This window comes from Macrotis lagotis, chromosome 4, assembly GCF_037893015.1.
Source record: "Macrotis lagotis isolate mMagLag1 chromosome 4, bilby.v1.9.chrom.fasta, whole genome shotgun sequence".
Classification (NCBI taxonomy): domain Eukaryota; kingdom Metazoa; phylum Chordata; class Mammalia; order Peramelemorphia; family Peramelidae; genus Macrotis; species Macrotis lagotis.
The window spans coordinates 270,678,394-270,739,341 of NC_133661.1; the positions used below are offsets into that span (position 1 = coordinate 270,678,394).

The 60,948-nt window shown below is 35.4% G+C and overlaps 2 protein-coding genes across 4 annotated transcripts; one reads left to right on the forward strand and one right to left on the reverse strand.

Annotated features, from left to right (window-relative positions):
- Positions 1-4,239: 4,239 nt before the first annotated feature.
- On the forward strand, positions 4,240-36,061 carry CNIH1 (cornichon family member 1). Its single transcript, XM_074236008.1, has 5 exons — positions 4,240-4,437; positions 20,653-20,721; positions 25,094-25,206; positions 26,042-26,185; positions 33,390-36,061. The coding sequence occupies exons 1-5, from the start codon at positions 4,357-4,359 to the stop codon at positions 33,415-33,417; spliced, it is 435 nt and encodes a 144-aa protein (XP_074092109.1). The 5' UTR covers positions 4,240-4,356; the 3' UTR covers positions 33,418-36,061.
- Positions 36,062-36,389: 328 nt separating this feature from the next.
- CDKN3 (cyclin dependent kinase inhibitor 3) lies at positions 36,390-51,851 on the reverse strand. Of its 3 annotated transcripts, none has more exons than XM_074236006.1 (8): positions 51,673-51,851; positions 50,832-50,914; positions 47,212-47,267; positions 44,400-44,444; positions 43,354-43,576; positions 40,515-40,546; positions 39,598-39,698; positions 36,390-38,878 (listed from the first exon to the last, which is right to left on the reverse strand). In XM_074236006.1, exons 1-8 carry the CDS (start codon positions 51,679-51,681, stop codon positions 38,792-38,794), a joined length of 636 nt encoding a protein of 211 aa, XP_074092107.1. In that variant the 5' UTR covers positions 51,682-51,851; the 3' UTR covers positions 36,390-38,791. The 3 variants fall into 3 exon arrangements, with proteins under 3 accessions (XP_074092107.1, XP_074092106.1, XP_074092108.1); XM_074236005.1 differs by having other exon boundaries at positions 39,598-39,701; positions 51,673-51,847; XM_074236007.1 differs by lacking the exon at positions 51,673-51,851 and having other exon boundaries at positions 39,598-39,701; positions 50,840-50,911.
- Between the last annotated feature and the right edge of the window lie 9,097 nt (positions 51,852-60,948).

Below are 60,948 nucleotides of genomic sequence, written 5' to 3' on the forward strand. Positions count from 1 at the left end.
AGGAGACTTCCAACTTTTCCTGATGAAAAGACCAGAGCTTAATAGAAAAATTTGGACTTTAAACAGGAGACTCAAGAGACACATGAAAAGGTAAAGTTTTTTATAAAGGGAGGGGGAAGGGAAAAAAACTTAAGATGAAACTGGCAATTTCCCTACCTGAAAGAAAGACTAACAACTCTAGAATTGTAACTCTATTAGAACTTAATTAGCCAAAAAGAGATGGATATGCATGACTTCTTTGAGAAACTGTTATCCAGTAAGATGAAACTGGATATATCCTTACCTGGGAGAAAAACTCTAATAATTCTCAATAATTGTAATTTTAGTAGAGAGAACAACCAGAAATGATGGACACTCATGCCCTCTCTGGACTCAAGATAGAATGATTTAAAAACAATAACTCCTTAAAAAGGAGGACAGTAAAGAGATGGGAGTATGGAGGGGACTGAATGGGGTAAATCTCATTACATTAAGAGGTACAAAGGACTGATTGCAATAGAGGGGAAGAAGGGAGGAGGTGAGAACCGCCTTCATAAGATTGGCTTAAAGTTAAAATACACACACTCAGTTAAGAAATTTATCTTACCTTTAAAGTGTTAAAAGGGGAGGAGGGAGGAAAGGGGGAATCAACAGAAGGAAGGGAAAAAAGGGCAAAGGGAAAGGGGGGGGAAAGGGTGGGGGTTGAGTATAGGAGAGCAAACACTGAAGATGGCAGTATTCAGAAACAAAAGACTGGTGAATATGGATAAAGGGGAAAAGAGGGAAAATGTAAACAGAGGGAAGATGACATGAAAGGCAATAAAGCATTAATAATTATAACTTTTAATGTGAATGAGATGAACTATCCCTTAAAATGTAAGTGAATAGCAGAGTGGATTAAAAACCAGAATCCTACAATATGCTGCTTATAAGAAACTCATCTGAAACAGATTCATATAGAGTAAAGGTAAAAGAGTGGAGCAAAATATATTTCACTTTAGCTGAAATGAAAAAAGCAATCCTTATTTCAGACAAAGCAGCTGCAAAAATAGATATTATTAAAAGAAATAAGGAAGGAAACTACATCCTCCTAAAAGGTACCACAGACAATAAAGTAATTTCGATACTAAATATATACATACCCAATGGTATAGCATCCAAATTCTTAGAGGAGAAATTGAAGGAGTTACAAGAAGACATAGCAAAACTTTACTAGTGGGAGACCTCAACCTCCCACTCTCAGATTTAGATATATCTAGTCACAAAATAAACAAGAAGGAAGTTAAGGAGGTAAATAGATTGTTAGAAAACCTAGACATGATAGACTTATGGAGGAAATTGAATGGGGATAGAAAGGAATATACTTTCTTTTCTGCAGTACATAGCACACAAAAATTGACCACAAGGGCAACTAGGTGGCACAGTGGCTAGAGCACCGGCCCTGGAGTCAGGAGTACCTGAGTCCAAATCTGGCCTCAGACACTTAATAATTACCTAGCAGTATGGCCTTGGGCAAGCCACTTAATCCCACTGCCTTGTAAAAAAAAAATTGACCCCCTACTAAGGGCATAAAAAACCTAATAATCAGTTGCAGAAAGGCAGAAATAGTGGATACTTCTTTCTCAGATCACAATGCAATAAAAATCATATGCAATATTGGGCCAAGGGAGATATAGACCCAAAACTAATTGGAAACTGAATAACCTCATTTTAAAGAATGAGTGGACCAAACAACAAATTATAGAAGGAATTATTTTATCCTAGATAATGACAATAATGAAACAACATACCAAAACCTATGGGATACACTCAAGGTGGTTGTCAGGGGATATATTATATCTTTAAATGCTTATATGAATAAATTACAGAAAGAGGAAATCAATGAACTAAATATGCAACTAAAAAAATTAAAGAACAAATTAAAAATCCCCAGTTAAATACCAAGTTAGTAATTCTAAACATTAAAGGAGAAATTAATAAAATTGAAAGCAAAAGAACTATTGAATTAATAAATAAAACCAAAAGTTGGTATTATGAAAAAACCAATAAAATTGATAAACCTCTGGTCAATTTGATTAAAAAAAGAAAGAAGAAAAGCAAATTGCTAGTATCATAAATGAAAAAGGTGAACTCACCACCAATGAGGAGGCAATTAAGGTAATAATTTGGGAATTATTTTGCCCAACTCTATGACAATAAATTTGATAATCTAAATGAAATGGATGAATATTTACAAAAATAAAAGTTGCCCAGGTTAAATACCTTAAATACCTTAATAACCCTATTTCAGAAAAAGAAATTCAGCAAGCCATTATTGAACTCCCTAAGAAAAAATCTCCAGGGCCAGATGGATTCACAAGTGAATTCTATCAACCATTTAAGGAACAACTGGTTCCAATTTTATATAAACTATTTGGAAAACTAGGTGAAGACGGAACTCTGCCTAACTCTTCCTATGATGCTAATATGATGCTGATACCTAAACCAGGAAGAGTCAAAACAGAGAAAGAAAATTATAGACCTATCTCTGATGGATATAGATGAAAAAATCTTAAATAAAATCTTAACAAAATGACTAAAGGTTATCACTAGGATAATACATTTTGACCAAGTAGGATTTGTTCCAGGAATCCAGGGTTGGTTCAATATTAGGAAAACTGTCAGTATAATTAAATATATCATAACAAACCTATCAGAAGTCATATGATTATATCAATAGATGCTGAAAAAGCTTTTGACAAAATACAGCACCCATTCCTACTAAAAACGCTAGAAACCATAGGAATAAATGGATTGTTCCTTATCTGAAACCATTAACAAGCATTATATGCAATGGAATAGGTTAGAGACATTCCCACTAAGATCAGGGGTGAAACAAGGATGCCCACTATCACCACTACTATTCAATATTATATTAGAAATGTTAGCTTCCGCAATAAGGGAAGAAAAAAAATCTAAGGAATTAGAATAGAGAAGGAAGAGACAAAACTCTCACTCTTTGCAGATGACATGACATACCTAAAGAACCAAAAAAAATCTAAAAAACTACTAGAAATAATTAGCAACTTTAGCAAAGCTGCAGGATATAAAATAAACTCTCATAAATCCTCAACATTCCTATATATGACTAGCAATTTTGGGATATCTGTGATGGAGAATGCCATCTGTATCCTGAGAAAGAACTGTGGAGTTTGAACAAAGACCAAAGACTTTCTATGTACCTTTAATTTAATTTTTTAAAAATTGTCTTATGTAATTCTTTAAGGATATGATTTCTCTGTCATCACATTCAGCTTAGATCAACACATACTAGGGGAATGATGTCAAGACTAACTGACTAATCTGGGGTGGGGGGGAGAAGCCAGATTGGGGCAAAAATTGCAAAGCTGAAAATAAATAAAACCTTCCCAAAATTTAAAAAAAAAATTAAACTAAATGAAGAACTTTTTTTTAATGAAATCATAGCTTGGGGGTACCTTTCACAATAATAGGCATATTTGAATGCAAAGAGGAAGAACCTTTTCTTTTGAACGCAGGCCTTGCATCTATCTTCTCCTGTGCCTTTCTCTTTAGGAAAAGGACACCTCCAGTCTGTCCAATCAAAGAAAGGTATGCCCCCACTCCCACCCCAGGGTAGGATGGGGGAGGATCAAGGTGGGAAGAGGGGGGGAGGATCAAGGTGGGAAGAGGGTGGGGGATCTGAAACAAAGGAAAGTCTAAGAGGGGCTCTTGATGGGATTAAGGCGGTACTTAAGGGAGCAGGTCTTTAAGCAGCTATTTTCAATTTTTAATTGCTAAATTGACTTGATTGCCAGGAGATCTTATTCATTATCCGGGTTAAAGTTTGTCCTCACTGAAACTCTAAGAGATATTGGAAAATAATCATTTTAAGGTCAAAACTCACTGTTAACACATGGGTGTGACACTGGGTAAATCACTTAATCGTGTGGGAGAGGGAGTAAAAGGAAAAGAGAGACAGTTTCATTTTTGGGTACTTGGTGTGTCCTGGGTGGGGCTGTTTCCTAGTGTCAAAGGCAAAGGGTTGGATTGGAATTAGCACATCACTTGAACTTCTCCTTGGTTTTTCCTCCGTCTACGGGACTTAGTAGACCAGACCTGCCACAGTCCAGACAGCACCACACGTGTTCCATGTCAACTTTCCGAGCCAGGGAGCAGCTGGCTCTGCCGCCAGAGGGCGGCAGGCAGCGCGCTAGGCCACGCGGAGGGCCGCGTTCGATGTGCGCAGGCGCGGTGCAGCAAGGCTGCTAGGGCCGAGGCGGAGGTGGCGGCCCGGGGGAAGTGAATGGTTTTACCCAGCGGGCCCCGCGTCGGCCCCTGCTTCGGTCGCGGCGACCGTTTTTCTCTTTCCGCTGGGCCATGGCGTTCACGTTCGCTGCCTTCTGCTACATGCTGGCGCTGCTGCTCACCGCCGCGCTCATCTTCTTCGCCATCTGGCACGTGAGTAGCGACGGGGGGCCGAGGGAGGGAGAAAAGAGGCGGTGGGGGGCGGCTTTCCCCGCTTCCGGCCCGCCATTTGGGGCGCAGCGCCGGCGCCCCTGGGGAGAGCGGCCTTGGGGAAACGCCGGGCGCAGCGGGCGGACTGGGCGGCCCTCGCTGCCGCCCCGCCGGCTCCCCGGCACGCGGAGCCCGCCCCCGCCACCCCGGGGCCGGCGCAGGCCGCTCCCCTTCCCCGAGCCGGCGTGGGGCCGCGCGCCGCGGCGGGACTCGCCGTCGGACCTGTTCTCGGGGGCTTTCTCGTCCTACGAACCCGAGGAAGCCGCAGTTGGGCCGCGGGCAGCCACTCCTCGGGTAAGGCCGGAGCCGGGTGCGGCCAGTTAACACTTGGGACCTTTGATCGGCTGAGTTCTCGGAGCCGGCCGCGGCCCCAGCTTAGCCGTTGCTCCCTCCTGTTACTTTCCTGTAGTTAAGTAGATCTTTATTCCCTCACTCTCCCAGAAAACGTAAACGCCTTTAATGGAATGCCAGGCTAATTTTGGTTTTGAACTTTGTTCTTTTGTCTTTATTTCCAAGTACCCCGTGTCGTGGGTTCTTAATAAATATTTGAATTGAATTTCAAGTACTTGTTCGTGTACGTTTAAAGTAAAATTATTAATTTGCCCCTTGATTTTCCGTGTTTGGTGTATATTTTGTTACAACTTTTTTCTGAATACTTTTTAAAAATAGTATTTTGAGAAGCTATTCCAAGGGGATCCATTAATATTTACATAGCAGCCATCTCTTCTATATCATTCCTACCCTTGTTATAGATCCTCCACCCAGGGTGCTGCAGGCTTTCCTTTAATTTTAATTTTCTTTATAGTTCCCAGTAATGAGTTAAGTATTCAGCTTGTTTAGCGATTTTCCTCTGATTCATTTAGATTGACTCACCTTCTTTGCCCATATAACTCAAGAAACTAGCCATCCAAATTGCATGTTACAGTTTTAACAATAAACATTTTATCCATTTAGTTTGTCCATTGTGGCTTGTAAGAATGTCCTATAATATTCTGAGACCTGATTTGTTCCACCAAGCCATTTTTCGAAACCAGCACATGATGTTAGTCCTTAGTTTTTGAAGACGATCATGATATCAGGAGGTGATAGCATTACATTAGATGCAAACCAGGTGGATTTAAGTGAGGGGGTGCAATACAAAGTCACCAGCCTCACTTTATCTTCCAGAGCCATTTGAGTCTTGTGATCAGATATAGGACTACTGGAGATGACCCTGGATGTTGTAGGAGACCATGACTTTTTTTTAAAGCTAGGTCTTTCCCAGATCATAGTTTGCCTGAGGTAGGCCCATTCAGTGAAATTATATTCTTTTTGTTAGAAGCAGATAGCTTGAGGTGAAGCTAAGGTTTCATGGGCAGTCCTCTTCTTGGATTTTGCTTTGTGGATGGAAATGCCCCCTTTTTTGATGGTTAAGCTCAGAATAAAAACAAAACTTTTTTAAAATAATATTTTGCTTTGGGAATGAGGGACCATCTGAGCTATTTTTCTAAAACATGTGCTTTGTTTTATTCCAAGCAAGGTAATCATGAGGTGCTAGAAGTAGAGTTTTAGTTATTTAAGGAAAAGTTGCTCACTGTAAATCTAGTTTCCTTTTTGTCAGTGGTACATATATGGGTGGGATTTGCTGGAGAGAATCCTTTGTGAAAACCTGTTCCTTTCTCATATTTTAGTCAAAAATAAAAGTCATGCTCATAAAGATGAGAAGTGGACAGTGGATAGATCATTTATTATTGGTGTTTTCATGATAGTCTTTTTAAGATAAACTTATTTCCCACCTCTCTGGGACCACCTCTTTCTTCCTCTCATTCTTTTGGTATAAGCAGTTTTCCTTGCTGTATAGTGGGTCTGGTCCATTCCCTCTTTCTAACTCTGTAATCTGAAGTGCTATTTCAGCTCTCTCACACTACAGAAACTGGTTCCTTTGTCACTGATTATGAAAATACATTAGTATAAAAATGTTGAAAATTTGTCTTAATTTCTGACGGCCCTTAGCCCTCTCACTTTTACTTATTTTTTTGGCATAATGGAGCCATCCTTCAAATCTTTTTGTACATTTTCCTTTTTTAAAAAAAATAGACTTTATTAACAACCTAACAGCTAAAAACCATCTGATACTTGTATATTTATGGTCTGGAATTTTTTTTTAATTACTCAGACTTCAGGTGCCTTCCATTTTTACCTTATTCAGTTAATGTATATTTTGCCATGTTTCTCTGAATTCCTTATATTCATCATTATTTACAGTGTCTGTCAATAAGCATTTATTAAGTGCCTATTTTGTTCCAGGTTTTCTCATAAAATGGATTTTTTTGTTTTATTTTGTCTTTGGATGTTTTTGAGGGGAGCACATGCATTATTCATATGCCTTCGCTACCACCCAGCATTCTATGGGTATTAACTACCCCTCCTAAGTTGGGCTTTATGCCAGAGCCTTATCTTTTTCCTCTCTGGAAACACTAAATCCCCTATCTAAAAGCATTTTCCTTGGTTATCCCATCTGACTGGAATGTGCACCCTTTCTTCCTTTAAGATGTAACACAAAAATCATCTGCTTGATTCTCCCCCCAAGTCAAGTCAAAGTAACAATGGTTTCTTAAACACATACAGTCCTATGTCCCATATTATATAAGGATGAATAAGGTATAAAAAGCTATATGGAGACCAGCTTATGAAGGATTTTGCATGCCAGACAGATGATTTTATATTTTATTTTGGAGGAATAAATTGGAGTTTATTTACTAGGGGATGATGTAGTGAAATCTGTGCTCTAAGATCCATTTTTGAGATCTGAGTAGAAGATGGAGTGGGGAGAGACTTTTGAGGCAAGGGAGACTATGTAGACTTGAGGTAATGAGGGCCTACCTCATATGGTGGCAGTGATTGAGAAGAGAAGGAAGCATATACAAAAGGTGTATTTAGGTAAGAACAATAGCTTTTGGTAATAGATTAGATAGGGATAGGTAAGAGTTAGGGAGTCGGAGAGTCAGATGACACCTTTATTCCAAGCCTAGGTGACTAGGAGGATGTCCTTGGCTGTTCTAGGGAAATTTGAAAGAGAGGAGGGCTAGAGGGAAATCTGGTTTGTGTGTTTTTGAGTGGTGATCTATAGATTTTCTTGGTTCATCCTTTATTATGTTTTATTATTTACTATCAGAAATTCTGGATAATTTTATATTATTTCTTTTTTTAGGGTTTTTTTGGCAAGGTAAACAGGGTTAAGTGACTTGCCCAAGGCCACACAGCTAGTTATTAAGTGTCTGAGACCGGATTTGAACCCAGGTACTCCTGACTCCAGGCCGGTGCTTTATCCACTACGCCACCTAACTGCCCCTTTATATTATTTCTTGCATTTAGATATTTCATTTTTTTAATTTGTCATGTTCTAAAAGATTTATAATTCTTCCAATTTATTATCTCTATGCATTGTTTCCATATTCTTTGGCTAGACCAAAGGATTCTTTTATCAGACATTATTGGTTCATAAGCTTTGGGTTTGATATTTTTGTTTTTGAAATTCTGTCCTTCCTTTTTTCTTTGCTATAATATCTCAGTTGACTGTCAAAATTTTTCTTTTCTCTTTTAACACTTATCACTCATTTGTGACTATTCCTCCTTTGCAAATAAGTAGATCCCCAAGACTCTACAAGGAAGCTTAATCATATCCAAGTGCTGTGCTGGTTAACATATTTTCTTATCATATCTGTTTTTGTACTTTTACTTTAGTGAATTCAGTTAAACCAACTAGAGGCCTTTGTCTCTAAAAATTATTTCCTCTTGAATTTCCCAATAGAAGCCTGCAAAGGAGGGAGTGAAACTCCTAAAAAGAGATGAGTTTGTCTCACTATATCTATTCCCTAGTCCTAGTTTGTTTCCCTCCCCTCCTCTACTACCTTAAATTGCTCCTGCAGCTATTCCTCCCCGCCTGTTTTAGCAGCAGGCTTTCTGTTCAGAAACATCATAAGAGTATGGTCAGATCAGCTGGTGAAATTCAAGTAGCAGATCAAGACAGCAGTTGATATGGCAGGAAGACTCATGGTCACCCCCTTTTGGGGCAGAAGTTGCCCACTCTCAGAGGATGCTTTGGGAATGCTAGTTAACTATGCTTCGATTTGTAACACTGGGTAATAACCCCACCCAAACCTAAGACATTAGGTCATTTGGAGCACATTGATTTTCTTGGGAGGTGTGGGGTGAGGGGGATGAGACTGAAGGAAAGGACATCATGAACCCTTAGGAGTTGATACATATATGGAAACTTATAGAATCCTTTATGCTAATTATTATGGATATGATTGAATGGAAACACTTAGAAGTGCCCAAGTAATCCTTGAGTCTCATGAAGGCTAAAGAAGTCAGCTGACTGCTTATATTGTCTTGCCAATTGCTGAACTTGTTCTTGACCCCATTTGTGTGATAGACTAGATAGCCTAGGCTTCCAGTAAGAATATCAAGTTATCTTGCCATTCCCTTTTTATTCCTATGACTAGTTAGTCAGGAACAGTTTAGTTCCTAAACTCAACCTCATAGACTTTTAAAGGTAATTAGCAAAGGTTCTACACAAATATGTCTCAAAAATTGAGAAAGAAATCACCTTATCAGACTCCTTTAAAGGACAAATCTAATCCTAATACCCAAAGCAGGGAAGGAAAAAGCACAGGAGAATAATAGAATTTTGATTCAAAATTTATAAATAAAATCCTGTCATAGTACAACTTTTCAAGTAGTCATTCTTCATGACTTTGACCAAATTGGTTAAAATAATCTTATACCACAGATGCAAGAATGATCCAATAAGCTGTTATCCATGATTATACGTGCATAATCTGTATTGAATTGCTTGCCTTCTCACTGAGATGATGTAAAAGGAAAGGAAGGAAGAGAATTTGGAATTCAAAGTGTTAAAATGAATTTTGTTTTTACATGTGACTGGGGAAAAATAAAATACTAAAGAGGAATGGTTCAATAGAAAAATAATTGAAATAGTCATTAAAAAACAAAGGGTTTTTTGAATCACATAATTATCTCAATAGAGAAAAGGTCTTTCACAAAGTACATTTCTTTATACTAAAAACTACAGAGGATAGACATAAAGGAACTTTTTATAATATCACTAAAAAATAAAAGATATCTAAAACCAAAAGCAAAGAATAATATGCAATGGAAATACTCATTAAATACAAGAGTGAAGCAAAATCTCCTTCCATTATAATTTAATGTAACTCTGGAAATACTAGAAATATCAATAAGACAAAAAGATTGAAAGCAAAAAGAGAGAAAGTGAGATATCACTACTGTTGATGATGAAATGTTTTGTTTAGAAAATCCTAGAGATTCAGCAGAGATACTTAGAGAGACAATAACTTCAGCAAAGTTTCGGGTTACACAATGAGTCCTCCAGATCTACAGCATATTTATAATAGAATAATATCAAAAATCCAAAAGGCAGTAATAGAGTACTAAATCCCATCCCAAATAATTAAAAATGCACAAAATGTACGTGTAGGGATCGAAGCACAAACACAGTATAGATTCAGTTACATGGTGATTTTTTTTTTTTAGTTTTATTTAAGGCAGTAGGGTTAAGTGATTTGCCCAAGGTCACACAGCTAGGTAATTATTGAGTGTCTGAGGTTGGATTTGAACTCAGATCCTCCTGACTCTGGGGCTAGTGTTCTGTTAGTACTATGCCACCTAACTGCTCTTATACCAGTGATTCTTAAAGGACAGCTTAATAGCTGGAGGAATATTCAGTGCTCATGGTTTTTGGCTCATGTTAATATAAAAATAAGTGACAATACCATCAAAGTTTGTGTGTGTGTGTGTGTGTGTGTGTGTGTGTACTTTTTAAATTTTTTTTAGGGGTTTTTTTTTTGCGAGGCAAATGGGGTTAAGCGGCTTGCCCAAAGCCACACAGCTAGGTAATTATTATTAAGTGTCTGAGACCGGATTTGAACCCAGGCACTCCTGACTCCAAGGCCGGTGCTTTATCCACTACGCTACCTAGCTGCCCCTGTATATACTTTTTTAATTCTCTATCCATCAAATTATTTAAATTCAATAAAATAACATTCTATTTGGAAAAGAAAGCTCTAGCAGTAACAGTAACAGCAGCTTGAGAAACTCTCAGTCCAAAGAAGGAAAGGGTGTTGGGCAACTGATGAGGAAGAGATTATAGGGAAAAGACTGAGAGGAGCATTATTAGCACTTGTGGTTACAGAAGAGCAGGGCACCTGGTCACAATTCCAGGGTCTTGAAGAGTGTTAGGAGCTTCAGGGGGCTTAGAGGCCCTTCCTGGGAAAAGACTAGAATACTGACTATACGTTTCCTTGGATTATACCACCTTGGAAGCATCAAAAAACTTGAAGACATCTTTTTCCCCCAACTAGTTCTGAAAACAGTAGCACAGAAAAGTCTATCTTGGGGCAGTGCCTCCCTATTTCTTGTTTAGCAGAATCCAACCTTAACTTAAATTCAATGTCAAGAGATAGGCTGAGAAAATGAACCTAATGATAATAAGCCACTATGTTGGCAGAAAAGACCAAGATGCAAACTCAGAAGAAAACAGCAAAGTGAAAATTGCTATAAGGAAAGCCTCAAAGAAAAATACTAATTAAGTCCAAAAAAGAATTCCTGAAGGCATTAGGTAAGAGTTCTAGAAGGAAAATTGGGGAAAGAAAAAGGAGATACAAAAATAGAATTAATAACTTGCTAAAGGAGATGTAAAAATTCACTGAAGAAAAGGACTTTTTAAAAAAAGAAAAATTGACCAAATGGAAAAAGATAGAAAAGTTCAATGAAGAAAATGATTTCCTTAAAAATTAGAATTGGGAGAGGCAGCTAGGTGGCGTAGTGGATAAAGCACCGGCCTGGAGTCAGGAGTGCCTGGGTTCAAATCCGGTCTCAGACACTTAATAATTACCTAGCTGTGTGGCCTTGGGCAAGCCACTTAACCCCGTTTGCCTTGCAAAAACCTAAAAAAAAAAATTAGAATTGGACAATTAGAAGCTAATAATTCTTTGAGACATCAAAAAACAATAGACAAAGTCAAAAGAATTTAAAAAATTAGAAAATGTGAAACAATTCACTTGGAAAAATGGAACAAAGATCTTTAAGAAACTGTTAGACTGCTAGAAATCTATAATTTAAAAAAAACTTAGATATCATAGTTCAAGAGATTATAAAGGAAGATTGCCCTGATATCTGAAATCCAGAAGATAAAAAAGAAATTGAAAGACTTCATTGATCATCTCCCAAAACAGCTCCCAACTTGAAAGCTTCCAGGAATATTACAACCAAATTCCGGAGCTCCCAGGTCAAGGAGAAAATATTGTATGTAGCCATAAAAGAAGCAATTCAAAGGTCATTGACTCACAGTCAGAATCACTGAAGATTTAGTACCTTTCACATTGAATGAACAGAGGACTTAAAATATATTCCAGAGGCAACAGAGCTAGTCCTCCAAGCAAAAATAATCTACCCAACAAAACTGAGTATACTCATTTTGGGGGGAAATAGATATTTAATGAACTAGAGGAGTTTTCATTACTGATGAAAAACAGATGGACATTCAAACACAAGACTCTAGAAGCATAAAAGGTAAACATGAAAGAGTAATTAATCATAAGGGACTCAATAAGTTAAATTGTTTACATTCCTATATGGGAAGGTGATACATGTAATACCTAAGAACTGAAGAAAATAGTTAATAATCATGAGTGTGAATAGGAAAGGCTCACCAATTAAACAGAAGTAGATAGCAAAATGTATTAGAAATTATAATCAGGGGGTGGCTAGGTGGTGTAGTGGATAGAGCACCGGCCTTGGAGTCAGGAGTACCTGGGTTCAAATCCAGTCTCAGACACTTAATAATTACCTAGCTGTGTGGCCATGGGCAAGCCACTTAACTCCATTTGCCTTGCAAAAACCTTTAAAAAAAAAAAAGAAATTATAATCAAACAAGAGGCACACATACTTTGTGTGTATCTTTTTGACATAGAGTTAAAATGATTCTGCTTGAGCAGAGCAGAATCATCATTGTACATCAGATGAAATTTAAAAAAGTAGATTAGCAAGCATGATTTCAGTCAAAATGAAAACAAAAATAGGCCTAATTAAAAGAAATAATCAGAGAAGCTCCATTTTGCTAAAAGTTATCATAGATAATAAAGCAGTTTAAAAAAAATTTACAGCAAGTTTCTTTGATAAAGGCCTCATTGAGAAGCAGCTGAGTGGTACAGAGATATAGGGCACCAGCCCTGGAATCAGGAAGACCTGAGTTCAAATGTTACTTCAGACACTTGACACTAGTTTTGTGAGCCTGGACAAATCATTTAATCCTAATTGCCTCACATCCAGGGCTGTGTCTCTATTTGTCCTGATTCATATCTGGCCACTAGATGCAGATGATTCTGGAGGAGAAAGTGAGGCAGGTGATTTTGCACACAATGCATAGACACACATACACAGGGGCAGCTAGGTGGCACAGTGGATAGAGCACTAGCCCTGGAGTCAGGAGTACCTGAGTTCAAATCCAGCCTCAGACACTTACTAATTACCTAACTGTGTGGCCTTGGGCAAGCCACTTAACCCCATTGCCTTGCAAAAACCTTAAAAAACACACACACACATCCAATTCATGTGCATGGTATCCCTGATATCATGGTCTTCTTCAGCCAAGATGAAGAGAAGTCAGGTCCTGTGCTAAGGTCCCTGATCTTCCCTCATAAACAATATGAAATAAACCTCTTAATGGAAGTCCCATCAACTAAATCCAGAAAGAGAACCTTGGAGAACAACACTTACCTCAAGGTCTGTCTTCTGGGATGGGGGGGGGGGTGAATGCAGAGTGCTGACAGTCTGGGGTGGGGGCGCGGCAAGAGACTGACTAAAATCTAAGATCAGCCCCGGGGGCTTTTGCTGTGGGAAACCACTTCCCTCTGAGAATGAAGGACAAACAACAAAGTAACTGAGTCAGATTTGGAAAACTAGTGCCATTCCCCAAATGATAAATTGTCATAGGCTACAAACAGGCAGTTTTCAGAAGAAATCAAAGCTATCTATAGTCATATAGCAGTGTTCTCAATTACTGATGATAGAAACTGTAAGTACCACCTCATGTGTCAGAAATGACAAATGCTAGAGGAGATGAGTAAAAATAGGTAGACCAAAAGACTGTTAGTGGAGTTTTGAGCTGGGTTCAGTCATTCTGGAGAACAATTGGAACTCTGCCCAGAGGGCTATAAAACAGTGCATCCCTTTGACTTTGTAATACCATTACTTCATCTTTACCTCAAAGAGATCAAAGAAAAAAGAAATGTTTAAGTAATATTTATAATAACTTTCTTATAGCAAAGATTTGAAATTTGAAGGGTTACAACTAGGAAATGGATGAACAAGTTGTCACGTATAATTGTAATAGAATAATATTGTGCTATAGGAAATTGTAAGGGTGGTAGTTTTGGGAGGGGGAATGCTAAGATATATTGAAACTAATTTAAAATTACTTGAGAAGAGCTGGGAAATATTGTATTAAGCAACAACAGTGTTGTATTTTTTTTGTTTGTTTTTAGGTTTTTGCAAGGCAAATGGGGTTAAGTGGCTTGCCCAAGGCCACACAGCTAGGTAATTATTGTCTAAGGCTGGATTTGAACTCAGGTACTCCTGACTCCAAGGCCAGTGCTCTATCCACTGTGCCACCTAGAACAGTGTTGTATTTACAAGACTTGGCTACTCTGATAAGTACAGTGATCTAAAACAGTTCCAAAGGACTCAAGATGAAAAATGCTCTCCATCTCCAGAGAAAGAATGGATAGATTCTAATGGCAAATTTTAGTATGATTTTCTTAATTTTTTGCCTTTTTCTTTTCATTTTTTAAAAAAAGATTAATATAAAAATGTTTTGCATGATTTCATATATAAAATTAATATAATTTTGCTTGCCTTCTCAGTAGGTGGGGAGGGGAAGGAGAGAATTTGAAATAGTAAAAGAATATTAAAAATAAATAAATTTCTTTTTAAAGGGTTTTTAAAAAATAAATGATCTAAATTAAGAACAAATGAGGATTGCACTCCCATACCTCAAATTGTATTATAATATGACAGTCATCAAAACCATTTGGTATTGATCAAAAAAATAAATGGATCAAACTTGGAAAAAGGAGAATAAGAAACAATTAAACTCAATGGCTTAGCAGTCAATAAACTTGAATAAACTACTTACTAAAGAAATTCCTATTTGATAAAAACTGCTGACAAAACAATTAGAAGAGAAGTAGATTATATATTTCTCACAGGTAGGTAATGAGTAGGAGATATATTCTTAATTAAACAAGGATTTGAACAAGTAGTATAGAATCTGGATAATAAGATCTCTTCAGAATCAGAACCAATTAAGTAATTTGCTCTTCCTTCCCACCACATAAAGTTGTTTGTGGAGCATCTATCAGGAGACATGCTATCCACAGAACTAAACAACCAAGTTTTTACCATTAGCATGGCAGAGTTTGGGAAAGTAATACCATTGCCAATCTAGACACAAGTACCAACAATGTTGTTTTGGGCACAAGAACTTGAGTCCCCTAAGGACACAGCTGCTATTTTTGCCCATAGGGGTTCCTGGTCCCTATTAGATGCTTTTCTTCCTTAACAAGTAAATTCTTTCCTTTCCCATCTCAGTCAGATTTGCCCTTGCTAGATTCAACTCTCAGAAGTCTATGTCTGTGACTGATTAATACCATCTTAGGAAGGCGGAGGCAAGAGTTCTTGCTTGTCCTGGTTGGTAGGATGGGAAACATTGAGAGAAATTATGCCTCAAGGCTCCATGGAACAGGGATAATGTCTTCTAAGCCTCTTTATTACAGGTGATTCTGTGACCTCTTATAAGTCCTTCTACTTATTTATCTACAGATTTATATAAGGACATTAATTAGAAACTGTCCAAAAACCATCACCTATGACAGATTTGATTCTTTGTTACTTTTATTTTTTTAGTTTTTGCAAGGCAATGGGGTTAAGTGGCTTACCCAAGGCCACACAGCTAGGTAATTATTAAGTGTCTGAGGCCGGATTGGAATTCAGGTACTCCTGACTCTTAAGGCCAGTGCCCTATCCACTACACTACACTACACTACCTATCCACCCCTTTGTTACTCTTTATATTGTCACCTTACTACTTTACATCTTCTGGGTACCATTATTCTAATTGTTCTTTCTTCCTCCTCTCTAGGTTTTTTCCCTTTTATCTGCACTAAAATTCTCTTCTATTACTACTGCTTCTAGGTTTATTGAATCCTTGAGGTCAAGATTTTGTATATTGCAACCAAGGGGTAAACATAGAATAGAAGCAGTCTCTAAGGTGTTTTAATTTCAGCTAGTTTCTCCAAAGGCTATCTCCATGTATCAGTTTTTCCCTAAAATATAGAAAAACTGCCCTTGAAATTTTATTGGGCTCAGGTTCATGCCGTTGAAATCCTTTCATTGTCACCTAGATAAAAGACTTTTTAAGAAGAAAAAAAGTCAGCCCTTTGAGGTCAGCACCTTTCATTGCTATATGAATCAATTTCATTCCAGTTCTGAACCTGAATCACCATACCAGCCAGAGTTAAGACTAACTCCCCAGAATTTTCCAGAACTTGTTAATACACACCACACATCCTTTGATAAGCTACCATCACCTATGACCAATATGAATGTGGAACTTAATGATTGTTTTTAGTTTGAGGCAATCAGAGTTAAGGGATTTACCCAGGGTCACACAGCTAGTGTCAAGCGTCTGAGGCCTGATTTGAATTCATCTTTCTGATTTCAAGGCCATTGCCACAGCTACCTGCCCCTTTTTGTTTTTTGTTTTTTAAAAAAAGGATTTAGATTAACAACTTTGGCTGATGTTCACAAATAATGAGCTAATTTTGTTATTCCCTTTACCAACTATGTTGTTGACGTATTTTGAAATTTAAATGATTTTTTCTGTCTTCATTTTAGGGTAGCAAAATGTGTATTTTGTTATAAGTCTAATTTTTTACATAGTATTTTTTGAAGTTCTAAGAGTTTTTAATGAAGACAAGTATTTTTAATAATATTGAGAAATGTCTTTGAATATAAATCTAATATGCTGATTATTGATAAACATAGTAGTGATCACATCTGATAGAAAGATGAACAAAGGATCATAAATTTGAGAACTCAAAAATAATTGTCGAGATTATAGACTAGTGCTCTCATTTTACACATGAAGCTTTCCAGGGGAAAAAGTTGTGATTTGCTTAAAGTCAAACATGTAATATATAGCATCTTCAGGATTTAAACCAGGAAATTCTGGTAAACCTTTCTTGGTCTCTTTCATGATATGCTGAGAGGTACTATAAAATGGTAGCTAGAAACTCTTCCTTGGCATCAAGAAGACCTGGGTTCAAGCCTTTGTTCTAACAAATACTAGCTTTGTGATCTTGGACAAATCATATAACCTGTGTCCAAGGCATTGTAGAGAGTTTCAGTTCCTTTTTTGGACCTTCTTGTACCAATGAAATCATAGGTCCAATTCCATTCCCAAAAAGATGATGCTATTGTGGTCAGAAAGTGGTGTGTGTTTATATGGTAAATGGTATCTTGCCATATGAAGGGGAAGAGAAAAGGGAATAATTAGAAACACAGAGGGAACTCCGCACCACCACCCGGAAAAGGTTAGGTGGAAGTAATAGGGAAGAGAAGACCCCTGAATGGAGTTATGATCTAGTTTGGAAGGACATCTACTGAAGCATTCAAGTTATTAAAAAGGTGACTGACATCTGAGCTAATTTACTTGTTCTTTAATTGCTTGTTTGTTGCATTGATACATATAATTGTTTTTTTATTAAAGATATTTATTTGAGTTCCACAACCCTTCCCCCATCCTACTTCCCTCCCCCACCCCCCACCCCCACAGAAAGCAATCTGTCAGTCTTCACATTGTTTCTATGTTATGCATTGATCCAAATTGAGTGTGATAGAAACCACATCCCCAAGGAACATAAAGCATAAGAGATAACAAGATCAGACAACAAGACATCAGTTTCCCTCTCTAAACTAAAGGGAATAGTCCCTGAGCTTTGCTCAAATTCCGTGGTTCCTTATCAGGATACAGATAGCACTCTCCATTGCAAACAGCCCAAAACTGTCCCTGACCATTGCATGGATGAAATGATCATGTCCATCAAGGCTGATCGTCACCCCCATTTGCTGCTAGGGTGCACAGTGTTTTTCTGGTTCTGCTCATCTCACTCAGCATCAGTTCATGCAAATCCCTCCTGGTTTCTAATAGAACAGTAGTATTCCATAACATACATATGCCAGTTTGCTAAGCCATTCCCCAATTGAAGGACATTTACTTGATTTCCAATTCTTTGCCACCACAAACAGAGCTATGAATATTTTTGTACAAGTGATGTTTTTACCCTTTTTCATCATCTCTTCAGGGCATAGGCCCAGAAGTGGTATTGCTGGATCAAGGGTTATGCACATTTTTGTTACCCTTTGGGCATAGTTCCAAATAGCTCTCCAGAAAGGTTGGATGAGTTCACAGCTCCACCAACAATGTAATAGTGTCCCAGATTTCCTACAACCCTTCTAACAATGATCTTATCCTTTAAGGTCATATTTGCCAGTCTGAGAGGTGTGAGTTGGTACCTCAAGAGAAGCTTTAATTTACATTTCTCTAATAATGATTTAGAGCAATTTTTCATGTGACTATGGATTGCTTTGATCTCATCTGTAAATTTCCTTTGCATATCCTTTGACCATTTGTCAACTGGGGAATGGCTTTTTTTTTTTACTATAACTCAGTTCTCTGTATATTTTAGAAATGAGTCCTTTGTCAGAAACATCAGTTATAAAGATTGTTTCCCAGTTTACTGCATTTCTTTTGATCTTGGTTGCAGTGGTTTTATCTGTGCAAAAGCTTTTTAATTTAATGTAATCGAAATCATCTAGTTTGTTTTTTGTGATGTTCTCCATCTCTCCTTAGTCATAAACTGCTTCCCTTTCCATAGATCTGACAGGTAAACTAGTCCTTGATCTTTTAATTTGCTTGTAGTATTGTGATACATATAATTGTAAAGATTTAGTAATTACATTGTTCATGAACCTGATTACTGCAGTCGCATATGGATCGGTTTATTTCACTATTATCTATGGCCAGAATCTGAATAACAAAACTACATATGTCTGTCTAAAAAACATGCTTTTGGCTACAAGTGGGAACAGGTTGTTGAAAAACAGAAGCACATAACTCATTTGATATTGAGCTAATCTTAGTCAATAAACATTAAGTTCTTACTATGATTTCGTCATTTCTGCTCAGTTTTGACACAGATATAATACTGCAATGAAATATAATTGGTTTATGTAACTAAAAATGTATTTGACCTTATCGCTAGTAATTGTCCTATATCTCTCCTTCCTTCATCTTTCTTGTTCTTTGATAAATATGTCTGTTTTCTAATCTCTTCTACATTTTTTCTTCTCACATAATTCAGCTGAAACTTCTCTCTAAAGTTGCCAAAGATCTCTTAATTGACTAATCTAATATTCTTTTCCTCAGTCCCTATCCTTCTTGATCTTTCTGCAAAATTTGAACTCTGTTGATTAATACATTCTCCTTTTATATACTCTGTTCACTTTGGGTTTTCTCGTAGCTTCCCTTTCTTGATTTTTCCCATATCTTGTCTGACCATTCCTTCTTTGTTGCCTTTCCTGGATCTTCATCAGTGTCACACACTCCTAACTATGGTTGTCCAACAGGAATCCGTCCTGATATCTCTTGAATTTTTCTTCTATACTCTATTTAGTGATCACATCATTTCCCATGAGTTTATTGTCATTTCTGTACAAGTTATTTCAAAATCTGAACCCTTGCCTTTTTAGCTCCCATTCCAAATCTCCAGTTGTCTATTGAATATTTTGAGTTGGATGACCTATAGACATCTCAAAACTCAACATGTCCAAAACAGTTCATTGTTCATCTCTTTCCCTTCACTCTTTCTTTCTGTCTTCATAATTCCCCATTACCATAGAGGGCATCACCATTTTCCCAGTTACACAAGAAACAAACCCCACATGTTCAGTGTATTGCTAAATCTTCTTGTTCTTCCAGGTTAGACCTGGACTATTTCGGTTTTCCTTTTGGTCTTCCTGCCTCAAGTCTGCACACAATTACCAAAGTGATTTCCCTGAAGCATAGTTTTAACTTTGTCACTGTCTTGCTCTGTAAGCTCCATTGACACTAATTTTATCTTCAGGGTAACATATGAAGTGAACTTGACATTTAAGCCTTTTCACAATCTGTCCCTTCCTACCTTTCCAGCCTTTTTGCATTTCACTTCCTTCCACACATTTTGTGATCTAATGGTAACAGTACTTAATGTTTCCTACTTAATGAGACTTCATCTTTGATTCTTCCTATCTGGAATGCTCTTCTTTCTTCCTCTACCTTCTGATATCCATTGCCTCTTCAAGACTTAGCTCGAATATGTCATCTTTTGCAGACCTTTCCTTATCCACTTGAATCTCTCTGTTTAAAGTTGCCTTCTTTCTACTCTATATGTGTCTTATATGTTCCTGTTGGTTTATATGTAGTCTTCCCCATTGATAGATAAATTACTTGAGGGCAGAAACAGGTTTTGTATTTTTTCCTTTATATTTCTTGTTCTTAGTATAGTATATGGCATATAATAAATGCTTACTTGATTGAAATAAGTAAATTGAGATCAAGAAGGATGATAAATATCAGTGTAATGCTGAAACACTTGTAATGTTTTTTAAAAGTGTTTATAATCTTTTAAACCTTGTCTAAATTATTTTTAGAGGCATTATGGTGAGGTGGATAGAGTGTTGGCATCAGGAAGACCTGGGTTTAAATCCTATTTCTGACATTTATTACTTATATGAACTTGGACAAGTCTCTTAATGTGTCTGGGCTTCAGTTTCCTCTTCTGTAAAATGAAGATGTTGGGACTAGAGGGTCTCTGAAGGTTTCTTTCTATCTTCAAATCCATGATCCCAATATAATTCGAAAGTTGTACAGTTGATTACAAAATATTGATTGATATAAAGTTGTTATACTTTAATTAATTTAGTTATAAGTAGATTTGCATTGAAAAAATCCTAATTGTGTTAATTTTATTTTAGATTATAGCATTTGATGAACTGAAGACTGATTACAAGAATCCTATAGACCAATGCAATACACTGAATCCTGTAAGTTACAATATAACAAAGTATTTCATTCTTTTAAGGTCTTTGCTTTTATGTTGATATAATTATAAAAAGCCATTATTAATCTAAATAGTACATGTGAGTTTTTTTAAATAGGTAGACTTTTGAAAATTATTTTTTTCCTTTCATGCTTGAATATTCTGACTTATTAATCTGCTGGTGATCTTGTCAGCTGTCATACTAACATTCTCCCAATCTGCTTTTTACATTGTCGGCACAAAGACAGTTGAAAAGGTCAAAAAGATTAAAAGAGTCAAAATTGCATTAAAGGTGTGTACTGCTTTTTAGTTTAATGTTTTAATGCACCTTCATTTTGTGGGGGGAGGGTTAGGAACATTGTATTTATGTTAATGTTTTGTTTGGTGTGTTTTTTTCATGCCCGTTCAGGTTTGTAATTCCAAAATTTTTCATATTTTGTGCAAATGTTCGCTTGCTGACCAAGTGGGGAAAACTGTTACATGCTTATGCACATAATTTTTCTGTGGTGTGACTGCATCCATATTTAGGTTATTTGACAAATTTATTTTTTGATAAGAGGAAGTCTAAAGATTTTGGATAAAATAAAATAAGAGGCATCTAGGTGGATAGAGCACCAACCCTGGAATCAGGAGAATCTGAGTTCAAATCCAGCCTCAGTCACTTAATAATTATTACCTAGCTGTGTGACCTTGGGCAAGTCACTTGACCCCATTGTCTTAGAGGAAAAAAAATAAAATAACTTCAGTAGTAATAGTCTGTCTTAATAGTCAGAGATTTTAAGTGTGCAATTATGTACTGCAGTAATCTACAATGTAAAATTAACCAATTATACCTTTCAATTTCTCCTTCCCCCTTTGAATGTTCTGGAATCTTCATATGCTGGTCTTTGGGCCTATACTGTTAACACCCCACAGCATAAGTGTAATGACATTGTCTTTTGGTATTCCTAATATATAAATCCTTTGTGATTCCTAAACAGAAATACCTTAAATGGAAATTTGTCAGTGCTTAGGACTTCTAGATACATTACTCTTTTAGATGGATTAGTCTGTAGCAGGCTTGATTACATCTAATTAGAAATTAAGAAGATATTTATTAGAAATTATATCTCTTCAAAGCCATGCAAAAAACAGTGCTTTAAAATGTACCTGTCTCTAATTAGTTTTAAGATATATACTTTGATATTAATTTTCATTTAATTTTTAGCTGCTTTTATTTTATAGCAGGCATTATTTAAATGAGCAATCTTTTGGCTGCATCCAAAAAAAATAGAATTAGAACAAGAAGGATTGGCAGGTTAACTAGGAAACATTACAGTTCAGATTAAGATGTCATTAAAATACTATCAGAAAAATGAGAAATTTCAGTATTTAGACTACAGCATTTTAACATTGTAGAATGTATCTTTTCTTAAGTTTATCACTTTTTACATGACAGCTTTTTGCTTGATATTAAAAGTTTTTTTCTGTTTTACTTATTAGAAAGAAAATTCTCAGATTTAAAAAAGTATGTACTTGGGCTGTATTAATATTTCAAGGAAGAAGTGGAGGAAGGGTTATTTTAATGCACACATTTTATTTTGGATGGGAAAATGTAGTGTTTATTGACATAATAACTGCATCTGACAGTTTTCCCCCTATTTCAAATTTGCTTTGAAAGTTACTTCTGCCAAAGTATGGAGGAAGGAAATAATACATTTTTTGCCTTTGTATAACCTTTAACAAAGGACAGTTTAATATGCATGTTTAAATTAGATGCTCTGTCATTTTAAATGATATTTGCGTGAAGTAATTTTGAAGAGTATTGACTTTCTGTTGCCTAAAGTTCCTAATGAAGTGATCACAAAAATCTGATTTAAAAGTACAGTTTTCTAAGAGAGATCTATAAAAATACATGAGAATTAGTTTCGTGCCAGAAAACTTCCCAGTATATGGTTATTGTCCTTATAATTAAATGTTAGTTTTAAAACATTTAAAACAGTTTTTATAGTATTATATATACTTATTAAAATAATTCTTAATCTTTTCTTAACTGAATCTTTTAAATATATTTGTTAAATTCAGTTTTTTTAAGAAAGATTTATTTTGAATTTTACAATTTTTCCCCAATCTTGCTTCCCACCCCCCCACAGAAGGCAGTCTGTTAGTCTTTACAGTTAAATTCAGTTTTAACTAGAATTACTAATATGGTTTTATGAGATACAGAGGGCATATATATTTTGAATTTAAAGTTACTGTTTAGAAACCCTATAGAAATGCTTGGCTATTCATATTTTTAGATGTCAGATTTAAAAATATGTAATTTGTTTAGTAGCTATGTTAGCTTGAAAACATCTATCTAAATTTTAGTTAAAAGGTTTATTTAATAAATATACTGTTATTTTCAGATTAGCCTTAATTGAATCATGGCAAGAAGTTATATAATGGGATAATAAGCTGGTCCTTATTGTTATTAAAATTTTTCATAACTGTTTTGAAATAGAGGAATATAGATAAACCTTTTGGGGTGTTAGAGCATGGTCTTACATGTAGTAGTATAATCTTAAAATATTTTCATAGCTGAGGTCTTTTATAAAGAATTTTTTAGTATAATCAATCATCATTAAGTATGACTGCTTACCATATTACTAGAGGATGAGGATAGACAAAAAGTAAAATAATCTCTAACCTCTAGAAGCTTAATCATGGAAGATAATGTATTCATGTTTAAGTATATTGAATTAAAGCATCATAGTGAGAGGAGTAGGGTACTGACCATTAGAATTAAGAAAGACTTACAATAGAAGGAACTTAGTCTTAAAGAAATGAGAATTTTTATGGAATAGAAATTAGATAGGAATATCTTCTTGGCATAGGGGATGTCTAGTAAAAAAGATACAGTGTTGAAGTGCTCTGTGTGAAGAACGGACTGAAAACTAGTTTAACTGGACCATCAAGGTCATAGATAGATATGCCCTAGAAAGCTAGACTGAGGTCAAGCTTTGAATACCAAAAAAAAGGAATTCATTAGACTTTAGAGAATACTCACGTTTAGAGTAGGGAAGTGGTCTAGTTAAACAAAAATTGACCTGACTTAATCCATTTTAAAAATATTTTCATTTAAAATCGTTTGTATGATTAAAAACTTTAATGGAAACTGTAGTATAAATTTTTTGAGCTTTAATATTTAATTAGTTATCATACATATATTTTCTCTAATACTTTGTTTTATATCATTCATATTTTCCTGATGTACCAAGTAAAATTTTACATTAATTTATATTATTTATTCTGATGAATTGTGTTGTGTACTATGCTTTCATTAATCTGAAATTCTCAATGCTGTTATCTGCAACTTCAATTTTTACCCAAAAATGACTTTAGCAGTACCAAAAAATGCAGTTCACTTTTATTGGTATCATTTCCCTCCTACATTGCAGAATACTTTTTTGCATTTGTTCATATTGACATCCATAACATTGTGCAGAAATTAATGGCTGATCAGTGCATAGAGAATATGGTTTTGTGATGATTATGTTGTTTGTACATAATAATATTTTAAATTTTAAATAAAAACTTAAAAATTCTAATGTAAACTGTTCAGGGAAGCTTTGGTTTTGTGAAATATTTTCTATTATGTTGCATGTGGTCAGCATCTCATTTTTCTATTTTATGTCATGTATAGTTGTGGAAAATAAAGTATTTGATTTTTAAATAGCAGTGAAAAATAATCTAAAAATTATGGATGGTCGTTTTTAATACATCCGATTAGAATTTATGAGTCCCTCCCCACCTCTGAACATCATTATTTTATAATAGGAGATACAAGGTTGTGGACAGAGGACTAGACTTGAAGCCAGGAAGCTCTAGGGTCAGGTGTTACCTCTAACACATACCAATCCTGTGGACAAGTCCCTTAACCTCTCAATTGGTAAAAAGAGTTTCCTCAATTCAACAGTTCCCTGTACCAGTGAATTTTGGTCTACCCATACCGTCCTAATTATATAATGATAGAGAACTGTCCTCCCACTCAGGAAACTTTGGATCTATCAGGCCTTTGGACTTTTCTAGAATTGTAACTGGCAGAGAAGAGACTGATCAACTTAGGGAAAGGAAGTTCCTTCCCAGGTGCTCCATGTGCAGATGAAGTCACATGCCAACAACTTATAATAGCTAAATTTTATGATGAAATGTTTAGGTCTCTTCCTGCTATTGGTGGAAAAGTCAATATGGACATAAAATCTTGAAAAGCCCTTTCAATCTTGATTCTGAAAAAGAGCTTTTAGTTGAATTAAATTTATTTCTTGCCTTATTCCTAATTCATTTTGTTTGCTTAATATTAACATTAACCTCCCAACCAGGCTGTTTTGATAACTGATTACATATTTTTCCTTCAGCTTGTACTTCCAGAATATCTCATCCACGCTTTCTTCTGTGTCATGTTTCTCTGTGCAGCAGAGTGGCTTACATTGGGTCTCAATATGCCACTCTTGGCATATCATATTTGGAGGTAATATTTAGATAAACTTCTAATATTCCTTTTTAAATTATAATTACATTAACCAAAATTAATAACTTATAGATTAATGCTCATTTTAAATAATCAAGCAGATGGAGACAACTAGATGGCAAAATGGATAAAGAACCTGCCCTGGAGTCAGGAGACCTAAGTTCAAATTCACTCCCAGACACTTGATAATTACTTAGCTGTGTGACCTTGGGGAAGTCACTTAACTCCATCCTCACTTTTTTTTTTTTTGCTAGCAATGGGGTTAAGTGGCTTGCCCAAGGCCACACAGCTAAGTAATTATCAAGTGTCTGAAGTCGGATTTGAACTCAGGTACTCCTGACTAAAAGGGCTGGTGCTCCATCCACTGCACCACCTAGCTGCCCTAACCCCATTATCAAAAAAATCAAGCAGACAGACATATATAGCTATGTATTCTTTGTAGCATTTAAAACTAAAAAAAAATTTTAAGAAACTAATGACAAAAAGGATACTTAGCCACTCAATATTTTATTGCAAAAATCAGAATTGAGATAACCATTCTAAGTAGTATAATTTTTCCTAGCTTTATCTGGACATATTAAAATATTACTGTCTCCAACTTAATTATTCACTGTTTTATTGGATTTCTGAAAGCATTTAGCCCTAGAGGTGATTTGTTCAACTCCTTATATTTACATTAACTGGGTTTTAGGGTTCAGTTTTACTATTACAGATCTTTCATTATTTAACTATTACATGGAATTAGAAGTATGTGATTTCTTGTCTCTTGAGAGGGAAAAAAACCCACATAAAGGTTTATCTTTTCTGAATGACTAATAAATTATATTTATTACAGGTATATGAGTAGACCAGTGATGAGTGGACCAGGACTCTATGATCCTACAACCATCATGAATGCAGATATTCTAGCATACTGTCAGAAAGAAGGATGGTGCAAATTAGCTTTTTACCTACTATCATTTTTTTACTACCTATATGGGTAAGTTGAAAAAGTATAATGGAAAATGAGTAATTTGCTCAAAAATTTTGTGGCTACTTTTTATAACTTACCTTTAAATTTTAGCACACAAATAATTAAGAGTGCCTAAATCATAAGGTGTAATGGGAATGAGTATAAAAACATGTGGGGGGTTGCATATTGTATAATACCTAGGAGATGAATTAGTTTTAAATTTTAAAAGATGTTGAGTAACCTTGAAATTTTTAGAGTCTGGTGGATGACCCTTGCTTTCCATGGTTAAGTGATGGTAATGAAAGAATGTTGTTGAATGATGGAAGAAAAAAAGTTCGACTCTAACACTGCTTAGAGAATAGTTACATGTCCGTAATGATATTTATATGTTTTATTTAGTTTTCTTTTATTGATTTTAATACTATAAAAAGAAAAATTAGTCATGTTTTACAAGTCTGAGGAATGTTGATTTCTGCCTTTTTTCACCCTTATTTTCAGTGAATGGAAAGATTTATATTTTCTTCCTTTAGAGCAGAGATTCTTATTTTTGTTTCAGGGAAGCCTTTGGACTCCGCAGATTTTCTATTTTTATTTTTAAATAGCTTTCTCTACATTTATTAATGGATCTCTTAATTGCCTTTTCTCAGACAATCCTTCTTGACCTTTCTACATCCTTTGCATTGTAAATTACTTTCCTCTCCTTGATTCTCTCCCCTTTCTTGGGTTATTGTAAAGTACTTTGCACAATGCCTGGTATCTACTTGGTGGGTTGTTCTTTCTTTAAGACTTAGGACCAATATGATATCATTGTATTAAGGTCAAGGAACTTGACTATTTATAATAGGCACTTAAATGCTTGTTTCCTTCACTCTTTTCTTGACAATGCTTTTTTTTTTGTTATCCTCCTTAGTGTTCTTTCCACCTCCTTTGCTGGATCATCATTCTTTTCATGGCCATAATGTGTGTGTGTGTGTGTGTGTGTGTGTGTGTGTGTGTGTGTGTCTCCCTTCATACCCACTATCTATGTCTATCCTGAGCCCTCTTCTATTATTTTTATGCAGTAGATCTATTTGGTCATTCTTAGACTGTCTCCTGACCTCCACTCTAACACCTAAAATTCACCTAAAATTGCCAGTTGGGCAACTTAAACTGGTATCTTATAAACATCTTAAAATTGAACATGTCAGAGGTGGCTAGGTAGTATAGTGGATAGAACACTGGCCCTGGAGTCAGGAGTACCTGAGTTCAAATCCGGCCTCAGACACTTGATAATTACCTAGCCGTGTGGTCTTAGGCAAGCCACTTAACCCCATTTGCCTTGAAAAAAGAAAAAGAAAAGAAAAATTGAACATGTCCAAAACTGAACTTTCTCCTCAAACCACCCTCTCTTCTTTTAAAAAATATTTTATATTTTAACCTTTTTAAATTTTTGAGTTCCAAATTCTCCCCTTCCCTTCCCTATGTCCTCCCTCACCCTCTGAGAAGACAAGCAGTATGATATCAATTATTTGTGTGAAAATCATGCAAAGGATATTTCTATATTAACCATAATTTCCAAAAAAGTGAGAAAATTATACTCCAGAATTGATCAGTTGTTTCTCTGGTGATAGACAGCATTTTTTTTTTAATCATGAGTTCTTTGGAATTTTCTTGGTTCATAGTATTCAGTCAGATAAACCAAGTCTTTTACAGTTGAACATCATTACAACATTGCTGTTACTATACACAGTAGTCTCCTAATTTTTATTTTACTTTATATTAGTTCATAAAAGTCTTCACAGGTTTTTTCCAAAACCATCTCCTTATAATTTCTTGTAGTATAAGAAATCCATCACAATCGTATATGCCACAACTTATTCAACCATTCCTCAATTGACAAGCATCTCTTTGATTTCCAATTCTTTGCCCCCACAAAAAAGCTGATGTGAAATTTTTATGCTTATAGCTTCTTTTTTTTTTTTTGGATCTCTTTGGCATACAGAACTAGTAATAGTGTTGCTGGATCAAAAGTTATGCAGAGTTTATGCATTTAACATTTCTGATAGATGGAAAGTGGTACCTCAGAGTTTTAATTTGCATTTCTCTAAATATAGATAGCTTTGATTTCTTCTGAAAACTGCTTACTAATATCCTATCGATTGAGGAATGGCTTTTATTTTTATGAATTTTGACTCCTTTATATACTTCAGAAATGAGGCTTTTATCGAAGGATACAAAAGATTTTATTGTCTAGTGTACTGTTTAATCAAAATGTAGTTTCCCTGATTATTTCTTTTTAATTAGGTCTGGTTTTGCTTTTGCTATGTCTAAGATCATGATTGCTACTCTTGCTTTTTATATTAGCCGAAGCATTTTAGAACTCTGAATTTTAACTCCATGTGTATCTTAATGGTTTCAAAGATGGCTCTTATAATATATTGTTGGCTTCTGGTTTCTGATCCATTCTGCTTTCTGCTTTCCATTTTATAGGTGAGGTCATTTCATTCATATATATGATTACTGTATATTTTCTTGTATCCCATTTTCTTGTTTATTCTTCTATCTTCTCCCTCCTCAAAAGTCTGATTTTGCTTTTAACCTCTGCCTCCCTTAATCAGCTCTGTGTGTGTGTGTGTGTGTGTAATTTCTTCCCCTTTTGACACAATTCTGATTAGAATGAAGTTCAGACATTGCCCACCACCCTCCCTTTTCCTTGCCCTAAAGCTCTTCCTTGTGTGCCTCTTTTATGCAAGAAAATTTTCCCCCTTCTAGTTCATTCCTTCATCACATCATTTTTAATATCCCAACATAATGTCTATGTAAACTATTTTTTTAGGGTTTTTTTTTGCAATGGGTTAAGTGACTTGTCCAAGGTCACACAGCTAGGTAATTATTTAAGTGTCTGAGGCCGGATTTGAACTCCAGTCCTTCTGACACCAGGGCAGGTGCACTATTCATACTTCACCATCTACCTGCCCCTGTAAACTACTTTTTAATTAATTGGGACAGTACCTCCCAAACCCAGGTTAGCAAAGTCCAACTTTAACATAAAGTTCAAAGTCAAGAAATAGGCTGGAAAGGGGCTCAAACAACAAAAAAAAATGAGAAGACCAAACACATTTAGGAAAAGAAAATGTGAAAATAGCTACAACCTAATAATGATAACATTCTTATATAAACAATTTTAGCTTTGTTGTATCCCTTATTAGCTTCCAAGAGAAACTTCTTGAATTTTTTAATAACATTTTAAAAGAAGCTATGCTTCTCCATGAGTCTGCTTCCTCTTTCATTTCTACCCATTCTATTACTTCTAGAATCAATAAAGTCAAATCTTCCTTCAGCACAGAAGCTTGTCTGATTATTTGGTACAGAGAAAAGAATACTGGCTCTAGAATCAGAGAACCTTGGTTCAAATTCTGCATTTGATGCTCACTGCCTTTGTGAGCTCTTTCAGGTCATTTAATCTTTGGATTTTAGTTTCCTCATCTTAAAATGTGGGGTTGTGTTATGATTTCTAATGTTTATTCTAGCTTTAAAGTTATGATTATTGAAGTGACTTTCTTGTCCCATAGAGTCTTAAGCTATTACAACTTTCATTCCTTCAACCAATTTTCCTGGGCCAGAACTTCAAATGATCTCATCATTCTGGTTGCCTTATTCTATGTTTTTCACTTATGAATTACCTTCCTAAAATGTAGCATTTAGAACTAGAGAGTGTTCTAGAGAATAAAATTGGACTGTTCATCACATTATATATTATAGTTTTATCAATTTGTTCTAATATTGCACTTGAATCTTTTGGCAGTCACATTACACTGCCAAGTCAACAACCATTCATATATGTGCCAAACAGTGCTAGATGCTAAGGATAAAAATATGAGTACATATATGTATAGAATAAATGTAAAGAGTGCTAATACATTTGATCATCACACCCTGAAAGGTAGGTGCTGTTCTTATCCCTATTTTACAGATGAGAAAACTGAGACAGGCTAGATGACTAGCTCAGTCATACAACTTGTATGTAAAGCCTCATTTGAACTCAGGGCTTCTTGACTCCAGATCCAGTGTGTGTGTACATATATGTGTGTTAATATACAGGCACACTTGTGCATTGCAGAGATACGTGTCTATTCTGCTTTGAATATATTTTTGAGATGCTTCTAAGTCATGTAGGGAGAGGGGAAGAAGAAGGAATTCATGGCTAAAAAAGGCTATGACAGATCTCTCTCCATCCATAGAATAGGTTCTCTCAGAAGCTCCGAGCCACACATCTAAAAATTACCATTTGACAGCAAACTTCCATGGATTTGGTATGGACTTGAGAGATGATATGAATTATTTCTGAGGGAAGACAAGGAATCAATTGACAGCTATTGTTGACTTATCTCACCTTGACTTTTAAATTAAAATCTTCAGGGGTTTTTTAAGATAAATTTTTTTTTAACTCAACATCATTAAATAATGAGCTTTTGGGGCGGGTAGGTGGCGTAGTGGATAAAGCACCGGCCCTGGAGTCAGGAGTACCTGGGTTCAAATCCGGTCTCAGACACTTAATAATTATCTATCTGTGTGGCCTTGGGCAAGCCACTTAACCCCATTTGCCTTGCCAAAAAAAAAAAAATGAGCTTTTCCCTCTCTACCTCCCCCACCAAAAAAAGGATTGTGTACAAAACTGTAAGTCCTTTATAGTTTAATAAACATATGATACTTTTTTCCATGTGCTTCCAAAGCTGTGCTACTTGTTTTCCTCTGATCAAAGAATGCTAGAGAATTTCAAGAAAGTGTTCTGTTACAGTTGTTATAATCTATTCATCAATCAACATTATTTGAGTTTGGCCTTTCAAACAGCTCCTGAACCAGATAATGTTTCTGATATACTTTCTTGAAATCTAGGTCTACATATGTTTATGGTAGTATTTTCTATTTTAGATTTAGAGCTGAAAGCATTCTCAAAGTCAGTCTAGTTTGACAACCTTGTTTCTCAGATAAAACAGAGCTGGAAGGTTAAGTGATTTTTTCCCAATGTCTCACAGGGAGGAAGAGATTTGAACCCAGGTACTCATCTGATTGTATAGGCATGTTTTATTATTTTTTGTAATTTTTATTTTGGGGAGGGGAATTGATATCTTGATAGACTTTTAGTTTTCAAAATATCAATCAAGTTATAGCTTTCTGGCATCTTAAAAATAATCCCTATTCTCTGGTACCTGGGTCAAACATGAACAACTTCTGGACTGAGAAAGTAAAAACTATTGTCCCATCAAAGCAAAGATTTCCTGAGCCCTTTTAAGGCCATGACAGATCTCCCTCCTTCCATAGGATAGGATTTCTAAGAATCTGAGCCATCCATCTAAAAATTACATTTAACATGGATCTATTAAGACCCTTATAGAATCAAAAGCATTGGAAACTCCAACCTTGACTTGACTGACCTTGGTCACTTTGTTTCTGCTTCTGATCTAGGGAAACATGATATATAATAATGGAAAAACCACTGAATTTGGAGTTAGAAGGATTTGAGTTTGAATCCTGGCCATAACTTGTGTGATGTTGAGCACATCACTTAACCTCACTAGGCTTTACTTTATGACATTCTAAATCTATGATCTCTGCAATCTGTCTTGTTAAAAATATCTTGTTGCCTGTAGTATTTATTGAAAAGCCTCCATTCACACTGGGTTTTAAGTCTTCTTAAAAGGAAAGAAGGATGGCTGCACAGGAAGTATATTAACAAGCTCAGATTTGATATAATTTTAAATTTTTATTTTTTTGTTTTTACCTTACCTTCATTTCAGAATATATCTACTTGTCTATTCTCAAAGGGCCATTTGTATCTTTATTTCCAGTTTCTTGATAGTACAGAAAAAAAATTTGCTATATTTTCAGGTACTAGATCTTTTTATCATTGGCCTCATTTGGTTATGCATTGGAATCTCTGGGTCAAAATATATGCTTTTAATCAAATTTTTTTTTTTGCAAGGCAAATGGGGTTAGGTGGCTTGCCCAAGGCCACACAGCTAGGTAATTATTAAGTGTCTGAGACCGGATTTGAACCCAGGTACTCCTGACTCCAGGGCCAGTGCTTTATCCACTACGCCACCTAGCCGCCCCATTTTAATCAAATTCTTAGCAGTTTACAAGTTCAGATTTTTTGAAAGATGAGTACATAAAGTACAAATAAAAGTATAGTCCTAAAATCATGAGGTAATTTTGGATATATGATAAAATGTCTATTGTGATTAATGAATTCCTTTTTTATTTCATTTCAAAGTTATTGGGAATAGGGGTGTAAAATTTTTCCTAATTTGATGTGCAAAACACCAAGGTTGGCCCTTGGCATACAAAAACCAAAAAATGATTACATGCTTACAGTCTGTGATGACAGGATTTCTTTCATTCTTGAAAATCTTCCATCCTTCTTAAGCCGACTTCCCTTTTAGTCTTAGCAATGGAAGCTACTCTTTGAATTCTTTTGAAATATACTTCCAGGAAGTCTCAAGTATACATTCAATTTTACTTGGTATTCCTTTTGCCAGATCAAAACACCCTTCTCTGGCTACCACTTCCCTTTATGTTATCTCTACTAAATGTATAAATTTTTTGAGAGCTTGTCATCTCTTTAAAATTTGTCTCTTTGGTACCTAGCACAGCACTTGACTTTAAAAAAATTGTGCTCACTCATTCTTGTGCTCTTGCTTTTCTGTGTATGTGTGTATATATGTAAATACAGCATACATATATACATATAAACATAGACACATAATTCACAATATATCACCTATCATTTCTACTTGAGCAGCAAGTACTTCTTTGTTGAATAGAATTGAATCCATAATAGCACTTCTATCACTTTAACAAAAATTACCAACAAGGTCTGTTAATTATGCACTACCTTAAGTAGATATCTGGAAAATTTTAATTGCCCTAACAAAGCTATATATCTCCCATATTCCAGTTTTAAGACTATTTAACTTAACTATTTTCTTCCATCCAGCTAAGTGTTTTAATCTCTTTAATACTTGCCCATATATCATATGTTGCCCATTATCGACCTTCAAGTGTAGTTTAACTGTGAAAATGTAAGGAAATAGAGGACCACTTGTAGTAAAAGTACTGTCATAGCTGAGAAAATGAGCGTTTTACTCTCCTCACTTTGCTTTACATTAAGGATTAATACTCTTTATTACCATTTTTTTCATGATTGGAAATAAATTGCTTTAATTAACAGTGTTTTTCTTCTTCTTTTCAGCATGATTTATGTTTTGGTGAGCTCTTAAAAATGATATGCAACAGACTCAGTCCAGCTAAGTGCATGCAAAAGTCACAAAGTGAAAGGATTCTATCCAACAAGAACCTGTTTCCAAGATAAGCTTATGGAATATGATCAGTTAAAGAAAAAAAAGACTCCTTATTTTTAAACTGTTTCCACTTTTTTATTTGTGGAAAGACTGTTTTCATATGTTATGCTTAGACAAAGAAATTAAATGGAATTACGTATATATAAACATAAGGATTATCTCTGGTGTTGACAGATTTGAACTTGTACCCCCTAGGAACAGCCATAATTTTCTGAATAATTGTATTAATTGCTGACTGTCCTTAGTCTGTTTGGAAGTTTTTGTTTACAGGAGCTTATAGTAGTTTATTTTGGTTTTATTGAAATACTGACTGATTATAAATTAGCTGTAGAGATCAAGTGCTTTTGAAGGACTGAATGTGATCTTGTGGGAAGTCTCATAGGTTTCTTCACATATCATGTAGAAGATTACATGGATATATTTGCAGAAGGATGGTGGAATTTTTTTAATATTTGAATATTAGCCCTTTATATTGCATGATCTAGGAATTTCCCATACTAGTTCCATAAAATTCTTATACTTTAATTCTTAAGCATAAGTGAATCTATTGATATACTAAATTATCTTGGAATGCATTTAAAGAAATTTTAAATGTTTTCTTTTGTAGCAGTCAGTAAGAAATTCGGTATTCTAATTATTGTTACAATCTAGTGATAAATGATAGTCTTAAGGACTTGCAAGTTATACCTTAGATGTTCAGAACAGAAATGAGAGAATATTGTGTAACTACCCTGCTGTTCCTTAGTGCAATACAATAAAAGTCTAAAATTTAAGACTTCTTTTCAGTGCATTGTTTTAAAGATTGCAGATAGCTACTTAAAATTGCTTAATCTACAACTACAATATATATTAGTCATATTTTTAAACCAGTATTGTTATTTTTTTAAATTTTGTTCCTGACTCTGAAAGGGACATTTAAAATTTCTAGGACGCTAATCTTGATTTTCTTTTGCCATCTTAGTAGTGTGTATTTTATTTGACAGATTTTGAGGGTCAAAATGGCACTTTAAAATATTTTTAATGGTTTTTGGTTTGCCTTTTTTTTTTAATTTTGGTAGAAAATCTAGACTTGTCTTCTCATCTGTAGTGGTTTGTATCAGTCAGTCACTTCGTAGTATTAGTAAAGTATCAGAAAGTTTAGACAAGTGTGTGTAGATTAACTTCTAGTCTTAAATAGTCTTAATTTATTTTGAACACATTAAAATAAATACAACTTTACTTTTTCATAAAGTGATGAAGTGGATTTTTTTTTGTCAATTATAAAATTTTATTATAGAATTTTCTTAAAGCAGACACACCACTTCCTATATAATTCAAAGTGAAATCATGTTTTAAGATTCTACCAAACTCATTTGGGATAGAATGGGAGTTTGCTTTTGTATGTGCATAAATAGTATTTTGAGATATCAAATCTATGACTATTGTTTCTTTCCTGTCCTTCCATGCTTGGTATATCTTTTCCCCAATTTTTTCCAATAAAAATAAAATGATAATTTTCCAAGTTACAGGAAAATATATTGAATTCTACAGCATAATGAATTTGAAGCTGCTGCTTCATTGGATTTAAAGTGCTTCAAGTGTTTTTTCCTATTTTTGGTTCATCTTCATTATTCAAATTTGTTACCTTAAACAATCAAATTTTTTATAAGATACTTAATAAAAAGTACTTCATAATTTGAATTCTGCCTAACCTAAAAAAAAATGAAAGGTTTATATTAATATAGGTAGCTCCTGTTTTTAAATAATATCATCATCATACTTGGATATACACAATGTCCCAAAAATCTTAGGTTAGTGCAGATTTAAGCTTTAATAACTTAAAATAGTTTTGAAATTCACTAAGAATTTTGGGACATCTTATATATTTTCAATTTCTGTCTAGTAAGCAATATTTTCTTGATGATGATGTAACAGATTATGTTGAACTAAGGTGTTTGGCCATAAGTCCTGTTTAGCAGTTGTGTCCATTTGATGAAAATGTCCTTTTGGGAAGTGTATCTATGTACAAATGACCTGGGGGAATATTCTATTTTTTGCCTAGAGGGGATGAAGTGAGAGAGGGGAGATGGATAAAGGATGCTTTCTGTGTATACTACTATTAAAGTACCAAAGTCCCTGCCAAATTGAAGGGGAAGGAAATGTGAGGATGACCATACAATACAACTTTCAATGTGTGTCATGTGTGTCTAGGAAATCCTGATTTGTGCCTAACGGGATATTTTCTAAGCTGTGACTCAGAGAGAATACAGCCTTGGCTTTGTCATTGATACTTAAAGAATTGGGGAGCCACAAACCCCTAGGGGCATGGTTTACCTTAAACCTCTCTCTGGGTCCTTTCAACATGTTAAGTAAGCCATTTATCTACAATTTAGAACTTAATACTTTTGCAGTTCCTGTAGAACATATTTCTTTACCATTGGTTTTCCCACCCCAAAAACAACACATTTTGTAATATGTCAAGTTTTTAATATTTCAATCAAATACAATTAAGTTGAAATACAACTATAGCATATATAATATCTTCTTAAGTGCTGTTGATTTGGAACAAACAAAATAGCATCCCTTACCCTCTGATTTTCTGCAATTTCAGTGTTTGTTGAACATCAGTTTTTTTCTAAGGTAATAATCAGATTGTATCTAGAAAATCCTATATACAAGTAAGTAGTACAGTTTGTTAGTTTGGACATTTTATACCAAACTTATCAAAATTACAGATGCATATATCTCTGATCTTTCCCATAAGCCTTTCCATAAACATTGTGCATCTGGCAAGAAACACAGAAGCACTGATAAACAACTATATTTTGGCATAGCAATAATCAGTTCAGTGAGGAAGAAAATCTTGATAAGTATACCACCAGTAGTATAAGGTAATTTTAAATATTTTGCAACTTTTTACATGAATTGTAAAAAGTGAAATAATTTATATTAAGGATATTTTGGTATTAATAAATCCCAGTGGATCAGTAATAGCTTGTATTGAGGATAAAGCAGGATCTTGCTTTTTGTAGCTATTAATGTTTGTGTGGTTATTGGTACTTATAAAAAGATACTGTGTTAATTAGATTAAGGATATTGCTTTAATCACCAAAAAAAAATCTGGCATTTTTTGAAACTGGAAAACAGTAGTAACTTTGGGACTGCTACAAAGTAGTAATGGTGTTACTTCAGAAGCACTAGTGGTTTTAGTAGTGTTTATAGCATAACTATATTTAGAGAGTATCTTGGCATATTTCAGAATTGGCATTTCAGATTTACAATTAAACTGTCAAGTTTTTTCCTTTATATACTCTTATTTTTCCTTGGTTACAATTTTGTCCTCTCTCCCATTAGTAATAGTACAATTAAGTAGTATACTGGAACAGACATAAGCTTGGACATTAAGACTGACAGACACAAACAAAATATAGTTTATTTTAGCATTTTGCTTGTATTCTTACAATTAACAAGTTTTAACCTTACAAGGTTTTATATGTGACCAAAGAAAATGCACTTAAAATTGGTCCTTATAGCTCAATGGATTTATTCTGCATTTGTATATTTAATAAAAACTGTCACAAAATATTTATGGATTTTGTGTGTTTATGTTCATGGTATTCTAGGTTGGTACATTGAGCTAGTAATTAAAAATGCAATTATTTCTTATTTGGTTTGTGGCTATCAAACTCTGAGATTATTTTTTTATACCTCCCCATTTCCCCCACCCCCATTTTGGCTGTGTCATTTATAGTGAACTTCTTCACCCAAGATCAGGCAGAGAAATTATTTTCTCCAACTACCATGCCATATATCAACTATATTTCCTTGCAGTATTTGGAGCACTTAGTTTCTTTTGTCCCATGTTTCTATTATACAGAAAATGGTCTTTGCTTACTACTATGACTGCTGTTAACTCAGTTGTGTGGGCTGATAGACTTTTCACCAGGTGAACTCTACATGTTAATATAAAAATGGCATTATAATGAGTATTTTAGTTGAGCTTTGTTAACCCAAGGCATTACTTTCCTCTTATGCTGAATAGAAAAGTTGGCAGCATAATTTCTCTATGAAAGCACAATCAAGATTCTAAACTTTTTGATGTTAGAAAGTTTAAGTTCTGCTTTTATTCACATTGCAGAATGTGATTTGTCATGAAATCTGTGCTATTTTTTTATTTCTGAACTTTCACTGTTCAAAAATGTCCTTGCTTTTGGTAATGTAATTTGTGATTTGAGACAGTAATTAAAGTTCCTAAGACTTTAAACTTGTCTGTTATTGGGATACATATAATTTTTTAATATATTCCTTAGTACTATGAATTAACTTTCTAATTAACTAAAATAGTAATAGTTAAAAATAGTTTTGTCTCATGGAACAGATTCTGTGGTTTTAAAGTTCTTAAAAACACTCAAATCATTTTGTAGTACTTATTAAAATACTACAATTATTCCAATAGCAAGCTGTTGCAGTTGTTGGACTATTTGATAGACAAAGATTTCCTCTTAAGTTTCTTGGTGCTAAAATACAGTAGAAACTATACTTTGAAGACACATCAATACCCTATATAGAGTATAGTATTTACCACCCCATAGCCAGTTAAAAGTGATCTTGAATGTTGTTGTCTTTGTCTAAAGTTTATGTGAGTGTTCTGGGTATTCTCAGGAGCATAATTTAAAACAAAGATGCCTCTTTATTAAGTTGATTTGGGAAGGAATGCTAAATTAGATTATATTTAATGCATGTGATTCAATCTAGGTTGGTTTAAAGCCAACAATGTACAATTAAGAGTTAAGATCTTAAAAGAAAACTGATAACCATATAATTTTAAAGGCTAAAAATAGAAAAGTGAAAGGAATTCAGATGGAACTGAATTCACAGATAGGAAAAAACAAATTATATAACCATCAGGATGAAGACCAATAAAACCAAAGAAAACCAGGATGAAATCAAGGGTACCCTGAGGAACTTTGTCTTCTCATAGTCAAGCACTACTACACAATGATGTCAAGACCAGGATAATTTCTATTCTTATTAATTAGCACTACATAGGAACCATGACATAATCTAAATCATGGTGAATGCAATCATACAGTACAATAATATAAAACAGACAAGGTCCCATTTATAGGAAGGATATTTTTATGCATCTAGAATTCTCAAATAAGAACACAAAATGAAAATTGTCAAAAAAAATTTAAGGAATATGTCCATATAAGCATATTTTCATTTGAATAGGTTACACTAGTAACAGTTTCTGATGACTATATAAAATTTCAGAAAGAATCTTATGTATAGTAAATTGATAGTTCGTTCCTTATCTAGATACAGATCTTGATACTGAATCTCTTGTTGACAGATGTGCAGCCAGTTTGTCTCGGAAATCATGAAGATAATTATATTGCTGGAAAAATTAAAATTATTTTGAAATATCTTAGACAAATCTAGTTTAATATTTACGCTGCTAGAAGGAATCAAGAATTAAGATAACTTTGTATTAAGAGGTAACTTCCATCTCCCCAAATCCAATGCCTGAAGCAAGGGTGGCAGAAGACCAAGTCAATACTTATGATAAAAAATCCTAGTCTAGTAGCTCTTTTGGCATCAAATACTGCCTGTCCCCAACCTCCTCATGCAAACTGGCTGAAGGAAGATAAAACAAGTCTCAGCAAATAAAATTTAATGTACTCCTCTCCAAGATGATTATATAAGGTAATGAAAAAACAATCAATAATAATTATTATTTCTCTCAAATATTGATAAAAGTCATCTATTATACCAAACTAATGACATAAACAAGATCTTTAGTTCATCAGGAGCTAGAAAAGACATAAGCAAAAAAAAAATTTATCCCAAGTTTTTAAAGCCTGCTGGTATACAACAGTAAAGATGAGATGATCCGTTCCCAGAATTGGAGTTGAAGAGCATAAGAACTGAAAAGTTCATACTCCTAATTCTTTTATGGGAACTTTTATTGATTCTTTAAAACATTAATGGTATATTTAAATGTAAATTTACTTTCAACATGTCTATCTGTGCTTTTGAAAGCACAGATATTAGTTCTGGATATTTTTAATACTCTCAATCCCATCCCAAATATTAAAAAAAGAAAAACATAATTACCTTTATGGTCTGTATTGCCCCAGATCCTCTTAAATCTCTAAGGCTGTCAATTGCCTGCTGTGGTGATACTGTATCAGATAAGTATAGTAGGAGGCAAGCTGCTACTATTTTAAAACAGTACAAAAAATGTGAACAATACTGTTATTGGATAGATAGTAGAGAACATTTAGATTATTTCATGTAACACCACTATTAAAACAGAAGTAACTTTATTTGCTGTGTTTCTATTTATTTTAACAATACTGAAACCATTTAGAAAATGTGAAATTTTTTTAAAACATACCTAGATGGTCAATTTAATAAATCAACTCTAAGGCTTACTATATATCATCATATTTCTTTTAAAAGAATTATGATATAATTAGATATATTAAAAGTTGTAGTTTCTTAGCACTTTTCATTTCTATGTCTGACTTGGAATTAGAGACACCTTTTTTTTGCCCAAATGAACCAAGTATATTTAGCTTTGTATTAAATATATCTTTTATATAATAAGCCTATATACTTGATATATATAGGAGGGGAGGAAAGTATGATGACCATTAGGACTTAGTAGTTAAGCACTAAGTCTTATTGATGAGGGAGAATGAGGAGTCTAGGATAATGCCAAGGATAAAAACCTGGAAGACTGGAAAAATGTTTGTGCCTTCCACAGAAATAGAAAGTTTATAAAATGGTGCATTTGGAAGGAAAAATAATGACTACATACAGAAAAATCTTAATAAGCATGTGGTATAAACCTGGAGGTGCATGTTTATATGCAATCTCCCATACTTTTGGGGTATAAGAAGTTCAGGACTTAAAATATGTTCTTTCAGATTTACACTAAATTTTGATTTTGGTGAAGTAACAAGTTTAGAAACAGTAATTTGGCTACTTAATGTAAACAATGTGGAAAAAAGAAAAATTTTCCTTACCCAGACAAGATCGCCCAAGACCTCCATAACAACTGAAAAGGAAATAAAATTTAGGAATTTGTACAGGTTGTGGAATGATCTTTATCTGTACCTAAAGTAAAGAGAGACATGGAGGGATTGGGGTTTTTTGTTTGTCTTTTTAGCATTTTTTAAAAACAGCAAACACTCTTATCAGTTATACTATTTCAGAACTGAAAAAGCGATATTAGTGATAATCTAAATCCTTCTTTTAAGAAATCCCAGAGATGTTGTGTCTTGCCCAAAGTTATATCACTGGTGCCAGATCCAAATCTTTAAAAGTCTAAATCAACCCTTTTCATGATAACTATCTCCAAGATGGAAAAAGGACCCATTCATGCAGTCCCATTGCATTTGTTGTTATGTTTAGTGGTGTGGGCTGCACTGTATTTGTGAAAGGGTAATAAGTCTACCTTTCTAGGAATGACCTACATTTCTAAATTTTGAGTAACAGGTAAACATGTTACAAATTATTAATTATATTTCAACAATTTCTTTGATACATAAAACTACCTAAACCTGTGGAATAAATGCAAATTTATTAATACACAGTAATAATGAACTTTGCTAATAATGAAAGAAAACAAATTATTCCAAGTATGAACATTCTAGAAAAACATTTAATATTTTAAAAGTACACCAAAATGTTACTTTTTTTTGGTTGAAATCTTTCTAAAATATATTTTCCTGCATTCTTTAGATTCTCATGACATGGGTCAAAAGAAGCAGTGTTCAGCAAAAATAACACTGGATCTAGCATCAGAAAGGAACCTAAGATCAGTTCTGGCCTGATGTAATATTAACTCTTCAAAACACTGAACAGTTCTGAGTCTTGGTTTCTCTGCAAAATAGGGATAAATACTTCTAAAATCAAATGTGAGATACCTGTGAGAAACAAATAAAATATATACTACATTATCATTACTTACATTCTAGTTGTATCAGTGAATGGCAGATGGTATAGAATAGAGGAAAAGAGATGCCTTGGAATTTGATTTCTTGAATAAATCTCATTTGTTAATCTGCCCCTTTCTCATGAAGGTGTAATGAAGAATGAAGAAATTCCTTTTGCAAAATTTTTTGATCTCGCTATAACATTTAGCCAGGACAGCTACAATTGGCGGTATTTTGAGCTGTGGAGGGATAAGGCTGTCCAGCAAAATGATTGTTCAACCTGAGTGTCTATGTCTAGCACATGGTAAGTGCTATAAATGCTTGGTGACTTACAAAAGAATAGAAATGTTAGAGATGGAAAAGATCTTAGAGAGAAAGCCCCATCATTTTATTTTGTAGGTTAACAAATAGGTATGGAGTTAGGCTAGAAGCTAGTTCTGACTCAATGCAGTACTGCTGGTCTCTTGAAGTCATACTGGGCCAGAGATAAAGTTAAATATAGCTTGCCAAACTTTCAAGAATTACAGAACTACATTAACAGAATGCCTTCTGTGGGAGGTGGGAGGAGGGAAGCAAGAATGGGGGGGGGGGGGGGGAATGGTAAAACTCAAAATCTAAAAAAATAAAAATAAAAAATTGCTTAACTAATATGCAGTTTATTTCATGTGGCACAGTAATACTATTCTGAGATGGGCAGCATTTAAATTTCTGCTCTGCTGTCATTATATATATTGCTATAAGATTAATTCCTACCACTCTTTACTATCTACTATTTACACACACACACACACACACACACACACGTTTCCCTTTCTTTTCCTGTTCCAGCTCACAATCTTTTAGAAAGCAACTTAACCTGAATAAACCATTGCCAAACAGTAAAAGCATACCTTTCCTTACTAGTTTGTAAAATAACCAAACACATAATAGCATATGCAGCCTCTTTTCTGCTACTGTCACTGATTACTTACATGTTATTCTCTTGATACTTAATTTTTTTCAGCTTACAAGTTTAACATTGAGATAAGCAAATATGTGACACTGGAAGGAGTTGAGTGGAGAAGTGAGATGTTACTGTATAAAAAGATAGGGGATAGCCTACCCTCTGTCACATTCTTCATTTTCACTATAAGTCAAAAGCAGAGGGAATGAGTAAAGTGGCCAGGCAAATTTTAGAGCTTTCCCAAATCTACATATTTTCCCTACTCTTCAAAAACAGAAGGAAACTATGATTAGTTGAGTTGTAACCTAGCACAGGTCTAGGGATTCCATTCAACTTCAATAGCTCCCTATCACTTCTAATTATCAAATACAAAATTCTTTTAGGCATTTAAAACCCTTCAAAACCTCCCTTCACGGGGCAGCTAGGTGGCACAGTGGATGGAGGACCAGCCCTGGAGTCAGGAGTACCTGGGTTCAAATCCGGCCTCAGACATTTAATAATTACCTAGCTGTGTGGCCTTGGGCAAGCCACTTAACCCCATTTGCCTTGCCAAAAAAAAAAACGCCCTTCCTTACCCCATCCCTTCTTTTCCAGTTTCTTATACCTTACACTCTAAACCCTTCATTCCAATGATAGGGAAATAGCTCTCAGCTCTAGGCATTCTACTGACTTACCTATTTTTTTTCTTCAAGTCTCAATCTCAGCTAAAAATCCACTTTCCACAGGAAGTTTTCCTAATTCCTCTTAATTCTAGTGCCTTCCCTCTGATTTTTTTTTCTATTTGTCCTGTAAATAATCTTTTTTGAACAGTTATCTGAATGTTGCCTTTCTCATTAGACTGCAAGCTCCCTGAGAGCAGGGACTATCTTTTGCCTTTCTTGTATCCCTAGCACTTAAATGCTTATTGACTGGCCTATGGGAAATGGGAAATCTATTTTGACTAGAAGCATATACATAAATGATATGAAGAAAAGTAGGACATACTGTATTAAGGTTTTCCGGTTATTTTCAAGACATACTGCAAGCTCCTGCAGGATTCCACAGCATCGATCTATGTCAGGGGTATCTCCATCTGGGATAGGATGGTGGTGAATGATGATTCCATGCTGCTGATAGAAGTCTAAAAGGTTTGGTACTCGATATTTTGACAGCTCTCCTCTGGTACAGAATACAAATATATCTTGTATACCATAATTCTTTAGTTCTTCTGCCAATAGACCAGAAAAATAAAAGACTAATATTAAATGTCAAACATAGGGAAGATAGGCAAGACAAATTCCAAAGACAAAGGCAAACAATTCTTCTCAATGAATTCATTCTCATGGCAAAACAATATGTAAGTAACTAGGTATATACATGATATATAAGGAATAAATGCTAAGATAATTTCAGAGGGAAAGATACTAGTATCTAGGGGTACCAGAAAGATTTCTGCAGAAGGTTGTTTTGAAGGAAGCAAAGCAAAGAGGTGAATATGAGGAAGGGCATGGGAGATGGCCAGTGAAACAGTACAGAAACAGGATATGGAGTGCTATTTACAAAGAATTACAAATGGATTACAGAATGAGTGGTCCCTCAGCCTGACATCTAGTAAATGCTTTATAATGTTAGCAGGCCACCCTCTGGACACTTCTAGTCTGTGTTTCACTTTTAGTGCTTCATTTTTGTTACCATAATGTCTATGAAAAATATTGTTCAAGTTCAAAAACAAAGAAAGTATAGTTTTTCATTATTCTATTTTAGTACATTTTACCATGAAAAGTAGTTTAAAACGATAATAAAAAAATGCCACATCAAAGAAAAGAAACTGTGTCAAGAGTGTACACAATGTTAAATCTTTGATGAGAACCCCATTCCCTAAATGCCAGTTGTTTGACTCATAAAAATCTTAACAGCTGCTGTTAAAGAATCGGCCATGAGGAAATAATTTTTATGCAAAGACAGGAGAAAACACTACAACAATGCAGTTTTCCTCTTCATATTTAAATATTCTGCATGTGGAATGGAATAGTATATTAAATAACACTTACCCACATCCTTTTGGAGATTTCTCCTAACATCTTTAAATTTACAACCTACAGTAATAAGGCAAATGGAAAAAGTGAGTTCCAGTGATCATAGACAGTGTTGGTTTAAAAAATCAAAAGGTAAATTAACACAAGTAAAATCTTCAGCATTGCTCATTTTAAAAGGTCTTTATAGATAGCTATATACATAGATATATAAAAGTAATGAAAGGGAAACACTACTTAAAGGATTACTTTCAATAGATCTGTTCCTTCATGTCATGTTCCTCCAAATAAACTCATAGCTTTAGGCTTTAAATAGTACTTTCTTAAAAATAAGTCAATGCATTTGGAAATGTAATGATGAGACTGGCTTCAGTGGGTGGTTCAAAATGGGCAGATAAAAAGGGATCAGATTATTATGGGTCAATTGAAAGACATGGGAGAATTTGAGGTAAGGACAACAAACTACTACTATGTGTGTCTGATGTACATATATATATTACATACATACACACAATATACATTTATATATGTAAAATGAATCTCTGCAAGAATGTTCAGTAGTTAGATCATTTGTCTCCAAAGGGATTACTCCACAACCTCAATGGTATAATCCAGGGGCTAACCAACTGTGAATAGGAAAACTGGGCTATATTATATTACATCCTTCTCAGGTTCTGCCTACAACACAAAGCTGTACTTCCCCTATTTACCTGTTATCAAGCTAAATTCCTCACTTCACTCCTAATCTTTTCCCCTTCACACCCTACTACTCTCTCCATCTTCCACTCAGTTCACAAAATTATTTTTTTAAGTCTAAAACCATGTCCTCCCATACCCTCTGAATTCAATGAACTCCCATGGCTATTACTTCCCAGATGAAATATGAAATTTTGTTTGCCTTACCTGACGCCTTCCTACCTTTCCAATACCATACTTTCCTCCATGTACTCTACAATCCAGTGACACTGGTCTCCTTGCTTCTGTACTGTTCCTCAAATATGACATTCTATATCCCAAATATGACATTCCAAAGCCCAATCTATTCACTACCTTGTCCGCCTTAATTGGAACGTTCCCTCTCCTCACCTACAATTCCTTGTTTCCCAGGCTCCCTTTCTCTCAAATTTCAAATATGTGACACTGGAAGGAGTCCAATGGACAAGTGAGATGTTACTGTATAAAAAGATAGGGGATACCCTATCCTCTGTCATATTCATGTTTTCCCTAAATGATAATGCCTTTTCCTCTGAGATTACCTCTAATTTACGGAGGGATTTTCATATCTTTCCCATTAGAATGTGAGCTCCTCATCTTTTATCATCCTTTCTATCTTCAGAGATATTTAGCACAATATCTGACACTTCTTGTTCGGTCTTAAACCAGAATTTAAAAAAATTTTAAAAAAAAGGCTTTATTCAATAAAAATACCATTATTAATACTATTTCAGGAAAGCAAAACATTTTTAGACCAAAAAAAAATTTCAGAACATTTCATTTTTATGTAGCTATTAAAGTAGCTATTTTTGTATTATAAGCTATACAATTACTAAAATATTATTGAAATATATATATATATATATATATATATATATATATATATATATATATGGGATTCATGTTCAAAAAAAGGTTTTTTTGCTAGGATTGTGCCCTAAAGTTTGGAGACCACTGGTCTAGATGAAAGACAAAGTGGATTAAGTGATTTAAGACCAAAGGGAATCAAAAAACATGTAGGGGAAAGGCTGGATTGAGGTAGTAAAAGTCATGAAAAATAATGATCATAGGTTTTAGAGCTCAGAGAAACCTTAAAAACCATCTAGTCCAATGGCTTCATTTAATAGATAAAGAAACTAAGGCCATAAAAGGCTATGGCTTGCCCAAGAAGTAGAAAATAACAGATTTATAATTCTAATTCAAAATCTCCCCTAACTTCAAATCCAGAGTTCTTCTATGTTATATCAATGTTATAACAAGAGGCTGTGATAAAAAGAGGTGAGGACACCTTAGAGGAAACCAGTAGAAGGGAAAGATTCATGTTTTAGTTTACATTTAAATTATCATTAATATGATACAATTCTACTGGAATAATTTGCCATCCACATTGGTCATGAACTTTCTAAAAATTAGTTGGTCTTTTTTTAATTCCATGTAGCTTAAATTTAAAAAAAATCCAAGAGCATCTTTTTAAAACTCAAATCAGTATTTTTAAACCTTTTTTTTAGGACTGAAATGATCTAATATAACCTGTGAAATTCCAAGAGTTTTCCAATAATCCTTTTAAATAGCAATTTCCATAAGTTTTGTCTAAGTTTCTCTACTATTCCATAAACTCCTTGAGAACAAGACAAATACTCTTAAAAATAAGCACACTGCTGGGGCAGCTAGGTAGGGCAGTGGCTAGAGCACTGGCCCTGGAGTCAGGATTACCTGAGTTCAAATCCGACCTCAGACACTTAATTATCTAGCTGTGTGGCCTTGGGAAAGCCATTTAACCCCACTGCCTTGCAAAAAACCTAAAAAAAAAAACCAACTTAAAAATAAGCATGGCAAACAGCTGCTCATCCCAGCCTGAAAAGAACATCAACTTCCTACTCTTGTGTCCTCTGTGATACAATTGTAGCTTTTTTTAAATCAACATCAACTTTTCCAAGGCTTTATAGAACTATGTAACTCTAGAAATGGGAGGGCTAAGGAATACATGTATATATAGTCTCTCATTATCCCCCTATAATTCTCCCAGGGTTTGCTATGATGAATAATCAATTGAGATTAACTAATAATGGAAAATTACTTTAATGATATCAACAGAAATCTAACTGCAGTTACCTACCTGGAAGAGAACATAAACCTAGAAACTGAGAACAATTCACAAGGGATAAGGGTAACCTAAAAAAGGAATAAAAATTGTTAAAAAATATTTAAAATTTAAATTTAGACATTAGAGTGTTCTGATTGTAATAGAAATAATCCATCATCTAGAGTAATTAAATGTTCTATACTGTTTAAAGCATTTTTTCAAAATTAGTCTTATGTCTAATAATTTATACCTTTTATAAACAGCAGAAAACATTTAAATGTACAGCAAGCATTTATCAATTTTCTTATTTTTAATACCTGAAAATTCCATTCTCTTTGATGTATAGGATATGGGCTTGTAGTTATCATTAGCAACTAATATACTGCCTGTCCATAGCAAACTAGCAAGAAAAAACTAAAGATCAAGGAAGGAAATGAGAGATGTAATTAATGTACCAATCTCTTTTTAGTTCCTGGCTTTTGGGGCTATATTTTGTTTTGTGGATAGGAAGTGAAGTAACATTTGTTTTAGATGGTTAGGATATTTGAAGATGCTACTAGGAGTTACAGTTAATTTATTTGAGTATAAGTCAAGAGAAGATCAACTTTTTTTTAACTTCCATGTCTACAAGTAAAAAGTACGCCAAACTGCCATGGAGCTTTCACAAGTAAAGTGGGATTGATAGTTGTAATAGATGTAACTATTAATATCAAAGCACTATTTAGTAAAATTTGGTATTTATATAGATTTCAATATAGAATCTCTTCTTTACTGTATTTACTACTTGAAACATGGTCTACAAAGATTTTGTTGTTGTTTAGGTTTCAGTTATATCCTAAGAATTGTATCCCTGGACCTAGTATGAAACTTGTGTTCTATCAACATACTTTATTAAGCATTTGTTATATGTTAAGCACTTTGTTAGTCTCTGAATCCCAGGTATAGTGGGGTATAGGACCATACAAAAGCAGATTTAGATAGATGATGAAGTATTTTGTGTGAGAAATCAGAAAGGAATTTGAATAGAAACTGTAGTAGCATTTTACATGAGTTTCAATGAGTCTGAAAAAAAAAGATTAGGAATGGATTATAAAGGTCTTTAAAAGCGGGGCAGCTAGGTGGTGCAGTGAATAGAGCACCAGCCTTGGAGTCAGGAGTACCTGGGTTCAAATCCGACTTCAGACACTTAATAATTACCTAGCCATGTGGCCTTGGGCAAGCCACTTAACCCCATTGCCTTGAAAAATCTAAAAAAAAAAAAAAAAAGCTAAACAGAGTAGTTTTATATTTTATCCCAGAGACAACAAGGAATCCCTGGTGTTAAATGAGTAGGAAAGTAACAATCAGATCTGAACTTAAGAAAAATTATTTTGGCAGCAATGTGTAGGATAGACAGCAGCAAGGAAAATATTTTAGATAGGGATTCCAATTAGGAGGCAGTGAAAAGGCATGAAATAAAGGGGAAAGCTTAGTAAATGGACACAAAAGGTTGATTACAAAAGATGTTGTGGAGATATTTAGCAACTGATAAGGGAGAATGAGGAGTCTAGGATAATGCCAAGGATAAGAACCTGGAAGACTGGAAAAATGTTTGTGCCTTCCACAGAAATAGAAAGTTTATGAGAGGATGCATTTGGGAGAAAAAATAATGACTAATCTACATATAAAAAATTTTGGGGAAATCTGATTAGAGAGGGTAGAAGACCTAGGATCAAAACTTGATGATATATACAGTTAGGAAGTATGATAATGAGCCAGCAAAGGAGACCAAGAAGGAACTTTCAAACAAATAGAAGAAACAGGAAAGTGATGGAGGGAAACTCCAAAGAAAACAGGATTTCCAGGGTAAAAAAAGGTCAACAGTATCAGATACAACAGAAAAGTCAAGAAAAATTAGGACTGAAAAAACTCCATCAGTTTTGAAATGGAGAGATTACTGGAAGCCTTGAAGAGAACAGTGTCAGTAGAATGAAGAGGTTAAGAAGTGGGGCGGCTAGGTGGCAAAGTGGATAGAGTACCAGCCCTGGAGTCAGGAGTACCTGGGTTCAAATCCGACCTCAGACACTTAATAATTACCTAGCCCTGTGGCCTTGGGCAGCCCACTTAACCCCATTTGCCTTGCAAAAACATAAAAAAAAATGTTAAGAAGTGAAGAAGAAATGGAAGTGGTGAGTAGAGACAGTCTTTTCAAAGGCTGATAAAGGGAGAAGAGATATAGAATGATAGCATGAGGGTCTAGAGAAGGTTTCTTAAGGATTGGGGAGCCTTAAGAGTATGTCTGAATGTATCAAGGAAGGAATCAATAGAAAGGAAGAGGTCAAAGTTTGAAGGAAGAAGAGCTTAAAGAGGCTGCAATATACTTAGAGAAGAGAATGGATTCAAATACAGGTGAAGACCTTGGCAAGAAAAGTATTTTTTTTGTGTGAGATACTAGGCAAAAAAAAGAGGGTAGGAGTTGGGTGTGAAGTGATTTTGAAATGAAAAGAATAGCCTCAATTGTTTCAATAAAATAATTGAGTTCTTTAGATCAGAGAGTGGGGAGAGAGTAAGACAGGGAAGGCTTGAAGAGGGAAGAGAAGGTGCTGTGTGAGGAAAATGAGGGAAATGGATGAAATAAAAGATCATCCTAACTACACTGAAGGCTAAGTTAAAATTGGATAACATTGGGGCAGCTAGGTGGCGCAGTGAATAGAGCACCGGCCTTTGAATCAGGAGTACCTGGGTTCAAATCCGACCTCAGACACTTAATAATTACCTAGCCTTGGGCAAGCCACTTAACCCCATTGCCTTGAAAAATCTAAAAAAAAAAAAATTGGATAACATGAATTTCTAATACATAATTTATCATACACAATTAGTACAACTATGACTTCAATTCTACACTCTGCTGGGGGATGCTATCAATTAAGGATCTATCACAAAAATAAATACCCATATGCCACAGATAGCAAAATTTTCTGGTGACTCTTACCCTTGCCAACCACTAGTCCTGACTGAATAATACATAGAATGTGGAAGAACTGAAAGAACTAGAATTTTATGTCAAATGTATACTTTTCTCCCAGACAGAGAACACCCTCCATCTACAAAGCTAGTCTTAAGGTGCCTTGGCTCATCTCAGCAGTTATTAGCCCAGTGTACTGTTGGGCTTGCGCTTGAAATTTCCATTATGGTTTGGGATCTTACAGAGTTTATTTCAACTGGCATAACTGTGGAAAAACCCAGTCTTCTATCCCAGAATAAAGCATCAGAATAGGGCGGATTGTTAGGATAAATTGGCAATTTTCAGGTTCTTCTATTTCAGCTAAAATCTCTAATGGTTGAATAATCAAAACCAAGATAAGAATAATTAGTTTTTCCTCTGCTCCTTCCCTTATACTTCCAAAGTGTTCGTAATAATTTATAGTTAGTGTTTTTAAGGATTGCAATGTATTTTACACATTCTCATTTGACCCTCAAAAAAGTTTTAGAAAGGTATTGTGAAATTTTTGGATAAGGAAATGAAATGCTTCCTCTGCTTATGGTCAGAGAAAGAGGTCTACTGAATCCAAGCCCCTCATTCTTTCTACTGTATGCTAAGTCACCTGTCAAAATCTTAACAGGATGTTCTTAACAAAATATAGGCTTTTCTTTAATCACATATAATAACTTACCATGATACCTGAAATGGGGTCTGTTCATTTTCAACTGGCTCTTCATCTGATGAGTCAAACTCGCTGGTCTGCATTGTACTGGGCTTCAAAAGAAACGATTCATACCAAAGGGATAAGTGTATGGCACTTACAAAGAGGTTCGCAACTCTAGCAGGATCTTTCTTCCAGCGTAAAAATTATTGCTTAGATGTTATTGATCAGATATCCTTAAAAGTAAGATAAACTGAAAATAAGGCAACTGTGCCCGAGGAGGGTATTCTAGGCATAGACTTGGGCGGCCCTCTCCAGGGTAGCTGACTGGGCATCATCACTCTCCAGGTATCACAAATGGCTGTTAAACTGAGCCCTCAAGCCGCACTCGGAGATTCGGGTCGCTCAGACCCCTGCCCCTCAGTGGTCTCCAGGGTAGGATTTCTCAAAGATAACTTTTAAAGGCTTAAGTGAAACAGATCCTCAACTACGGCTGTAAGTCCCAGAGCCCACCCTTCCGCGCAGATGAGGGCAGGCTGTTCCCCCTCCCTGGGCCCCGCCCCTCATGCGGCCTCACTCCTAACCCTAACCATCCCGGGAGCCCCGGGCCTCGACCCCAAAGACCGTCTCCCCCGGGGGCCCGGGTCCAGTCCTCGGCCGAGCTGGCCGCAGGACGAGCAAACAGCTTGGTGTTAGGTCCGAAGGAGAGCTGCGGCCCAAGGGCCCTCTCCTGCCTGCCCCCCCACGCCCACCCCGACCCCTCAGCGGAGCCGCTAAGCCCGGCTTCCCGGACCCGAGCAGTGCCCCGGCGGCCGGTCAGCCAAGCCGGGAAGGGTTCGTCGGATCCCCGCCCCGCAGCGGCCAGACTCACCACCTTCATCACCCTCACAGCGAGGCTGCCGGGAGCCCGACGTCAAGCGCGTAGCTTCAGCTCTTTTTCTCGGACGGTCCGCCTTCTCCCGCTTTCCTAGAGCTCATTGGTACCTTCCTACTGTGAGGCGGGGAAAGCGCGTGTCCAGACAGCCAATCAGATGCCCCTGCTTTATTTTACCTCCCCGCTCTCACATTAGGCTCCGCCTCCAACCGCTCATTGGTTCCCCCTCGGCCTTTGAAAGACGCGCGGGAGTAGTTACCTCCTGAGTGCCAATTGGTTAAACATGAAATACTGGTGGAAGACTCAAGTCCCGATTGGAGCTCGGGGGGGGTCTTTTCTTGTGGGAGGGTAGTTTTTTACCTCACGCGATAAATTGAAAGCAATTTCTTTTGCCATCACGCTCTAATAGTCCCGCAATATAACTCTCCTTCAATCTCTTGTTTTGCAGCTGCGCCTTCCACGTAAGATTTACATTGCATAGGTAACGAACTCCCCTTCCATCCACTCTCATTCATTATTGTTTGTCCTTCGTTCTCGAAGTGGATCATGACATCAGGGAGAGGATGCCATGAGATGCGTGTGAATTGGGTTTAGGTATGGAAGGCCTGTGCAAAGTTACCAGCCTCACTTTCTCTTCCGGAGCCATTTGGGTCCAGTGGCCAGTTGTGGATCAGGACGACTGGGAATGGCCCTTACCTCACAGAAATCTGTTGTCCATATGTAACATTGTATCTCCTGCTTCTCTCTGCGGCAACTTCATGACTATGTTCCTGCCCACAACCAACACTACACGTACTGATAGAGGAGGATTCACAATACTTGTGACTTACTTACCAACCACTTAGCAAACTCCATTCCTTTGAGATTTCCTCCATTTAAATTTATTGCACAATCAAGTTCCTATTGGCAGTTAACTATCAACGCCCCCCCACACACACACACACACACACACATTTTTTGGCTGTCTCTCTCCTTTTCCCTCTTTTCAGTTTTTCCCTCAGGCACCTGGCCTAGTCCCTTGCTTTTGAACCTGTCCTCAAGTTACTTATTGACTTTCCAGGAGGAGAAAAGTTTTTAATCTAAATTTTTCAGGCTTGTATAATAAATACTGAGCAGGTCTAAAACTCCAAGGCTCTTTGTTAATTCCTTCGCTTCTTAATCTTAAAATGATGACACCAATCCCCAGCAACACTACCACTTAATAGCAAGACCCTGAATTTCCTCCTACCTCAGTTTCCTCATCTGCAAATTGAAGGGGTTCTTATATACAGAATCTTTAAAATCCCTTCTAGTTCTAAATTCTCTGATCTTAGGCCGTTTTGGGTTATATCTCACAAGAAGATCAATTGTTGGAAAGATGACTTTCTCAAATGTCATTAATTGCCCAGGCTCCCTCTATTTTTATTCCCCTCCAAAAAAAAAAAAAGAAAGAAACTTGACTGGATTCACATAGAACCTGGATTCCTCCTAGAATAAGCCAACCTTCTAGAGGAGCCAAGATTTTCTCACATTTCATAGGTTATTATTCCTCCATACTAATCATGGATTAACAAAATTGAAAGCAAAATAAAATGAATTGATCAAGAAAGCAAAGATTTTTTTTAGATGGAGAGGTGAAGAATAGATAAACCACTAGCTAATCTGATTATTAAAAGAGAGAAAAATAAAGCCCCTATATCTAAAAGGAAAAAAAAGAATTAACAAAGGCAGAAGACATAAAGTTATTAGATATTAGAAATTGTTTTGCCCAAGTGTATATTAACAGGACTGATCACTTAAATGAAATAAATATTTGTACAATTATAAAATACCCAGAATAACCAAATAAAAAAAGGAATTTAAACAACCCAACCTCAAAAAAAAAAAGAAAAGAATTGACAAACCATAAATGAAACCCTAAAGACAAAACCTTCAGAATTAGTTTGTTTTATAAATTAATTTTTTAAATATTCATAGAAAAATAATTTTAGTGTTACATAAACTCTAAAAAGACAAGAACAGAATGGAATCTACTAAATTCTTTCTATAAAACTCTTGAAATCTAAACTAGGGAGGAAAAAAACATAAAGATTGTTAACACAAAATGTTAAATTATTAGCAAAAAAGACAACAGCAACATAACAAAAAGATTGTGTATCATGATCAGGTTATATGTATACCAGGAGAAAAGAGACTAGCTTGGGAAAACTGGAAAACAGTATGGCAAAAACTAGGCATAGACCCACATCTCATACCTTTAATAAAATAAGGTTGAAAGACAAACCACAATTAAGAGAATTAAAAATACCCTATCTGCTGGATCTATGAAGAGGGGAGAAGTTTATGACCAAACAAGAAATAGAGAACATTATAAAAAGTTTTTGCATAAATAAAACTAAGGCAGTCAAGATTAAAAGGAATGCAGAAAATTAGGAAACCATTTTCACAGCTTGTGTTTCTGATGAAGAACCCATTTCTAAAATATATAGAAAACTGAGTCAAATTAATAAGACAAGAAGTCATTCCCCAAATGATAAATGGGGGAAAAGGTTATGAACGGACAGTTTTCAGATGAAGAAATTAAAGCATTTATAGTCATGAAAAAAATACTTCAAATCATTCTTGATAAGAAAAATACCCAAGCAATGGTGAGATACTAACTCACATGTATCAGATTGGTTAAGATGAAAAAAAAAGGAAAATGATCAGTTTTGGAGAGAATGTGAGAAAATTGGGACATTAATGCATTGTTGGTGAATTTGGGAACTGATTCAGCCATTCCAGAGAACAATCTAGGACTATGCCCAAAGAGCAACAAAACTGTTCATACTCTTTGAATCAGCAATACCAATACTTTGCAATCAGTGTTTTGCCCAAGGTCAAACAGCTAGTAAGTGTCTGAGGCAGGATTTGAACTCTTGTCCTCCTTCAGGTCAGGGCATCAAACTGAGCTCTCTTCAGTCCTGATTCAGGACCAGCTGGCTCTGGAGGAGAAAGTGAAGTTGTTGACTTAGCACAGCACCCAGCTCACTGAAATCTAATTCACGGCCATGTCATGGAATCACCTCTCTAACATCATGGCCTTCTTCAAAAATGAAGGACAAACATCACCAATTCTTGGTCTATATTTCAAAGATATAAAAAAATGGGAAAAGTCTCATGTTCAAAAATATTAATAACAACTTTTTTGTAGAGGCAAAGAATTATAAATTGAAGGGATGCCCATCAATTGGGGAATGAATGAACAAGTTATGGTGTTTGAATTTTATGGATTACTATTGTTCTATAAGAACTCTTGAGTGGTCGGTGGATAGAGCACTGACCCTAGAGCGAGGAGGATCTGAGTTCAAATCCAGCTTCAGATATTTAATAATTACCTAGCTGTGTGACCATGGGCAAGCCACTTAGCCCCATTGCCTTGCAAAAAAAAAAAAAATTATATATATATATATATATATATATATATATATATATGTGACCAGACTTTAGAGAAGCAGGGAAAGACTTGAATGAACTGATGCTGATTGAAGTGAGCAGAATCAAGAGACTATTGCACACATTAGTAACAAAATTGTGAGACGATCAACTGTGATGTATGCAACTCCTCCCAGCAGATCAGAGATCAAGGACAATACTGAGAGCCTGCCATTCACATCCAGAGTGGGAGGGAAAAATAAAACCTCTGGAATCTGGGTGCAGAGTAAAGCATATGTTTACTTTTTCAAAAAACTTTTATGTTTTTCCTTACTTTCTAATAATTTTTTCTTTCCCTTTAGTTCTGGTTCCTCTTTCACAGCATCACTAATATAGAAATAAATTAAACAATTTTTTTTTAACCAGGATGTTTGACACCATGGGGAGGATGAAGGGAAGGGAGGGTGGTAGAAAAATGTGGAATTCATAAATTTACAAATGAATAAATGTTGAAAAACTACTTTTCCATATAATTGCGAAAATAAAATAAAATTTCAATTGAAAAAAATTTGCAACATGAGAGTAAGTTTATTCGAATGAGTAAAATGATAAAGACTGTCTTTAAATGGATCATGGTTTTAAAAAAAGGAAACTTGAATGATTAGCTTAATAGATACAGAAAAACTTTTGATGAAATAGAATGATTTTTTTTAATAAAAAGAAAAAGAATCATGTTAATAAATAGATCTTCCTTAGCATGGTAAATTAGCATATGTTTAAAACCAAGAGCTGGCATTATAGCTAATGGAAAGAAGAGGATTAGTGCTGATTGAATAGAACAGAAATCACTTCTATTTGCATATCTAAGGAGCTTGGCTGTTTTCTGGCTTAAGTTCTCTAGGAATTTCTTAATACTGAAAAAGAATAACACGTTTCTCAATACTTTGTTAAGGTTATATATGGGGCGGCTAGGTGGTGCAGTGGATAAAGCACTGGCCCTGGAGTAAGGAGTACCTGGGTTCAAATACAGTCTCAGACATTTAATAATTACCTAGCTGTGTGGCCTTGGGCAAGCAACTTAACCCCATTTGCCTTGCAAAAAAACAAACAAAAAAAAAGGGTATATATGAATAAAGAAAGTTTGTTATTGCTTCTTCAATTTGAAAGAAAAATAAATGGCTTTGCTCATTAAGGAGATCTATAACCTTTCACCAGAGGAGGAATAATCAGCAGAGAAGTAGATTTGTAATATAGAATGTTCCTGATGAGACTAATGACATTAAGAACTGAAATCCAGGAGCAGCTAGGTGGTGCAGTGGATAGAGCACTAGCCCTGGAATCCCGAGGCCCTGAGTTCAAATTTGACCTCAAAACAGTTAACAATTACCTAGCTGATGACCTTGGGCAAGTCATTTAACCCCATTTCCTTGCAAAAACAAAACAAACAAAAAGAATAACTGTGATCCAGAGTGGCCCTTCTGTGTTTCTATAAGGACATTGTCCCCTTATGGAATGATAATTCAGTGTCATCCTCCCACATTGACTTTGAGTATATTGGAGGAAAGTGTGACTCAGATACATGGGTAAATAAAAGGTGATGTTTTAATTTTTCTTGCTTTTGTCTTCTATTAAAATAACTATTGCTACTGATTTTGTTTTCTATTGAATAAATGCTATAAATATTGTTTTCTTATTTAGTAAATGTCTAATGTTTAAATATTGATATCATGCAATTTGATTTTGTGTAAATGGGAGGCAGACTGTTAGGAACTCCAGCTATATATAGTGGCAAGTAGTAAAAAGACATCTCCTCTACTCTAGGATGACCCCAAGATCCTGAGAGGGTTGCAAGTCATAGCTACATGATATATCCCTTCTACAACCTCCACTTGCCATCATGGGTTCATGATGAAGTGAATTAATCATCCCAGAGAGCAAGATGAGTTCTATTCCATGCCCAGGCTATACAACCAATCTCCTGACAGAAGTTATAGACTCAAGGTACAGAAATGAGACACATATTTTCAGACAGAGGAAGTTATGACTTTGTTTCACATAGTCATAATATGCAATACAAACAAATCCATACATTTTCCTTATGCAAAATAGGGATTTGCTTGACTTTGCTTGTTAAAAGGCTCCTGATTCAGGGTAGCTAGGTGGTGCAGTGGATAAAGCACCGGCCTTGGAGTCAGGAGTAACTGGGTTCAAATCCAACCTCAGACACTCAATGATTATCTAGCTGTGTGGCCTTAGGCAAGCCACTTAACCCCACTTGCCTTGCAAAAAAAAAAAATAAAAAAGGCTTCTGATTCTCTTATTTGTAATTTAAGATGGTAGATTTAAAACAGGGAAGGACTAGCTCCTCAGATGGAGCTAAACATTCAATTGATAAAGCATTTATTACATAACTATTTTATGTTAGGAATTAAGGAAAAAAGGAAAGGCAAACAAGTATGTTATATGCAGGTCAAATTGGAAATAATCAGCAGAGGTAAAGACATAGATTAATGGAGGTTGGGAAAGTTTTCTTACAGAAGGTGAAATTTTAGTTGGGATACAAAGGAAGCATTCTAAGTATGGTCAATAATTAGTAAAAATGCATATAAGGAGTTGGATTGTTTTGTCCAAGAAATAACAAAGAAGACAAAAGTACATGGATGGCAATGAAATAGATGTAAAGAAGACTGAAAAGGTAGGAATCCAGGTTGTGAAAGGCTTTGAATGCCAAAGCTTTTATATTTGATCCTGAAGATGATAGAAAGAAACTGGAACTTATTAAGAAGGTAATTTAAATGGAGAATGTACTAAAGTAGGAGAGAATTGAAATAGTGAGAATGACCCAAAGCATTACTGCAATAACCCAGACACAGAGATGAATCAGGACTCTGGCAAGGTCAGAGGAAAGAAGGGATGTGTGGTAATTAAATTAGCAGGACTTGGCACAGATTGGATTTGGAAATTGCCTGGATAGGAAATCAGAAGGGGGAAAGTCTTTTTGGGGAAAGTAATTAAGTCAGTTTGGGATATATTGAGTTTAAGTGTTGCTTAAAAAAAATAATGAAAGACAATAGGATAATGGAAGCATTTAAAAGAAAGTCTGTTAAGAAAAAGAGAAAAGAAGAAAGTTCCAAAGGAGAAAATTCCATTTTGAAAGTGACACTTTGAATTTATTATATATATATATATATATATATATGTATATATATGTATAATATATGTATACACACATATATCAATAATAGGCAAATCATGGCAGTAAACAGGGTATAGTGATTCACATGGCATTGTGAAATCCATCTGGTCTGAGAAGGACCAACTACCTGTGAGCAGTATGGCAAGCTCATATTGAAACAGCATTACTAAACCATTTATAAGCATCCCTGAGGGCTGCATATTGAATTATAAAACAACATATTAACATTAACTATGTTCTATTAAATTTGTTTTGTTTTGTTAAATATTTCACAGTTATATTTTAATTTGATTCAAACCACATTAGGAAGTCCTGCCTGAGGTTGCTATGGCAGCACCAGACCAAATTATCTTGCAGACCTCTGGTCTAAAGGCAGAGAAGGAGTTAGAAATTTATTTCAGTGCCTCTTTAAGTTCTTTTACATCTCTTTGTAAAGTTTTTAACCTGACTTTCAGCTTCTTCTTTCTCTTTCTTTAATTTGGAGATCTCCTCCTTGTAGGACACAGATCTCATTCCCAATCTTTATTTTTCCTGATCTCAATTGTAGGATATTCCCTTGAAGGGAGGAGAGCTCATTCCGATTCCCACTTGATTGTTTCAAGGAGCTCTAGGAAAAGGCTCCCCCTCAGGGTCCTCAGTCTTGGAGTCAACCCAATCAAGAGTAAACTACAAAAACTTAATTCTTTTGGAACCCAAGAACCTTTCAATGGAAGCAGCCTTTGGAGGGCAGACTTCTTAAAATTAAATTCTACCAATTTTCCAAATACTCATAAGCTCATAGTCCATAGTGTGAAAACTACATAACTAGCAGCCATCTATTTAGGGAGACCTGTCAGAGCAGACCTAAAATTATGGGTCTATAGGTCTTTTACTGAATGGGTCTTTTACAGAACCCCTCAACTAAACTGGTAGAAACTCAAGTGAAAAGAGATTACATTTCAGGATCTGAAAGATTCACCCAGGTGTATGTATCAGGACAGGATGTCTTTAAATTGATAATAAAAACTTTACTTCATCTCTTTCCTACCAAGCCTTAATCACTGAATATCATTGCCTCAGTCAAACTGAGACTGGTTAAAAACCTTAGTTTAAAAAGTCCACGATCCCCCCCTGCAATCAGGGTCATCTCCAGTTGTCCTTATCCTGAACACTGAACCTAGATAGCTCTGGAGAAGAAAATGAGGTTGGTGACTGTGCCCCTCACTTAAATCTAGTTCACCTACATGCCATGGCATCACCTCCCTAATGCAATGATCTTCTTCAAGAATGAAAGACAAACAACAATCATTCATCACCAAATTGTTACTTCAAGAAGTTCATCTCTAAGGGAATCTCATTTGTGTGTTTTCCATTCATGGAAAAAGAATTGTTTTGATTTGAATCGTTTGTTTTTTGTTTTGTTTTTTTTTTTTTTGGAAATGCAGCAGTCCTTGATCTTATAATCATTAAAGCCAGTATGGTTTAAGGAAGATCAAAAGTAAGAGAATGCAAAACAAGCCAGATTCCTTTGTTAGAGATGTCTAACAACTATACCCAGGAATTATTTGAATTTTATTTTTTACTTTGGCATGTGTGAAACCAATTAGAACTTGCCACATGGACTTTGTTGTGCTTCTTTGGTGTAAGCCATTGCTGGAGACTTTTGAAAGGATTCTCCAAAGACATTTCTGCAATTAGGGATATAAACTGACATGCCAATTGTATCCTACTTTGTTAGCTGAGGATAGACAGAGATACTGCATCTCCATCCCTAGAGAAAGAAGTCTCTGGCTTTGTTACTTTTGGTGATGCTTTATGAAAGTCTTTCCTTCAGCATAGATTGGGAAATTCTGAGTTGAATGTATTTTTTTTTTTTTTAGTTTTTGCAAGGCAGTGGGGTTAAGTGGCTTGCCCAAGGCCACACAGCTAGGTAATCATTAAGTGTCTGAGGGCATATTTGAACTCAGGTACTCCTGACTCCAGGGCCGGTGCTCCACCCACTGCGCCACCTAGCCGCCCCGAATATTCCTAATCTTGACAGCAGCTTTGTGAGTCTCTCAAGATTCTGCAGCCAAGGCTGACTGTCCCAAGCAAAGATGTCCTTACTTTGAAGAGAATAACCATAAAAAGAGGAGTAATCAAATCTTGATAGGATCACTAGAGTTGGAGTTCCACCTCAAGAACTGTGGCAGACCAGCCAAGAAGGGTGACAAAGTAGTTTGCTACTCTGGCCTTAGCAAAGGAGGGCAGAATATGGGAAGACAATGATAGCACAGGTCTAGAGTAAGCCACTGCATAGGAGAGTGGAGTCAGGACCCACAGGGACAATGCAGTAATCCTTAAATCTGAGACAACACTGTTCCAGAAGAGAGCAGAAGACCTCAGGTCCTCCTGGAAGCAGTTCTGCCTTTGCCCAGAGGGTGGTAGTTGGTGCAGGCAGGAGGAAGAAGGCACAGACACAGACTCTAGCCAGAAAATAATGTGCAGCCATAGGGACCTGAGGGTCAGCAGTTAGTGAACAGCAATAGGCATCTAAGATGTGTTTTCTTAATGGACTTGCTCATTTCATCAGTGTCACAATCAGGCACATTTGGGGGTATCTGCAATGGAGAATGCCATCTGTATACAGAGAAAGAACTGTGGAGTTTAAACAAAGACCATTACCTTTAATTTAAAAAAAAACTTATGTTATTATGTAATTTTGC

What these genes read in the sequence shown, in the direction of transcription:
- CDKN3 (XM_074236005.1), bottom strand. An exon ending in ACCCCATTTCAGGTATCATG is followed by an intron (nt 47,268 to 50,831) that starts GTAAGTTATTAT and finishes TTCCTTTTTTAG; the next exon opens with GTTACCCTTATCCCTTGTGA. An exon ending in AACCGGAAAACCTTAATACA is followed by an intron (nt 40,547 to 43,353) that starts GTATGTCCTACT and finishes TTTCCTTTTCAG; the next exon opens with TTGTTATGGAGGTCTTGGGC.
- CNIH1 (XM_074236008.1), top strand. Translation starts at nt 4,357, where the DNA reads ATGGCGTTCACGTTCGCTGCCTTCTGCTACATGCTGGCGCTGCTGCTC. An exon ending in AATGCAATACACTGAATCCT is followed by an intron (nt 20,722 to 25,093) that starts GTAAGTTACAAT and finishes TTTTTCCTTCAG; the next exon opens with CTTGTACTTCCAGAATATCT. An exon ending in TTGGCATATCATATTTGGAG is followed by an intron (nt 25,207 to 26,041) that starts GTAATATTTAGA and finishes TATTTATTACAG; the next exon opens with GTATATGAGTAGACCAGTGA.